A 72,089-nucleotide genomic window follows, 5' to 3' on the forward strand; every position below is an offset into this window, starting at 1 on the left:
GGAACTCCATTGTCTGAAATCAGGGAGAAGGGTGCTTCACTGTTTAAAATCAGAGAGGAAGTAACCGGGACATTCATTCTTTAAAATCAGCGAGCAGGGAGTCGAAGTTTTACTGTTTAAAATCAGTGAGGGGTGAGTCGGGAGTTTCACTGTTTAAAATCAGGGAGCTGGTAACTGGGAGCTCAACTGTTTGAAATCAGGGAGGAGGGACCTTCACTGTTTAAAATCAACGAGGAGATAACTGGGACCTTCAGTGTTTCAAATCAGGGAGGAGGGAGCCTGGAGCTTCACTGGCTGAAATCAGCGAGCGGGATAACTGGGAGCTTCATTGTTTGAAACCAGGGAGGGTGTATCCGGGAGCTTTGCTGTTTGAAACCAGGGAGGAGGAAGCCAGGAACTTCACTGTCTGAAATCAGGGAGGCCGCAGCTTCACTGTTTAAAATCAGCGAGGAGGTAGTCGGACGTTTCACTATTTGAAATCAAGGAGGAGGGAGCCAGGAGCTTCACTGTCTGACATCAGAGAGGAGGGAGCTTCACTGTTTAAATTCAGCAAGGGGGAAGCCACGAGCTTCACTGTTTAAAATCAGTGAGGAGGACGTCGGAAGTTTCACAGTTTAAAATCTATAAGGAGGGAGTCAGGAGTTTTACTGTTTAACATCAGCAAGGTGGGAGTCGGGATCTTTGCTGTTTAAAGTCAGTGCGGACGGAGTGAGGCGTTTCATTGTTTGCAATCAGTGAGGTGGTAACTGTGAGCTTCACAGTTAAAAATCAACGCGGGCGGAGTCGGGAGTTTCACTGTTTAAAATCAGCAAGGAGGGAGTCGGAAGTTTCACTGTTTAAAATCAGCAAGGAGGGAGTCGGAATCTTCACTGTTTAAAATCAGCAAGGAGGGATTCAGAAGTTTCACTGTTTAAAATTAGCCAGGAGGGAGTTGGAGGTTTCACTATTTAAAATCAGCGAGGAGGGAATCGGGAGTTTCACTGTTTAAAATCAGCAAGGAGCAAACTGGGAGCTTCACTGTTTAACATCAGCGAGGAAGGAGTCGGTAGTTTCCCTGTTTAAAATCAGGGAGCTGGTAACTGGGAACTTCACTGTTTGAAATCAGGGAGGAGGGAGCTTCACTGTTTAAAATCAGTGACGAGATAACCGCGAGCTTCACTGGCAGAAATCAGTGAGGGGAGTAACTGGGAGCTTCATTTTTTGAATCCAGGGAAGAGAGGGTTCACTGTTTAAAATCAGTTAGGAGGTAACCAGGAACTTTGCTGTTTGAAACCAAGGAAGAGGGAGCCGTGAGATTCCCTGGCTAAAAACAGGGAGGAGGGAGCCATGAACTTCACTGTCTGAAATCAGGGAGGCGGGAGCTTCACGGTTTAAAATCAGCGAGGAGGGAGTTGGGGGTTTCACTGTTTAAAATCAGCAAGGAGGGAGTCGGGCGTTTCACTGTTTGAAATCAGGGAGCAGGGAGCCGGAAGCTTCACTGGCTAAAATCAGCGAGGAGGGAGCCACGAGCTTCACTGTTTAAAATCAGCGAGGGGGGAGCCAGGAGCTCCACTGACTGAAATCAGGGAGGAGGGAGCTTCATTTTTTAAAATCAATGAGGTGGTAACCGAGAGCTTCACTCTTTGAAACCAGGGAGGAGGAAGCCAGGGGCTTTCCTGGATGATATCAAGGAGGAGGGAGCCAGGAGCTTCACTGTCTGACATCAGAGAGGAGGGAGCATCACTGTTTAAAATCAGCAATGGGGAAGCTGGGAGCTTCACTGTTTAAAAACAGCGAGGAGATAACTGGGATCTTCAGTGTTTCAAATCAGGGAGGTGGGAGCCTGGAGCTTCACTGGCTGAAATCAGCGAGGGGGATAACTGGGAGCTTCATTGTTTGAAACCAGGGAGGAGGGAGCTTCACTATTTAAAATCAGCGAGGGGGTAACTGGGAGCTTTGCTGTTTGAAACCAGGGAGGAGGAAGCCAGGAACTTCACTGTCTGAAATCAGGGAGGCGGGAGCTTCACTGTTTAAAATCAGCAAGGGGGAAGCCACGAGCTTCACTGTTTAAAATCAGTGAGGAGGGAGTCGGGCGTTTCACTGTTTGAAATCAGGGAGGAGGGAAAAGAAGCTTCACTGGCTAAAATCAGCGAGGAGGGAGCCACGAGCTTCACTGTTGAAAATCAGCGAGGGGGGAGCCAGGAGCTCCACTGACTGAAATCAGGGAGGAGGGAGCTTCATTTTTTAAAATCAATGAGATGGTAACCGGGAGCTTCACTGTTTGAAACCAGGGAGGAGGGAGCCAGGGGCTTTCCTGGATGAAATCAAGGAGGAGGGAGCCAGGAGATTCACTGTCTGACATCAGAGAGCAGGGAGCATCACTGTTTAAAATCAGCAATGGGGAAGCTGGGAGCTTCATTTTTTAAAAACAGCGAGGAGATAACTGGGACCTTCAGTGTTTCAAATCAGAGAGGTGGGAGCCTGGAGCTTCACTGGCTGAAATCAGAGAGGGGGATAACTGGGAGCTTCATTGTTTGAAACCAGGGAGGAGGGAGCTTCACTATTTAAAATCAGGGAGCCGGGATCAAGGAGCTTCACTGGCTGAAATCAGGGAGGAGGGAGTTTCACTGTTTAAAATCAGCGAGGAGGTAACTGGCAGCTTCCCTGTTTAAAATCAGCAAGGGGGTAACTGGGAGCTTCATTGTTTGAAACCAGGGAGGAGGGAGAAAGGAACTTCACTGGCTGAAATCAGGGAGGAGGAAGCCAGGAGCTCCATTGTCTGAAATCAGGGAGTAGGGTGCTTCACTGTTTAAAATCAGCGAGGAGGTAACTGGGACCTTCATTGTTTAAAATCAACGAGGAGGAAGTCAGACGTTTCACTGTTTAAAATCAAAAAAGAGTGAGTCAGGCATTTCACTGTTTAACATCAGCAAGGAGGGAGTTGGGATCATCACTGTGTAAAATCAGCGAGGAGGGAGTTGGGAACTTTACTGTTTAAAATCAGTGAGGAGGGAGTCAGGAGTTTCACTGTTTAAAATCAGCGAGGAGGGAGTCGGGGGTTTCACTGTTTAAATCAGCGAGGAGGGAGTCAGAGGTTCCACTGTTTTAAAATCAATAAGGAGGGAGTCAGTCATTTCACTGTTTAACATCGGCAAGGAGGGAATCAGGAGCTTCACTGTTTAAAATCAGCAAGGAGGGAGTCGGGAACTTTACTGTTTAAAATCAGTGAGGAAGGAGTTGGGAGCTTAACTGTTTAAAATCAGCAAGGAGGTAACTGGAAGCTTCACTGTTTTAAATCAGGGAGGTGGGAGCTTCACTGTTTAAAATCAGTGAGGCGGTAACTGGGAGCTTTACTGTTTGAAACCAGGGAGGAGGGAGCCGGGATCTTCACTGGCTGAAATCACCGAGGGGGGAGAAAGGAGCTCAACTGTCTGAAATTCGGGAATAGGGAGCTTCACTGTTTAAAATCAGTGAGCAGGTCACCAGGAACTACATTATTTAAAATCAGCAAGGAGGTAACTGGGCGCTTTACTCTTTCAAACCAGGGAGGAGGGAGCCAGGAGCTTCACTGGCTGAAATCAGGGAGGAGGAAGCCAGGAACTCCATTGTCTGAAATCAGGGAGAAGGGTGCTTCACTGTTTAAAATCAGCGAGGAAGTAACCGGGACATTCATTGTTTAAAAGCAGCGAGGAGGGAGTCGAAGTTTTACTGTTTAAAATCACTGAGGGGGGAGTCGGGAGTTTCACTGTTTAAAATCAGGGAACTGGTAACTGGGAGCTCAACTTTTTGAAATCAGGGAGGAGGGAGCTTCACTGTTTAAAATCAACGAGGAGATAACTGGGACCTTCAGTGTTTCAAATCAGGGAGGAGGGAGCCTGGAGCTTCACTGGCTGAAATCAGCGAGCGGGATAACTGGGAGCTTCATTGTTTGAAACCAGGGAGGAGGGAGCTTCACTATTTAAAATCAGCGAGGGGGTAACTGGCAGCTTTGCTGTTTGAAACCAGGGAGGAGGAAGCCAGGAACTTCACTGTCTGAAATCAGGGAGGCGGGAGCTTCACTGTTTAAAATCAGCGAGGAGGGAGTCGGACGTTTCACTATTTGAAATCAAGGAGGAGGGAGCCAGGTGCTTCACTGTCTGACATCAGAGAGGAGGGAGCTTCACTGTTTAAATTCAGCAATGGGGAAGCCACGAGCTTCACTGTTTAAAATCAGTGAGGAGGACGTCGGAAGTTTCACAGTTTAAAATCTATAAGGAGGGAGTCAGGAGTTTTACTGTTTAACATCAGCAAGGAGGGAGTCGGGAACTTTGCTGTTTAAAGTCAGTGCGGACGGAGTGAGGCGTTTCATTGTTTGCAATCAGTGAGGTGGTAACTGTGAGCTTCACAGTTAAAAATCAGCGAGGGCGGAGTCGGGAGTTTCACTGTTTAAAATCAGCAAGGAGGGAGTCGGAAGTTTCACTGTTTAAAATCAGCAAGGAGGGACTTGGAGGTTTCACTGTTTAAAATCAGCGAGGTGGGAGTCAGGAATTTCACTGTTTAAAATCAGCGAGGAGCTAACTGGGAGCTTCACTGTTTAACATCAGCGAGGAAGGAGTCGGGAGATTCACTGTTTAAAATCAGGGAGCTGGTAACTGGGAACTTCACTGTTTAAAATCAGGGAGGAGGGAGCTTCACTGTTTAAAATCAGCGACGAGATAACCGCGAGCTTCACTGGCAGAAATCAGCGACGGGGTTAACTGCGAGCTTCATTGTTTGAAACCAGGGAAGAGGGGGTTCACTGTTTAAAATCAGTGAGGAGGTAACCAGGAACTTTGCTGTTTGAAACCAAGGAAGACGGAGCCGTGAGCTTCCCTGGCTCAAAACAGGGAGGAGGGAGCCAGGAACTTCACTGCCTGAAATCAGGGAGGCGGGAGCTTCACGGTTTAAAATCAGCGAGGAGGGAGTTGGGGGTTTCACTGTTTAAAATCAGCAAGGAGGGAGTCGGGCGTTTCACTGTTTGAAATCAGGGAGCAGGGCGCCGGAAGCTTCACTGGCTAAAATCAGTGAGGAGGGAGCCACGAGCTTCACTGTTTAAAATCAGCGAGGGTGGAGCCAGGAGCTCCACTGACTGAAATCAGGGAGGAGGGAGCTTCATTTTTTAAAATCAATGAGGTGGTAACCGGGAGCTTCAGTGTTTGAAACCAGGGAGGAGGGAGCCAGGGGCTTGACTGGATGAAATCAAGGAGGAGGGAGCCAGGAGATTCACTGTCTGACATCAGAGAGGAGGGAGCATCACTGTTTAAAATCAGCAATGGGGAAGCTGGGAGCTTCACTGTTTAAAATCAGTGAGGAGGGCATCGGAGGTTTCACAGTTTAAAATCAATAAGGAGGGAGTCTGCATTTCACTGTTTAATAACAGCAAGGAGGGAGTCGGAATCTACGCTGTTTAAAATCAGTGCGGAGGGAGTCAGGCGTTTCACTCTTTAAAATCAGCGAGGAGGTAGTTGAGAGTTTCACTGTTTAAAATCAGCGAGGATGTAACTGGGAGCTTCACTGTTTGAAATCAGGGAGGAGGAGCCGGGAGCTTCACTGTTTAAACTCAGGGAGCTGGGATCAAGGAGCTTCACTGGCTGAAATCAGGGAGGAGGGAGTTTCACTGTTTAAAATCAGTGAGGAGGTAACTGGGAGCATCACTGTTTAAAATCAGTGAGGATGTAACTGGCAGCTTCCCTGTTTAAAATCAGCAAGGGGGTAACTGGGAGCTTCATTGTTTGAAACCAGGGAGGAGGGAGCCAGGAGCTTCACTGGCTGAAATCAGAGAGGATGAAGGCAGGAGCTCCATTGTCTGAAATCAGGGAGTAGGGTGCTTCACTGTTTAAAATCAGCGAGGAGGTAACTGGGACCTTCATTGCTTGAAATCAGCGAGGAGGAAGTCAGATGTTTCACTGTTTAAAATCAAAAAAGAGTGAGTCAGGCATTTCAATGTTTAACATCTGCAAGGAGGGAGTTGGGATCATCACTGTGCAAAATCAGCGAGGTGGGAGTTGGGAACTTTACTGTTTAAAATCAGTGAGGAGGGAGTCAGGGATTTCACTGTTTAAATCAGCGAGGAGAGAGTCAGAGGTTTCACTGTTTTAAAATCAATAAGGAGGGAGTCAGTCATTTCACTGTTTAACATCGGCAAGGAGGGAATCAGGAGCGTCACTGTTTAAAATCAGCGAGGAGGGAGTCGGGGGTTTCACTGTTTAAATCAGCGAGGAGGGAGTCGGGAACATTACTGTTTAAAATCAGTGAGGAAGGAGTTGGGAGCTTAACTGTTTAAAATCAGCAGGGAGGGAAATGGGAGTTTCACAGTTTAAATCAGCAAGGACTGATTCCAGAGCTTCACTGGCTGAAATCAGCAAGGAGGTAACTGGAAGCTTCACTGTTTTAAATCAGGGAGGTGGGAGCTTCACTGTTTAAAATCAGTGAGGAGGTAACTGGGAGCTTTACTGTTTGAAACCAGGGAGGAGGGAGCCGGGAGCTTCACTGGCTGAAATCACCGAGGGGGGAGCAAGGTGCTCAATTGTCTGAAATTCGGGAATAGGGCACTTCACTGTTTAAAACCAGTGAGCAGGTCACCAGGAACTTCATTGTTTAAAATCAGCGAGGAGGTAACTGGGCGCTTTACTTTTTCAAACCAGGGAGGAGGGAGCCAGGAGCTTCACTGGCTGAAATCAGGGAGGAGGAAGTTAGGAGCTCCATTGTCTGAAATCAGGGAGAATGGTGCTTCACTGTTCAAAATCAGCGAGGAAGTAATCGGGACATTCATTCTTTAAAATCAGGGAGGAGGGAGTCGAAGTTTTATTGTTTAGAATCAGTGAGGGGGGAGTCGGGAGTTTCACTGTTTAAAATCAGGGAGCTGGTAACTGGGAGCTTCACTGCTTGAGATCAGGGTGGAGGTAGCTGCACTGTTTAAAATCAGCGAGGAGATAACTGGGACTTTCAGTGTTTCAAATCAGGGAGGAGGGAACCTGGAGCTTCACTGGCTGAAATCAGCGAGCTGGATAACTGGGAGCTTCATTGTTTGAAACCAGGGAGGAGGGAGCTTCACTATTTAAAATCAGCGAGGGGGTAACTGGGAGATTTCCTGTTTGAAACCAGGGAGGAGGAAGCCAGGAACTTCACTGTCTGAAATCAGGGAGGCAGAAGCTTCACTGTTTAAAATCAGCGAGAAGGGAGTCGGACGTTTCACTATTTGAAATCAAGGAGGAGGGAGCCAGGAGCTTCACTGTCTGACATCAGAGAGGAGGGAGATTCACTGTTTAAATTCAGCAAGGGGGAAGCCAAGAGCTTCACTGTTTAAAATCAGTGAGGAGGACGTCGGAAGTTTCACAGTTTAAAATCTATAAGGAGGGAGTCAGGAGTTTTACTGTTTAACATCAACAAGGAGGGAGTCGGGAACTTTGCTGTTTAAAGTCAGTGCGGACAGAGTGAGGCTTTTCATTGTTTGAAATCAGTGAGGTGGTAACTGTGAGCTTCACAGTTAAAAGTCAGCGAGGGGGGAGTCGGGAGTTTCACTGTTTAAAATCTGCAAGGAGGGAGTCGGAAGTTTCACTGTTTAAAATCAGGAAGGAGGGAGTCGGAGGTTTCACTGTTTAAAATCAGGAAGGAGGGAGTCGGAAGTTTCACTGTTTAACATCAGCAAGGAGGGAGTTGGAAGTTTCACTGTTTAAGATCAGCGAGGAGGGATTCGGGAGTTTCACTGTTTAAAATCAGCGAGGAGCTAACTGGGAGCTTCACTGTTTAACATCAGCAAGGAAGGATTCGGGAGTTTCACTGTTTAAAATCAGGGAGCTGGTAACTGGGAACTTCACTGATTGAAATCAGGGAGGAGGGAGCTTCACTGTTTAAAATCAGTGACGAGATAACCGCGAGCTTCACTGGCAGAAATCAGCGAGGGGGGTAACTGGGAGCTTCATTGTTTGAAACCAGGGAGGAGGGGGTTCACTGTTTTAAATAAGTGAGGAGGTAACCAGGAACTTTGCTGTTTTAACCAAGGAAGAGGGAGCCGTGAGCTTCCCTGGCTAAAAACAGGGAGGAGGGAGCCAGGAACTTCACTGACTGAAATCAGGGAGGCGGGAGCTTCACGGTTTAAAATCAGCGAGGAGGGAGTTGGGTTTTTCACTGTTTAAAATCAGCGAGGAGGGAGTCGGGCTTTTCACTGTTTGAATCAGGGAGGAGGGAGCTGGAAGCTTCACTGGCTAAAATCAGCGAGGAGGGAGCCCCGTGCTTCCCTGTTTAAAATCAGCGAGGGGGGAGCCACGAGCTACACTGACTGAAATCAGGGAGGAGGGAGCTTCATTTTTTAAAATCAATGAGATGGTAACCGGGAGCTTCCCTGTTTGATACCAGGGAGGAGGGAGCCAGGGGCTTTCCTGGATGAAATCAAGGAGGAGGGAGCCAGGAGCTTCACTGACTGACATCAGAGAGGAGGGAGCATCACTGTTTAAAATCAGCAATGGGGAAGCTGGGAGCTTCACTGTTTAAAATCAGTGAGGAGGGCATCGGAGGTTTCACAGTTTAAAATCAATAAGGAGGGAGTCAGGCGTGTCACTGTTTAACATCAGCAAGGAGGGAGTCGGAAACTTCACTGTTTAAAATCATGTGGAGGGAGTAAGGCGTTTCAATTTTTAAAATCAGCGAGGAGGTAGTTGAAAGTTTCACTGTTTAAAACTAGTGAGGAGGTCACCGGGAGCTTCATTGTTTGAAACCAGGGAGGAGGGAGCCAGGAGCTTCACTGGCTAAAATCAGGGAGGAGGAAGCCAGGAGCTCCATTGTCTGAAATCAGGGAGGAGGGTGCTTCACTGTTTAAAATCAGCGAGGAAGTAACCGGGACCTTCATTGTTTAAAATCAACGAGGAGGAAGTCAGACGTTTCACTGTTTAAAATCAAAAAAGAGTGAGTCAGGCATTTCACTGTTTAACATCAGCAAGGAGGGAGTTGGGATCATCACTGTGTAAAATCAGCGAGGAGGGAGTTGGGAACTTTACTGTTTAAAATCAGTGAGGAGGGAGTCAGGAGTTTCACTGTTTAAAATCAGAGAGGAGGGAGTCGGGGGGTTCACTGTTTAAATCAGCGAGGAGGGAGTCAGAGGTTTCACTGTTTTAAAATCAATAAGGAGGGAGTCAGTCATTTCACTGTTTAACATCAGCAAGGAGGGAGTTCGGATCATCACTGCGTAAAATCAGCGAGGAGGGAGTTGGGAACTTTACTGTTTAAAATCAGTGAGGGAGTCGGGAGTTTCACTGTTTAAAATCAGCGAGGAGGGAGTCAGAGGTTTCACTGTTTTAAAATCAGTGAGGAGGGAGTCAGGCGTTTCACTGTTTAACATCGGCAAGGAGGGAGTCGGGAGCTTCACTGTTTAAAATCAGTGAGGAAGAAGTTGGGAGCTGCACTGTTTAAAATCAGCAAGGAGGGAAATGGTAGTTTTACTGTTTAAATCAGCAAGGAGTGATTCCGGAGCATCACTCGCTGAAATCAGCAAGGAGGTAACTGGAAGCTTCACCGTTTTAAATCAGGGAGGTGGGAGCTTCACTGTTTAAAATCAGTGAGGAGATAACTGGGAGCTTTACTGTTTGAAACCAGGGAGGAGGGAGCCGGGATCTTCACTGGCTGAAATCACCGAGGGGGGAGCAAGGAGCTCAACTGTCTGAATCCGGGAATAGTGATCTTCATTGTTTAAAATCAGTGAGGAGGTAAACGGGAGCTTCACTGTTTCAAACATGGGACGAGGGAGCCAGGAGCTTCACTGGCTGAAATCACGGCGGAGGGAGATGGAGCTTCACTGACTGACATCAGAGAGGAGGGAGTTTCACTGTTTAAAATCAGCGAGAGGGGAGCTGGGAGCTTCACGGTTAAAAATCAGCAATGGAGAAGTCGGGAATTTCACTGTTTAAAATCAGCGAGGAGGGAGTCAGGAGTTTCACTGTTTAAAATCAGTGAGGAGGGAGTCAGGAGTTTCACTGTTTAAAATCAGTGAGGAGGTATCTGAGAGCTTCGCTGATTGAAATCAGGGAGAAGGGAGCTTCACTGTTTAAAACTAGTGAGGAGTTCAGCGGGAGCTTTACTGTTTGAAACCAGGGAGGAGGGAGCCAGGAGCTTCACTGGCTAAAATCAGGGAGGAGGAAGCCAGGAGCTCCATTGTCTGAAATCAGGGAGGAGGGTGCTTCACTGTTTAAAATCAGCAAGGAGGTAACTGGGACCTTCATTGTTTAAAATCAACGAGGAGGAAGTCAGACGTTTCACTGTTTAAAATCAAAAAAAAGTGAGTCAGGCATTTCACTGTTTAACATCAGCAAGGAGGGAGTTGGGATCATCACTGTGTAAAATCAGCGAGGAGGGAGTTGGGAACTTTACTGTTTAAAATCAGTGAGGAGGGAGTCAGGAGTTTCACTGTTTAAAATCAGAGAGGAGGGAGTCGGGGGTTTCACTGTTTAAATCAGCGAGGAGGGAGTCAGAGGTTTCACTGTTTTAAAATCAATAAGGAGGGAGTCAGTCATTTCACTGTTTAAAATCGGCAAGGAGGGAGTCGGGATCATTACTATTTAAAATGAGTGGGGAAGTAGTTGGGAGCTTAACTGTTTAAAATCAGCAAGGAGGGAAATGGGATTTTCACTGTTTAAATCAGCAAGGAGTGATTCCAGAGCATCACTGGCTGAAATCAGCGAGGAGGTAACTGGAAGCTTCACTGTTTTAAATCAGGGAGGTGGGAGCTTCACTGTTTAAAATCAGTGAGGAGGTAACTGGTAGCTTTATTGTTTGAAACCAGGGAGGAGGGATTTGGGATCTTCACTGGCTGAAATCACTGAGGGGGGAGCAAGGAGCTCAACTGTCTGAAACTCGGGAATAGGTTGTTTCACTGTTTAAAACCAGTGAGCAGGTCACCAGGAACTTCATTGTTTAAAATCAGTGAGGAGGTAACTGGGCGCTTTACTCTTTCAAACCAGGGAGGAGGGAGCCGTGATCTTCCCTGGCTAAAAACAGGGAGGAGGGAGCCAGGAACTTCACTGTCTGAAATCTGGGAGGCGGAAGCTTCACGGTTTAGCGAAGAGGGAGTTGGGGGTTTCACTGTTTAAAATCAGCGAGGAGGGAGTCGGGCGTTTCACCGTTTGAAATCAGGGAGGAGGGAGCCGGAAGCTTCACCGGCTAATATCAGCGAGGAGGCAGCCACGAGCTTCAGTGTTTAAAATCAGCAAGGGGGGAGCCAGGAGCTCCACTGACTGAAATCAGGGAGGAGGGAGCTTCATTTTTTAAAATCAATGAGGAGGTAACCGGGAGCTTCAGTGTTTGAAACCAGGGAGGACGGAGTCAGGGGCTTTCCTGGATGAAATCAAGGAGGAGGGAGCCAGGAGATTCACTGTCTGACATCAGAGAGAATGGAGCATCACTGTTTAAAATCAGGAATGGGGAAGCTGGGAGCTTCACTGTTTAAAATCAGTGTGGAGGGCATCGGAGGTTTCACAGCCTAAAATCAATAAGGAGGGAGTCAGGCGTTTCACTGTTTAACATCAGCAAGGAGGGAGTCGGAAACGTCGTTGTTTAAAATCATGCGGAGGGAGTCAGGCGTTTCACTGTTTAAAATCAGCGAGGAGGTAGTCGAGAGTTTCACTGTTTAAAATCAGCGAGGATGTAACTGGGAGCTTCTCTGTTTGAAATCAGGGAGGAGGAGCTGGGAGCTTCGCTGTTTAAAATCAGGGAGCCGGGATCAAGGAGCTTCACTGGCTAAAATCAGGGAGGAGGGAGCTTCACTGTTTAAAATCAGCGAGGAGGTAACTGGGACCTTCACTGTTTAAAATCAGCGAGGAGGGAGTCAGAAGTTTCACCTTTTAAAATCAATAAGGAGTGAGTCAGGCATTTCACTGTTTGTAATCATGGAGGAGGGAGCCGGGAGCTTCACTGGCTGCAATCAGCGGGTGGGGAAGCCAGGAGCTCCACTGTCTGAAATCAGGGAGGAGGGAGCTTCACTGTTTATGTTTAACGTGGAGGTAACTGGGAGCTTCATTGTTTGAAACCAGGGAGGAGGGAGCCAGAAGCTTCACAGGCTGAAATCAAGGAGGAGGGAGGCAGGAGCTTCACTGTCTGATATCAGAGAGGAGGGAGCTTCACTATTTAAAATCAGCAAGCGGGGAGCCAGGAACTTCACTGTTTAAAATCAGCGAGGAGGGAGTCGGGGGTTTCACTGTTTAATTCAGCAAGGATGGAGTCAGAGGTTTCACTGTTTTAAAATCAATAAGGAGGGAGTCAGTCATTTCACTGTTTAACATCGGCAAGGAGGGAATCAGGAGCTTCACTGTTTAAAATCAGCAAGGAGGGAGTCGGGAACATTACTGTTTAAAAGCAGTGAGGAAGGAGTTGGGAGCTTAACTGTTTAAAATCAGCAACGAGGGAAATTGGAGTTTCACTGTTTAAATCAGCAAGGAATGATTCCGGAGCATCACTGGCTGCAATCAGCGAGGAGGTAACTGGGAGCTTTACTGTTTGAAACCAGGGAGGAGGGAGCCGGTATCTTCACTGGCTGAAATCACCGAGGGGGGAGCAAGGTGCTCAACTGTCTGAAATCCGTGAATAGGGAGCTTCACTGTTTAAAATCAGTGAGGAGGTAAACGGGAGCTTCACTGTTTGAAACCTGGGACGAGGGAGCCAGGAGCTTCAAGGCTGAAATCACGGCGGAGGGAGATGGAGCTTCACTGACTGACATCAGAGAGGAGGGAGTTTCACTGTTTAAAATCAGCAAGGGGGAGCTGGGAGCTTCACGGTTAAAAATCAGTGAGGGGGAGTCGGGAGATTCACTGTTTAAAATCAGCAAGGGGGGAGTCGGGTGTTTCACTGTTTAAATCAGCGAGGAGGGATTTGGGAGTTTCACTGTTTAAAATCAGCAAGTAGGGAGTCAGGAATTTCACTGTTTAAAATCAGCGAGGAAGGAATCGGGAGTTTCACTGTTTAAAATCAGCGAGGATGTAACTGGGAGCTTCACTGTTTGAAATCAGCGAGGAGGTATCTGAGAGCTTTGCAGATTGAAATCAGGGAGAAGGGAGCTTCACTGTTTAAAACCAGTGAGCAGGTCACCGGGAGCATTATTGTTTAATATCAGTGAGGAGGTAACTGGGCGCTTTGAAACCAGGGAGGAGGGAGCCAGGAGCTTCACTGGCTGAAATCAGCAAGGAGGAAGGCAGGAGCTCCATTGTCTGATATCAGGGAGTAGGGTGCTTCACTGTTTAAAATCAACGAGGAAGTAACCGGGACCTTCATTGTTTAAAATCAGGGAGGATGGAGTCGAAGTTTTAATGTTTAAAATCAGTGAGGAAGGAGTCGGGAGTTTCACTGTTTAAAATCAGGGAGCTGATAACTGGGAGCTTCACTGTTTGAAATCAGGGAGGAGGGAGCTTCACTGTTTAAAATCAGCGAGGAGATATCGGGGACCTTCAGTGTTTCAAATCAGGGAGGAGGGAGCCTGGAGCTTCACTGGCTGAAATCAATGAGGTGGATAACTGGGAGCTTCATTGTTTGAAACCAGGGAGGAGGGAGCTTCACCATTTAAAATCAGCGAGGGGGTAACTGGGAGCTTTGCTGTTTGAAACCAGGGAGGAGGAAGCCAGGAACTTCACTGTCTGAAATCAGGGAGGCGGGAGCTTCACTGTCTAAAATCAGCGAGGAGGGAGTCGGGAGTTTCACTATTTGAATTCAGGGAGGAGGGAGTTGGGAGCTTCTCTGGCTAAAATTAGGGAGGCGGGAGCCACGAGCTTCACTGTTTGAAATCAGCGAGGATCTAACTGGGAGCTTCACTGTTTAACATCAGCGAGGAAGGAGTCGGGAGTTTCACTGTTTAAAATCAGGGAGCTGGTAACTGGGAACTTCACTGTTTGAAATCAGGGAGGAGGGAGCTTCACTGTTTAAAATCAGCGAGGAGATACCCGGGAGCTTCACTGGCAGAAATCAACGAGGGGGTAACTGGGATCTTCATTGTTTGAAACCAGGGAGGAGGGGGTTCACTGTTTAAAATCAGTGAGATGGTAACCAGGAACTTTGCTGTTTGAAACCAAGGAGGAGGGAGCTGGGAGCTTCCCTGGCTGAAAACAGGGAGGATGGAGCCAGGAACTTCATTGTCTGAAATCAGGGAGGTGGGAGCTTCACGGTTTAAAATCAGCGAGGAGGGAGTTGGGGGTTTCACATTTTAAAATCAGCGAGGAGGGAGTCGGGCGTTTCACTGTTTGAAATCAGGGAGGAGGGAGCCACGAGCTTCACTGGCTAAAATCAGCAAGGAGGGAGCCAGGAGCTCCACTGACTGAAATCAGGGAGGAGGGAGCTTCATTTTTTAAAATCAATGAGGAGGTAACCGGGAGCTTCATTGTTTGAAACCAGGGAGGAGGGAGCCAGGGGCTTTCCTGGCTGAAATCAAGGAGGAGGGAGCCAGGAGCTTCACAGTCTCACATCAGAGAGGAGGTAGCATCACTGTTTAAAATCAGCAAGGTGTGAGTCGGGAACTTTATTGTTTAAAATCAGTGAGGAAGGAGTTGGGAGCTTAACTGTTTAAAATCAGCGAGGAGGGAATTGGGAGTATCAATGTTTAAATCAGCAAGGACTGATTCCAGAGCTTCACTGGCTGAAATCAGCGAGGATGTAACTGGAAGCTTCACTGTTTTAAATCAGGGAGGAGGGAGCTTCACTGTTTAAAATCAGTGAGGAGGTAACTGGGAGCTTTACTGTTTGAAACCAGGGAGGAGGGAGCCGGGATCTTCACTGGCTGCTATCACCAAGGGGGGAGCAAGGAGCTCAACTGTCTGAAATCCGTGAATAGGGAGCTTCACTGTTTAAAATGAGTGAGGAGGTAAACGGGAGCTTCACTGTTTGAAACCTGGGACGAGGGAGCCAGGATCTTCAAGGCTGAAATCACGGCGGAGGGAGATGGAGCTTCACTGACTGACATCAGAGAGGAGGGAGTTTCACTGTTTAAAATCAGCAAGGGGGAGCTGGGAGCTTCACGGTTAAAAATCAGTGAGGGGGAGTCGGGAGATTCACTGTTTAAAATCAGCAAGGGGGGAGTCGGGTGTTTCACTGTTTAAATCAGCGAGGAGGGATTTGGGAGTTTCACTGTTTAAAATCAGCAAGTAGGGAGTCAGGAATTTCACTGTTTAAAATCAGCGAGGAAGGAATCGGGAGTTTCACTGTTTAAAATCAGCGAGGATGTAACTGGGAGCTTCACTGTTTGAAATCAGCGAGGAGGTATCTGAGAGCTTTGCAGATTGAAATCAGGGAGAAGGGAGCTTCACTGTTTAAAACCAGTGAGCAGGTCACCGGGAGCATTATTGTTTAATATCAGTGAGGAGGTAACTGGGCGCTTTGAAACCAGGGAGGAGGGAGCCAGGAGCTTCACTGGCTGAAATCAGCAAGGAGGAAGGCAGGAGCTCCATTGTCTGATATCAGGGAGTAGGGTGCTTCACTGTTTAAAATCAACGAGGAAGTAACCGGGACCTTCATTGTTTAAAATCAGGGAGGAGGGAGTCGAAGTTTTACTGTTTAAAATCAGTGAGGAAGGAGTCGGGAGTTTCACTGTTTAAAATCAGGGAGCTGATAACTGGGAGCTTCACTGTTTGAAATCAGGGAGGAGGGAGCTTCACTGTTTAAAATCAGCGAGGAGATAACTGGGACCTTCAGTGTTTCAAATCAGGGAGGAGGGAGCCTGGAGCTTCACTGGCTGAAATCAACGAGGGGGATAACTGGGAGCTTCATTGTTTGAAACCAGGGAGGAGGGAGCTTCACTATTTAAAATCAGCGAGGGGGTAACCGGGAGCTTTGCTGTTTGAAACCAGGGAGGAGGAAGCCAGGAACTTCACTGTCTGAAATCAGGTAGGAGGGAGCTTTACTGTTTAAAATCAGCAAGGAGATAACCAGGAGCTTCACTGGCAGAAATCAGCGAGGGGGGTAACTGGGAGCTTCATTGTTTGAAACCAGGGAGGAGGGGGTTCATTGTTTAAAATCAGTGAGGATGTAACCAGGAACTTTGCTGTTTGAAACCAAGGAGGAGGGAGCTGGGAGCTTCCCTGGCTGAAAACAGGGAGGATGGAGCCAGGAACTTCATTGTCTGAAATCAGGGAGGTGGGAGCTTCACGGTTTAAAATCAGCGAGGAGGGAGTTGGGGGTTTCACATTTTAATATCAGCGAGGAGGGAGTCGGGCGTTTCACTGTTTGAAATCAGCGAAGAGGGAGCCACGAGCTTCACTGGCTAAAATCAGCGAGGGGGGAGCCAGGAGCTCCACTGACTGAAATCAGGGAGGAGGGAGCTTCATTTTTTAAAATCAATGAGGAGGTAACCGGGAGCTTCACTGTTTGAAACCAGGGAGGAGGGAGCCAGGGGCTTTCCTGGCTGAAATCAAGGAGGAGGGAGCCAGGAGCTTCACAGTCTCACATCAGAGAGGAGGGAGCATCACTGTTTAAAATCAGCAAGGGGGAAGCTGGGAGCTTCACTGTTTAAAATCTGTGAGGAGGGCATCAGAGGTTTCACAGTTTAAAATCAATAAGGAGGGAGTCAGGCATTTCACTGTTTAACATCAGCAAGAAGGGAGTCGGAAACTTCACTGTTTAAAATCAATGCGGAGGGAGTCAGGCGTTTCACTGTTTAAAATCAGCGAGGAGGTAGTCGAGAGTTTCACTGTTTAACATCAGCGAGGATGTAACTGGGAGCTTCACTGTTTGAAATCAGGGAGGTGGGATCAAGGAGCTTCACTGAGTGAAATCAGGGAGGAGGGAGTTTCACTGTTTAAAATCAGTGAGGAGGTAACCAGGAGTTTCACTGTTTGAAACTAGGGGGAGGGAGCCGGGAGCTTCACTGGCTGAAATTCGGGAGGAGGAAGCTTCCCTGTTTAAAATCAGCAAGGGGGGAGCCAGGAGCTTAACTGTTTAAAATCAGTGAGGAAGGATTCAGGCGTTTCACTATTTAAAATCAGAAAGCAGCGGGTCGTGAGTTTCACTGTTTAAAATCAGTGAGGAGGAGTCGGGATTTTCACTGTTTAAAATCAACGAGGAGTGAGTCGGGAGTTTCACTGTTTAAAATCAGTGAGGAGGGAGTCGGGAGTTTCATTGTTTAATATCAGCGAAGAGGTAACTGGGAGCATCACTGTTTGAAATCTGGGAGTCGGGATTTTCACTGTTTAAAATCAGAAAGGAGGTAACCGGGAGCTTCACTGTTTAAAATCAGTGAGGAGGTAATGGGCGCTTCACTGTTTGAAACCAGGGAGGAGTGATCCAGGAACTTCACTGGCTGAAATCAGGGAGGAGGGAGCCAGGAACTTCACTGTATGAAATCAGAGAGGCGGGAGCTTCACTGTTTTAAATCAGCGAGGAGGGAGTCGGGCATTTCACTGTTTGAAATCAGGGTGGACAGCGCCAGGAGCTTCACTGGCTGAAATCAGGGAGGAGGGAGCCACGAGCTTCACTGTTTAAAATCAGCGAGGGGGGAGGGAGGAGATCCACTGTCTGAAATCAGGGAGGAGGGAGCTTCACTGTTTAAAATCAGTGAGGAGGTAACTGGGAGCTTCACTGTTTGAAACCAGGGAGGATGGAGCCAGGAGCTTCGCTGGTTGAAATCAGGGAGGAGGGAGCCAGGAGCTTCACTGTCTGATGTCAGAGAAGAGGGAAATTCACTGTTTAAAATCAGCAAAGGGGAAGCCGGGAGTTTCACTGTTTAAAATCAGCAAGAAGGGCATCGGAAGTTTCACTGTTTAAAATCAATAAGGAGGAAGTCAGGTGTTTCACTGTTTAACATCAGCAAGGAGGGAGTCTGGAACATCAATGTTTAAAATCAGTGCGGAGGGAGTCAGGCGTTTCACTTTAAAATCAGCAAGGAGGTTACTCGGATCTTCACAGTTTGAATTCAGGGAGGAGGTGCCGGGAGCTTCACTGTTGAAATCAGAGAGGTGGGATCCAGGAGCTTCACTGGCTGAAATCAGGCAGGAGGGAACCAGGAGATTCACTGTCTGAAATCAGGGAGGAGGGAGCTTCCCTGTTTAAAATCAGCAAGGTGGGAGCCAGGAGCTTTGCTGTTTAAAATCAGCAAGTAGGGAGTCGTGAGATTCACTGTTTAAAAGCAGCGAGGAGGGAGTCGGGAGTTTCACTGTTTAAAATCAGCGAGGAGGGAGTCGGGAATTTCAATGTTTAAAATCAGCGAGGATGGAGTCGGGAGTTTCACTGTTTAAAATCAGCGAGGAGGGAGTCGGGAGTTTTGCTGTTTAAAATCAGCGAGGAGGTAACTGGGAGCTTCACTGTTTGAAATCAGGGAGGACGCAGCTTCACTGTTTAAAATCAGCGAAGAGGGAGCTGGGACCATTTCTGCTGCTGAAGAAACTGGGAAAAACAACTGTGATGTCACTGGAAACTAGTAAGTTGCTTGACCAGTAGGTGCTTGGTGTAAGGGACAGTGCATTCATAGCCAGCTCGGGACTCCAGAGTTAAGGGTGATCTGAAAATGAAAAGAATTAAAAATTTAAAATATAATAAATAAGAATAAAATAATTAAAATAAATACCTGAAACACATACCTGTGTGATTAAGAAAAGTATAACTTTTAGTAGCTAGTTGTACTCGCACTTAATAAGCACGGAAAATTATTGCAGACATAGCAGTTATTCCAAGTTAATTAAGAAAGCAATTAAGTAACTAAATAAAATAATTAATACTGGCAGGACAGGTGTTATGTTGCAGCTGCAGAATGTGGTTTTTTGGATGCCAAGGCGAACCAGATCAAACAGAATAAAGTGTATGCAGTTCAAGGAATTTCGGATGAGGATTTTCGCTCTGGAAGCCGAACTAGTGTGCAACATATGGGAGGGGGAGAAAAACCTGGACACATTGTTCCAGGAGACAATCATCAAAATAGGGTAATTTTGGTCAGCGGTGAGGGACAGGATGATGTGAGCATGTACGGTACAAGTGAAGGCACTGATCATACAGGAATGGAGGAGACTCAATCTTTGTAATTGTCAAGCAGGTGTTAGGTGCTCACAGCCTGTGTGGACATAAGTGAGGTTTTCACGGTGTATCAGCAGACTGGCCATGGCACCATGGTACAGGAAACCACTCAAATTGGGGGAGCAATTGGGTGCCATAACACAGGTTCAGGATATCTGCCAGGGCTGGAGAGGAACTTACACTGAGAGGTGGAGGATCCAGTAGTCATGGTGCATGTAGGTACTAATGACATAGGCAAGACAAGGAAGGATATTCTAGATAGTCAGTATGAGGAGCTTGGCACCAAATTAAGAAACAGAACCACAAAAGTAATTATCTTTGGATTATTATCTGAACCACATGCAAATTGGCATAGACCAAATAAGATTTGAGAGATGAATGTGTGGCTCAAAGACTGATGTGAGAGAATTGGTTTCCAGTATGTGGGATACTGGCAGCAGTACGGGAAAAGTGGGAGCTCTACCATTGGGATGGTCTACACCTGAACTATGTTGGGGGCCAGCGTTCTTGTGACCTGTAAAACTAATGAAGTAGAGAGGGTTTTAAACTAAATAGTGGGGACAAGGGATCAAATGTGGGAAGATGTGATATATCAAAAGAATAGAGACAAAGTAAGAGAGGGAGGTATTAATGTGGGAAATGATAAACAGACCATGACAGGAAGAGACAGAGTACAGAGAGCACAAATCTAAGAGTAAATCAACAGTTAAGGCTAATGGTTACAAAAAGGACAAAAACTTAAGGCTCTGTATCTAACATGTAGCATTAAAAAAAAACAGATGAACTGATAGTGCAAATAGAGGTTTTAAAAAAACTACGATCTAATCGCCATTACAGAGACATGGCTGTTGGGTGGCATAGTTTGGGACCTGAATTTTGAGAGGTATGTGACATTTGGGAAGGATAGAAATTTAGGAAAAGGTGAAGAGGCGCCTCTCTTAATTAAAGACAACATTAGCACAACAGAGGGGGATGACCTAAGTTTAGAAAACTAGGATATAGAAGCAGCTGGGGTAGAGATGAGGGATGTTAAAGGCAAGCAGTCACTAGTGAGCCACTAACAGTTATCATACAGGGGGATATCGAAGAAGAAATAGTGGGAGATTGTCAGAAAGGTACGGCAATTGTCGTGGGGGATATTTATTACCAAAGTATAAGAATTTTCATAGTATTTTTCTGGTTTGTTGTAAAATAGATTTATGGGTGTGAGTGTAAATGGTTCTATCTGTGTGATTCAATTACATTTAGAGTCAGGTAGATTGCAAGCTTGAAATTATCAAAAGAAGCTAGGTGCAGAAATGTACTTGAAATGCTAATGGTTAAATATGGATGCTGGCTTAGCATGTAAGGTGTGAAGGGAATTTACATTTTTAGATAAGGGAAGGGATTGTTTGGATTTCAAAGGGATGTTAGTATGTTTATAAATAGTCAGATAAGCAAGACTAAGGACTGTGTTTATTTTTCCCAAAGGTTGCTAACAAAATGAGAACAAAACATGAGTTTTTATAATATGGGAAAAGTACAGTTCCAAAGACATATGGAACAATGGAATTTACATATTAAACAGGGAGAAAAATACATAAAGCAAAATGAAATGCTATGTTGGGGGCCATGTAAGATCTAACAGGAGTGTGAGAAACAGCTTTGAAGAAGCCTTGAGCCATTTGTGAATAGGTCTGTTGCGTTCAGTAACTACAGTTGGAGAAAGCCATTTGGAATTCCACTGTCATGTGGGTGCTGTGTCAACTTGCTGGTTTTTTTTAAAAATCGAAGATCTATTTTTTGGACTGTTGCCTTAAAGGGGAGGTATAACTAGGAGTCAGGCTAATTAGGAATTTTAAAAGTTGTTACAGTATTAATTAATTGTAGTCTTTTGTATGTGTTTGAAATCTTTTATTTTGTAAATAAATATTCTAATTTAAGCTTTAAAATCTCTGAAGGTCTTAGTGGACTCATTACTTCTAAATTTAGCACACACATCTTTTCATAATAAATACAATTTGCATTACTGTTGTGATAGTGTTGCCAAGTTTCCCTTGTGGATTTAGTTTGCATGGCACACATCATTTGCCATGTCATAACAGTCTTAATCTACATATAGACTTGGAAATCAGATGGGCAAAGGTAGCTTATATGACAAATTCATTGAACGCTTTTGGGATAACTTCTTAGATCAGCACATTCTAGAGCCAATCAGGGAGCAGGCTATACAAGGCCAGGTATTGTGCAACAAGATAGGATTAAGAAAAGACCTGAGAGTGAAGATGCCCCTTGGTAGCAGTGATCATAATATGATTGAATTTTACGAGGTTTGAAGTTTGAGGAAGAAAAGGGTGGGTCCAAGACTAGCATTTTAAACTTAAATAAGGGCAATTATGAGGGCATGAAAGCAGAGTTAGTGAAAGTGAACTGGAAATTTAGGTTAAGGGATAGGTCAATAGAGATGCAGACATTTAAGTGGTTACTTCAGAATACACAGGATAGTTGCATTCCAACGAGAAAGAAACTTTCCAAGGGGAGGACCCACCAATCATCATTAACTGAAAAAGTTAAAGATAGTATAAAACTTAAAGAAAAAGCATATAATTGCACAAAGGTGAGTGCCAGGTCAGAAGGTCAGACAAAATGTAAAAAACAACGAAGAATGTTTAAAAGATTAATACAGAGGGAAAAATTAGATGATGAGAAAAAGCTCGCTAGAAATATAAAGACAGAGATAGTCAGAGTTTCTATAGATATTTGAAAAAGAAGAGAGTTAACAAAGTGAGTACTGGTCCTATAGAAAGTGTGTCTGGGGAATTAATAATGGGAAATAAGGAGATGGCTGATGAATTGAACTATTATTTGGAACCAGTCTTCACTATAGAGGATGCAAGTAACATCCCAGGGATTGCTCTAAATCAGGAATTGGAAGGGAGGGAGGAACCCAATTAGCAAATTGTTGGAATTACGGGTTGACAACTCCCCGGGTCCTGATGGATCTCATCCTAGAGCCTTAAAAGAAGTGACTAGTGAGGTAGTTGATGCATCGGTTTAAATTTTCCAAAAACTAGATTCGGGGAAGGTTCCATTAGTTTGAAAAATAGTGAATGTAACTCATTTATTCAAAAAGGAAGGGAGACAGGAGGTAGAAAGCTATAGGCCAGTTAGTTTAACATCTGTCACAGGGAAAATGTTAGAAGCTATTATTAAAAATGTAATAGCAGGGCACTTAGATGAATACAAGGTAATCAGGCAGAGACAACATGGTTTTGTGAAAGGGAAATCATGTTTAACCAATTTATTTAAGTTCTTTGAAAAATTAACATGCTGTGGATAAATGATGGATGTACTGTACTAAGATTTTCAGAAAGCATTTGATAAATGCCACATCAAAGGTTATTACGAAAAATATAAGCCCATGGTGTAGTGGATAACATATTGGCATGAATAGAGGATTAGCTAGCTAACAAAAAACAGAGGGTAGGCATAAACGGGTCATTTTCTGGTTGGCAGGATGTGATGAGTGGTGTGGCACAGGGATCAGTACTGCGGCCTTAACACTTTACAATTTATATAAATGATTTAGATGAAGGGTTTGAAAGCTAAATTTGCTGATGAAACAAAGTTAAGTAGGAAACTAAGTTATGAAAAAGACTTAAGGAGGCTACAAAAAGATATAGATAGGTTAGGTGATTGGGCAAAGATCTGGCAAATGGGATATAATATGGTAAAATGTAAGGTTGTCCATTTTGACAGGAAAAATAAATAAGATGCATGTTATCCAAATGGTGAGAGATTGCAGAGCTCTGAGATGCTGAGGGGTTTGAGTGTCCTAGTGCACGAATAGCAAAAGGTTAGTATGCCGGTGAAACAGGTAATTAGCAGAGCTAATAGAATGTTATTGTTTATTGCGAGGGGAATTGAATACAAGACTAGGGAGGTTATGCTTCATTTGTACAGGGCATTGGTGAAGCCACACCTGGAGCATGTGTTACAGTATTGGTCATCTTATTTAAGGAAAGATGTAAGTGCTTTGAAAGCAGCTCAGAGAAGGTTTACTAGAATAATGCCTGGAATAGGCGGATTGTCTTATGAAGAAAGGCTGGACAGGCTAGGCTTGAATCCGTTGGAGTTTAGAAGAATAAGAGATGACTTGATTGAAACAAGATCCTGAAGGGTCTTGACAGCGTGGATGTGGAGAGGATGTTTCCTCTTGTGGGAAAATGTAAAACTAGAGGTCAATGTTTAAAAATAAGGGGTCATCCATTTAAGACAAAGATGAGGAAATTTTTTTTCTCTCAGAGGGTTGAGAGACTTTGGAATTCTCTTCTTCAAAACGCTGAGGCAGAGTCTTTGAATATCTTTAAGGCAGAGGTTGATAGAGTCTTGATAAGCAAGGGGGTGAAAGGTTATCAGAGATAGGCAAGAATGTGGAGTTGGGGTTAAAATTTGATCATCCATGATCATATTGAATGGCAGAGCATGCTCAAGGGGCTGAGTGGCCTACTCCTGCTCTTAATTCCTGATTCCTATTTATAAAGTTGTGTGAAGCCTCAGAGTCATGCCGAGTTATAGCCCGATTAAATGCCCCAAGCTCGGCTTGCCTAGCAAACTGGACTGCTTGGTCCAATGTAAGATCATTTTTGGTCTGCAAAAAGTCAAAGGGCTTTTCATCCCAATCTCCCATGACAACGTAATCATGGATTAGCTCATCTTTCAGCACCCCAAATGTGCAAGAACTAGCTGAGCGACATAGGCCGGCTAAGAATAATTCAATCGATTCCCCAGGTCATTGCGACCTCTGGCTAAAACATGCTCATTCTATTATTAAATTTTACTTCAGGCTAAAATAGGTGTCAAAGGCTTTAATAATGGCATTAAAGTCTGTGGTGGGCTCCTATACACACTGCCTTAGAAGAATGTCATCTGCTATTGGACCTATTGCATAAAGAAAGGAACTAACTTGAAGCGTTGACTCTTTATCATGAAGCCCTGACGCTGCTCGGTACTGGAGAAAATGATGTTTCCATAACTCCCACTGCAAGCCTTTCTATGGGCCCTTTATGTAGTCAAATGGGCAGGGTAGGGCAGGGACTGCTCACTAGATACGGTCATCATAACCTCTCTCCAGTGTGCCTCCTTCTACCGCCAAACTTTTTTGAGCTGCTTTCAAAGATTTTTTTCACTCTGTGGTTCCTTCAATAACACCAATGTGACGTTTATATAGCTGTCTCCACAGCTGCCACCATATTCTGCGATTGGGTCCTTCTGTCTTGGACTCTAGGCATGGGATTTGGTTCTTAGACAGACTTTAGTATCTGCTTAACACTTGTTTATTAGTACTATATCTAAACAGGTTACAGAGTAGGCACCTAGCTCCTGGGCATGATTCCAACCTCTCTCCCTCTCGAGAGAGAGAGAGAGAGAGAGAGAGAGAGTGTCTAATAAAAGACTGACTTGTGTCTGTGGTATATCATCATCTATGTTATATATTTGCAAATCCCATCTGTTAACCCCTAATCTACAGGAATAATTGCATTGATATATGGAGGCATTATACTTTTTCTAACAAAAGAAGCATGTTATATTGTTATATTATTTGCAAAGATTTAGGAACTATATTGTTATATGCATGTACACTTAAGCGTCCAGGGTGTAGTAGTTCACACTACTGCATTACAGTTGTGTACCAAACTAACAATATATCATTCTGCAGCACATGGTGAGATCTGAGAAATACATTCAATCACAGAATCACAGTATCTTTACAAAGCAGGAGATAATTCAGCCCATCGACTCTGCACTGGCTCTCTGAAAGAGCATTCCACCTAGTCTCACTCCCCTACCTTATCCCTGAAACCTTGCACATTCTTTATTTTCAGGCAGCAATCCAATTTTCTTTTGAATACCTCAATCAAAACTGCCTCCACCACGTTTTCAGAAAATTTGTTCCAGACTCCAACCACCCTATGGCTGAAAAAGTTTTTCCTCACATCACATTTACTCCTTTTGCCAATTACTTAGAATCCATGCCCTTTAATTCTTGATGCTCTCCTGAGTGGGAACAGTTTCTCACTATTTACCCTGTCCATACCCTCAGGATCTTGAATACCTCTATCATGTCTCCTCTCAGCTTTCTTTTCTCCAAGGAAAAGAGTCCCAACCTCTCCAGTCTATCCTCATAGCTACTCTTTATCCCTGAAATCATCCTTGTGAATCTCCTCTGTACTCCCTCCAATGCCTTCACATTCTTTCTCAAGTATGGGGCCCAGGACTGGACACACTCCACATGAGGCCTAACTAGTGTCAAATACAAGTGCAACATGACCTCCTTCCTCTTGTACTGAATGTCCCTATTAATAAAGCCAAAGATGCTATATGCTTTCTTAACTGTTTTCTCAACACGCCCTGCCATCTTAATGACCTATGTACATATGCAGTGAGGTCCTTCAGTTCCTGCACCTCCTTTAGAGTCTCTCCCTTTATTTTATACTGTCTCACCATATTCTTCAATGTCAGCTGCAGCATTTGTGTCCAAAAGTGTGATTATTTCAAACTTCTGGGAACCAAAAAACTTAACAAGTAGCCAAAGCAAATTTAGGCAAACTGCATAAGACAATGTCAAAGATGCAATATCATACTGCTCCCTTTTCACACTTGCTACAGCATGACTGTAACTATTCCAAAATGAAGTATTAAAATTTCAAAGGAGGACTTTTGGGCCATAGGCATAGAGCTCCATTTTCCCTAGCCAAAAAGTGTTTCCAGTCAAAGTTACACACGGGCAATCTCTTCGTATAAAATGTTATTAAATCCAAACTCGTCCCCTTAATAAGTAATGATTCATTTGTAATACGCAACTCTGGCAATATAAGCTTTTATATCCGTCCTGATCTACTCTACATACAGCAATAGGATTCAGCCATAAACATTGGCTCAACTGTCCCATTATGGTTTATTTTATTTGCATATGTTGTAAAGAATCAGGTCACTTTGCTAATGGTTTATTCAGATTAATTTAGCAGGGAGTTTAAACATCTTGAGCAAAGGTACAAACCATGAGATTTCCATGGTGCATAGCACATACATGTACACTTTCAATTAGAGTCAGTTGGGTAAATTATCTATGGAGGATATCATATGGATCCCCTTGTGTATTGTTAACTGAATCCCATTACAGCAGGTTTCAGAGAGACTGTCACATGCACTTCTTTTATGTGCCCTTTCAAGTAGAAACAGTTAAGTCAAATTAATATAACTTGCTGACTGTGCATACAATAATTAGAGATGACAGCAATAGTATGTTGAGTTTGTGATTTTCCTGTGCTGAAAACCAGTAAGGACTTTATTATAGGTAGTTCCTTCTCGGGACATTACAAAGGTGTTAAACAGCTGAAACACTGAGCAGCGGCAAGGACACCTGCTGAATCTGGCAAATTCCTTCTTTTAAAATGTAGATTGCCTGATTAGGAGGGCCCACACAATGATGCTGGGAGTAACATTGCTGCATACCTGCGATTTTAACTGTTGGCCTGAACAGAGAAGCTATTATGGCCATGAAGAATTAATGGGTTAAAAACTGAATGACTCCAGCAGAGTCCCCACCCAATTCAGTGATGTTTGCTGAAAATTTACACTAATGCTTTCTCAGTCAATTCACCACCTGGTTCTTACCAGCCCTCTTTGTATGGGTTAAGATGGGCAGGGTGGGGGATTGGTGTTTGGGTGTAAAATGGCGACGGAAGGTGGGAGTTGGAGTGCCCATCACCTTTCCACTCTGATGACATTCTAACACCAACGGGGAAGGATGGCCCTCCCTCCCTGAGGCCCATTGCCGCTGGCATTTTACCAATGGCAGGTGGGCCCTCTGCCATGTGGGGGAAACACCAGATAAACCCTGACAGCCTCCCAGCATGCTTGTGTGGGCCCTCCTAATCAGGCATTATGTGGCCCATAGATGACCCCTCCACAGCAACCACAATCCCCCTAACCCCCAGCCCATTGCCTGGGCTGACCTAACTGGCCCTGAGGACCCCAGACCCCACTTATAATTGTGAGGGCAGTATGCTTCCATGACATCATCTCAGTTAGCTACAGCGGTGACAATTGTTCCTGATGGGCTCCTGAGACTGCTGAGCTGTCAGCTTGTCCAATTGGCAAGCAACTCTTTGGGTTGGTGCCCATCCATTGAAGGGACGGGAGCCCACAAGGCAACTAATTAGTTGCTAGATAACCAGCTATGTGCCTGGAGTTCCATAAACGGCTCAGGCAGGATTGCCCGAGGCTTTTGACCTTCTGCTGCTCCGACAAAACTCCGGTCCATTGTCAACAATTCTACTTAACTACAAATAAAAATCCATCTAACAAGAGTTTACTGTGAATTAACAGCCTTATAGTTAAACCTACAGCTTTCTTAAATAAATACAATAAAAGGCACTTAAAGTTTTATCTATTAACCACTAACTTATAACTCTCACTGAGTGAACTGCTGATTACAAACGAGACATTGGACTTGTCTTCCACCTGTTTGCTGCCGCCATTTGCCTCCTGCTGCTTTGCCTCTTTAGAGGAACATAAGAAGATAGGAACAGGAGCAGGCCATTTAGGCTCTTGAGTCTGTTTCGCAAATTAATGAGATCATGGCTGGTGTGTGATCTCCTGATTTCACTCTTAGCTCAATTCAGACATGATTGACCCTTCACATATCTATGCTGACTCTCTTTGATCTAATACTTGTTCAAACTTTCAGTCATTATGTCTCTAATAATATTTCTCAGCAGTTTATATTAAACTGACAGGACTGCAGTATCCTAGATTTGTCCTCCCCCTATCTTAAATAATGGAGTGACATTTGCAATTTTCAGTCTGAGGGCACAATCCCCGAATTGAGAGAGTTATGGGAAAGTATGAAAATTACAGCAGGAATGTCCCCACCTGTTTCTTTTAATATTCTAGGGTGGAAACAATCAGCTCTTGGAGATTTTTCTGCATTAAGTCCCATAATATTTTTGATCACCTTATCTTTTACTTTTATTAAAGAGCATCATTGCTGGATTTACTTTTACATTCCCTGGCGCTGCTTGAATTTTGTTCTCTTCCTTCATTACAAAATTGGTAAAGGTATTCAGTTCACAAGATGGCCATTCCTTATTACCCATTATAGTATCACCTGTATATGTCTTTAATGGATCCATATTCCCTCTTACTCTTTCTCTTAATATATTTATGAAAACATTGAGTATAAGCTTTCCTAACTTTTGCAAGATTTTATTCATACTTCCAATCCCACATAATGGGCAGAATCTTCTGTTCGGTGTGCGGGGCCCACAGCGACACATAAGATAATGCGTGTTGATGTTGGGTGTGTGTCCCGGAGTAACCGCGCAGCATTTCGATCTTCCATTCGGCGGGGCACGCACCAGAGGTGGCTGCACACCCACCGAACTGTCAAAGGCCTGTTAAGGTCCTTAATAAATCAATTTAGATAATTGACAGGGCTGCCTGTCCACCCTTAAGGTTGGTGGGCAGGCAGAGAACCCAGGCGGCCTTCGCATTTTTCATGAAACCTCATCCACGGGCAGGATGAGGTTTCATGAAGAATTTATTAATGAAATAACAAGTTTTATCAAAATTCATAAACATGTTCCAGCTCATGTGACGCTGTCACGTAAGGGGACATGTCTGAATAATTTTATTTTTTCTTTTTTTCAACATTTCATAATGAGATTAATCTCCCTATCTCCCTGAGGCAGCTCCGTGCCTCAGGGAGGTTTCTGCGTTCTTTCGCACATATGCACGAAAGAGTGGAGGCCCCAACTCTCCCTCCTCCCCCCGCCCACACAGGTAGCGCTGAGCGCTTCCGGGTGCGCATCACATTAGGCGGGCCTTAATTGGCCCACCTAAATAAAACGGCAGCCTGCAGCCGATTGTGGGTGGCGATTGGCTCCATGCCCGCTTGCGCCCGCTCCCAACCGGCTCGCCCAATGGGGAGAAAATTCTCCCCAATATCACTGTTCTGCTGGATGTGACAGAACCAACTATACTCTTGATGTAGTTAATAATGTGATCTTAAAATTATGATGTAAAATTATGTAAATTGATTAAAGGTTTTGGCTATGTAGAGAATGTTTCCTCTTGTGGGGAAGAGCATAACTAAAGGGTATCAATATAAGGCAACCACGAAGAAATCTAATCGGGAATTCAGAAGGAACGTTGTTACCCAAAGAATGATAAGAATGTGGAGCTCACTATCACAGGGAGTGGTTCAAGCGAATAGTGTAATTGCCTTTTTAAGAGGAAACTAGACAAGCCAAAAAGAGAAAAGGGAATAGATGGTTACAATGATAGATTTAGATGAGATTGGAGTCGGAGAGGTGACAGACCTGCAAGGAAGCAACCCGGAGCAAAAGAGTATAAATCAGGACACAGGCTTAAGGCCTACACCACTTACCTGGGAGTCGGAGAGGTGGTGGACCTACAAGGAAGCAACCCGGAGTGAGGGAGTATAAATCGAGACCAAGGCTTGAGGCCTACACCACTTATCTGGGAGTCGGAAAGAGTGAAACCAGTCAGCTGCTTGGAGACGGCCTGCGCTGAGTTCGAAAAGAGAGTGGGAAAAAACTAATAGTGACATCACAGGAAAACCATGGGCTGAATTTTACCGTCAATGAGCAGGGGGAGGGGCCCACTCGTAGATGCGTAAAATGAACACCCGATATTATCCCACCCCATTTAAATTTTCAGGAAGGCGAGGGCACAGCAAAATCAGCCATGGGCCTGCCGACCTGTCAATGGCCAATTGAGACCATTGACAGGATCATAAAAACAATTGAAGGACCTGCCCGTCCAACCTTAAGGTTGGCGGGCAGGCCAGGAGCCCAGGTGGCAAATAGAAAAAACATGAAACCTCATCCACTGGTGGGATGAGGTTTCATGTAGGGATTTAAAAAATTTAATAAAGGTTTATTGTAATTAATAAACATGTCCCCTCTCATTGTCACATGAATGGGACATGTTAAGGATTGTTTTTTCTATTTTTGACATTTTTAAAACTGTCAGCGATCATCCTGAGGCAGCACTTAGCCTCGGGGAGATGTGTGCTCTTTTGTGCGCCGGCGTGAAAGAGCGCACCCTCGCTTTTAGGGAATCCCCCCCGCCCACACAGGAAGTGCTTAGCACTTACTACCGGAAATCACGCTGGGCGGGCCTTAATTGGGGATCGGCTCCCCACCCGCCGGAGATTGAGTCAGGCCCACCCACCCAACAGGCAGAAAATTCTGCCCCCATGAGTTCATTGATTTGTAAGAAACTGCTGTTAGGGACTGTCTTTAAATTGTGGAAACTAGAAAAACGCAATGCCTTTAAAGAATTAGTTATGCTTGGATTTAACTGAGGAACACCAGAGGCAGAAATTTCCTCTCAGCGTCCGGGCATGCATCCAACACGCCCGAGCGTGAAATAGGGCATGATGACGTTGGGTGAGCATCCCAACATCATCACGCATTCACACAATGTTTCGGTCGGTGGGCGCATGCAAGAGTTGGTAGCATGCCTGCTGACAATTAAGAGGCCTATTAAAGCCTATTAAAGTATCAATTAATGGGATTTTTCACTGCCTGTCCAACCTTACAGTTCACGGGCAGGTGAATTGGCCAGTCGGGCTTTACATTTTTCAGGAAACCTCATCCAAGGGTGGGATGAGGTTTCCGTGATTAAATAAAAAATATAAAATCTATGCACAGAATTTTTATAACAACCATGCACAGATGACTCATTCTGATGTGTGAACATTTTTCCTGATTTTAAATTCTGTTTTTATTGATTTTAAATTCGTCAGCTTCCTAAGGCAGCTCTCTGCCTTCAGGGAGCTTTCCTTCCGCACTCCCCCACGCCCACGCTGACTTCAACACTTGCCCTCCTCCCACCAACTCTGGCAATCCAGAGTAAAAATAATTAACAGGGGAGAGTTGACTTCAATGGGCAAGAATGGAGCTGGGTCAATTTTACTGGAACCAAAGGTTGGTGGGAAACACCATAGCTGAACAATGGACTAACTTCAAAGCAGAAATGGTTTGGGCACAGTCAAGGTATATTCCCCCAAAAGGGAAAGGTAGGGCAAACAAATCCAGGGCTTCCTGGATGACAAAGGAAATAGAAATTAAGATAAAGAAGAAAAAGTGCACTAATGACAGGTGTCAGGTAGAAAACACAATTGAGAACCAAGCAGAATACAGAAGGTTCAGAGGGGAGTGAAAAAACAAACAAGAGAAGCAAAGTGGCACTATGAAAAAAGACTGGCAGCCAAAAGAATGGGGAATTCCAAAGTCTTTTATCGGCACACAAATAGTAAGAAGGTGATAAAAGGAGGAGTAGGGCCGATTAGGGACCAAAAAGGGGATGTACACATGGAGGCAGCAAGTATGGCTGAGATGTTAAATGTCCTTACCAAGGAAGCAGATCCTACTGAGGTCACAGTGATGGAGGAGGAAACTCTGTCACTAAAAGGGTTTCAAATTAATAAGGAGGAAGTGTTGGATAAACTGTGGGTGCTTAAACCTGAAAAGGCACCAAGGCCGGATGAGATGCATCCAAGGATTTTGAAGGAAGCAAGAATGGAAATTGCAGGGGCACTGGCCATGATCTTTCAATCTTCCCTAGACTCATGGGAGGTGCCAGAGGACTGGAGAACTGTAAACATTACACCCTTGCTCAAAAAAGGTTGTAAGGATAAGCCCAGCAATTACAGACCAGTCAATTTAACTTCAGTGGTGGAGAAGCTTCTAGGGAAAATTATTTGGTATAGAATCAGTAGTCACATGGAAAAATGTGGGTTGATTATGAAAAGCCAGCATGAATTTAAAAAGGAGAAATCATGTTTAACTTACTTGATGGAGTGTTTTGAAGAGGTAAGAGAGGGTAGATGAGGGTAATGCTGTTGACGTGGTGTACATGAAGTTTCAAAAGACATTTGATACACAAATTCCACACAACAGACTTGTGAGAAAAGTTATAGCTCATGGCATAAAATGGACAGTCATAACGTGGATACGAAATTAGCTGATTAATTGGAAACAGCGGGTAATGGTCAATCGATATTTTTCAGGCTGGAGGAAGGTTCATAGTGGAGTTCCCCAGGGGTCGATATTGGGACCCTTGCTTTTCCTGAATATATTAATGATCTAGATCTTGGTGTGCAGGGGACAATTTCAAAGTTTGCGGCTGACATGGAATTTGGAAGCAATGTAAATTGTGAGGAGGACAGTTTGGAACTTCAAAAGGCCATAGTCCAGTCGGTGGAGTGGGCAGATAGGTGGTAGATAAAGTTCAGTGCAGAGAAGTGGAAGGTGATGCATTTTGGTAGGAAGAACATGGAGAGGCAGTATAAAGTAAGGGGCACAATCCTTAATTGTATGCAGGAGCAGAGGGAGCTGGGTGCACATGTGCATAGATCATTGAAGGCGGAAGGATGGGTGGAGAGAGCCATTAATAAAGCATATTGTATCCTAGGCTTTATTAATAGGGGCATAGAGTACAAGAGCAGGGAGGTTATGACAAGCTTATTTAAGACACTAGTTAGACCTCAGCTGAAGTAATGTGTGCAGTTCTGGGCACCACACTATACGAAGGATGTGAACACATTGGAGAGAATGCAAGAGAGGCTTACAAGAATGGTTCCAGGGATGGGAATCTTCAGTTACTAAGATAGATTGAAGAATTTGGGACTGTTCTCCTTGGAGAGAAGGCTAAGAGGAAATTTGACGGGGGGGTTAAAAATCACAAGGGGGCTGGAAAGAGTAGATAGGGAGAAACTGTTCCCACTCGTAAAAGGATCAAGAACAAGAGGTCACAGATTTAAAGTGATTTGCAAAGGAAACAAATGTGATGTGAGAAAAAGCTTTTTCATACAGCGAGTGGTTCGGGTCTGGAATGCACTGCCTGGAAGTATGGCATTCGAAGCATTCAGGAGGCACTAGATGATTATTTAATTAGAAACAATGTGCAGGGTTATGGGGAAAAGGAAGGAGAATAGCACATTTGGAGAGCCAGTGGAGACACAATGGGCCGAATGGCCGCCTTCTGCACCATAACAATTCTGTGATTCTGTGAGAAAAGATGGGAGGAGTGGAGCATAAACACTGGCATGAACTGGTTGGACCGAATGTGCCGGTTATCCTATGTAATCTTTAGTATCTATAGCACAGTTGTGCATCATGAGCTGGCTCCCTCCATTATAGGGCATTTGCTAAATGTGCATCACACATCATAACGTAGCCCAAAGAACCTGGTGTGCTAAAGCCTTTGCACCAATTGTCAATTATGGCTGCTAATTCTCAAATTAGGGTAAGCGCTCATAACATAGTTCAAGCACCTGAACGTAGGCTAATGCCAACTTAAAGCAGGTTCGATGGAAGACGCTTTTTCACCTTCAGGTGAGTTGCTCTTAAAGATATTTCTGCCTTGGATGCATTGGCAGGCAGCCACAAAACGTGGTCAAAATTGCACTAGTTTTCCAATTTGATTTTATGGTTCAAGTTACCACTCAAATTCATCTGCCTAATCATAAATCTGTAATCTTCCAAGAATTGAATAGTTTTAGAACATAATTGTTTTATTTTGCATTAAAAATGCTTCTTGTTATATTTAAGAGAAGTAGCCTGGGGCAATTTCATCAATGTGGCTGAAAATGAAGTTATCACAAAATATTAAGCATTTTTGGTAAGGGTGTCCAGTTGACCACCTGCGAATAACCCAATTTTAAATAACTGAAAATGGCTTGAATGAATGATATGGAACAAATTACTAGTTTCAGTGGTGTACAGTAGTCAGTTAATTAACTTTTTAAATATTTAAAGGCTTCAGATGCTCTTGCATCTGAAAATAAGTTTCATTTTAAGAGCAATCTTGAAGTTCCAGAAATTGGTACAATTAGCAGAAACTCTCCATGGCGATTAATTTGATTTGGGGGCGGTGCCTGTTTCCAGAATGTTTTTTTAAGCCAGTGAAAAAGGATCACCAGAAACGATTGACAATGATTGTAACTTACATTTGAGATTTCTCCAACTTTGTGCTGGTTTCCCTGATTTGGGGTGGAGCTTGAACTACCTAGTCAACATACTCCATATTGCACATTTGTTGCACATTTGTTTCCAAGTTACTAATTTCCTGCCACATTGCTGCAGTTGAGGCAATGAAACTTCCTGACATCTGTTATCTATCTCTGTTTCTTGACCAAGCTGCTTTTAGAGGATCTATAGGCCTCCGAATGTGGGTACCTTTGTTTGTCGGTTGAAAGTATGTGAACAACTGAGAAAGGGCAGTGTATTCTCCAGTTGTGATACAATCAAGTTCAAACTGCAAGGTGGTTAAGAAGCCACACTAGCACATTTAACCTTGGTGTGTAACCTTCCTCTGTACCTGCTTTCAGGTTTGGGCTACAAGTGGGACAGTATCTACTTTCACAACAAAATAGGGGGAAATTTGAACCTGTTATGGTTGGTGGGTTTTTGTGTGGGTGACAAGGTAAAACAGTTGAAACTGCCAGTGTGTCAGGAAGAAGGTAAGAACCCACTGACTTCCACCATTAACCTGAGAGTATTCTTCAGCATGTGGGAAACCGCCATGTGACAGGTGTGTCTATTATTTAAATATATTTAATGACCATTGCATCTTGTGATGCAATGGGCAGCATCCCTGCCTCTGAGCCAGAAGCTCCAGGTTCAAGTCCCACTCCAGGACTTGATGGCCAAGGAAGGTGTGTTCATAAAGTGGCCAAACAGGTATCAACTTGTATATCCTTCCAACATACGCCAATAGCAGGCAGTAAGAGAGGGAGAAGTTCCTGGTCAGCCATGTAATAGAAAGAAACTGGAGTGTCTACCATCACTATTCATAGCTCCAAACTACAACACACATGTAAAAGTGTATGTTGCCACAGCAACTTAGACTTCTAGGGGGACTGGTTGGCTCAATTGACTGGATGGCCAGTTTGGATCAGGTTGGTGCCAGCCGCACAGGATTCGATCTCTGTTCTGGCTGCAGTGGATTTGGGACTTGCTTCTTTGCCTTGCCCTTAGTGGAAATCATTTGGACCTGCCTTTGGGGGAAGAGGAAGAAGAAGATGAAGAAATGGACAAAGAAATTATTAGGCTGCTTCTTTAATAGAGGATTCTGACTTGAACTCTGTTTGCACTGTTTCCCAGGCTCCCTGGAACTCACCAGGTAAAACGAGAAGACTGTGGGAATTGATAGGGTGAGCAATTAAACTAGAAAGGCTGAAAATACTGAGATCTGATATTTGGTTCCTTACCTAAGTAACAGGCTTCTACTCATAGCACTTGTTTTGAGAGTGAGCTTTCACTGATTAGGAGATGATTTCCAATACATTGGATGTCATTTCTACTAACTTGGGGATTTTTCCCAGATGTCAGCCTTCCCAGTAGCATGGGTGCTACATATGCAGCTCTCCTTGGATGTCGGATGAGGAACAAAAGGAACAGCAGCAGTACCAATTGAAGCAGGAGCAGCAGTCCTCCACAAGAGAACTGCCCCTCCACATGAGAGAGTGCGGATGAGCACAGAGCTCCAACTCATTAGTGGTGATACTCTCAAAACAGGATACATAGGCAGGGGAGAAGGTTCCTGGACATGATTGATTACCAGTGTCTCAGGAGGCTCAAAGTTTCTTAGCAGGTGATCACCGGCATTTCCTGGAAGAAGACTTCCCTCCAAGTGGACCAGGCAGACATGCAGTGTCAGTGGCGGTCAAGGCCACCATAGCCTTCTTCAACACCAGCTCTTTCCAGGGATCTGCTGGTGATATTTTTTGAATCTCATAATCTGATGCCCACAAATGCATCTTCCCCACAGATGTGAAACTGCAGACACAGAGAGCAACAAAGTTCATCTCCAGAACCCAGCTCCCACAAGTCCAAAGTGTGATAGATTGTACCCACGTCGCTACCAGAGCACCATTGCAGCAGCCAGAGCAATTAATGAACAGAAATTCATTGCATTTAATTAATGTGCAGGTTTGTCTATGATTACACCAGAGCCTTCCTTCACACACGTGCACACTTCCCTAGCAGCTGCCATGATACATTCAGTCTGAGGCATTCACACCTGCCACAACTTTTCCAGCTTAGACCTCAGGTCCATGGCTGGCTATAGGGAGACACAGGATATCCCTTAAGGGAGTGGCTGCCTACTCTCTTGAGGAAACTGGACTCAGGGCTCCAATGTTGCTCCAGCAACAGTCACTTGCAGATGAGCACCATTATTGAACAGGCTATTAGCCTGCTAAAGATACGGTTCAGATGCCTTGACCATTCAGTGGGGGGGCATTCCAGTACTGGCCTGCAAGGGTGCTGAGGATAGCGGTGGCTTGCTGCATTCTCCATAATATAGCACCACAGAGAGGCATTCACATCAAGGGGCCAGAGGCCGGTGAAGGAGTTTTCTCATTAGAAGATAAGACAGAGGAGGGGGTAGAGGGGGACGAGGAGGGCGAGGATGATCCTATCATCTCAGGGGGAGATGTCACCAAGAAGGAAGGTGACAGTGGAAGATGTCCTGAGGGGTAGACCCAGATACCCATGGCTGGATCCATACAGGAGCCCATTGTTGTCAGGGGCCTCTTAATAGAGATTCGTTTTTCTAGGCAGCCCTAAGGATCTCACAGCACATTCAGTGGCAAGTGCTTGGTGTGCCATTGTCAGATAAGTGTCTAACAACATTAGCACTGCACATCTTCCAGGGGATGCCCATCTCCAACAAGAGAGAATGTCAACATATGTCCTTGACATACGCTGACATCACAATGGTTGAATTCTGCACCATCAGCACTCAGGATTCACCGAGGTTCAGAGATTCATCTTATGATGCCCTACAACAGAGAGGCCTGCAATCGTATGTGAAAGGCTGGCAATTAGTCAGAGTCAACTTTACTTTGTACCTAGCCAAAGCCTGTCCTGTATGTTAATAGTGAGCGTGAGCAGTGTAAGGTGAGACTCTGCACATGCAGATATGAGTGCGGGGTTCATCAGAAATGCAGCTACTTGATAATGTCCATCCAACACCCAGCTCCTTCAAAATTCACCCCACATCAGACCCCACCACAGCCTCAGGCACACAGTGACAGCAGTGTGTAACATCTACAACATGCAGTACAACAACTCACCAAGCGTCCTCATCAAGCCATGGCCTTTACCACCTAGAAGGGCAAGGGCATCAAACCCATGTGAGCATGGGAGCTCCCATACATGCAAGCTTCACTCAAATACATGTATCACCCTCCGCTGTGGCAGAACAACTGTGCCTCCACTGTGGCAGAGTCGAAAACATGTCACTGCTGTCATCAAACTACTATGGGTGAACATACACCAGATGGACTGCTGCTTCTCACAAAGTATGATCAGCGCAATTTCCTCAAATATACTTATAGATGGACAACAAATAGTCGAATGGCCCATGATGTCCAGATCCTATGGTAGACTAAAACCTGAAACAATGAAAGACTGAATGAGGACTCAACCTTCCATTACTGGACATGCATGGCCACTCCTTTCACAATTGTTTCCTCACTGAGAGATGGACTACTGGCTGCAGTCTCCAATGCCACTGGTAAGAAACTGCTGCTTTATGCTTAACTGGTAATTGTAGCTATCACTCTACAATGACTGTTATGTTCTTACTATCAGGGCACTTTGCTCAGTGAACACAGTTACATGCCTATCTACTGATAAGTGAGTTGGTAATTTAAATGATGTAGATGAAGAGACCATTGTAAATTGAAGCACATGCTGTTTATCCACATAAGCAATGGAGCACTAACACATGTGCTTCTCAAACCAAAACCCATTCTAAGCTACTGACTAACAATGTAGCCTGTGTTACACAGCAATTAGGTAATGCAATAACGTGGTCAGTCTGCTCACATGCTCTTAAAGGTGTCTTGCACCTCAGATTACCACATCCCTCCCGCTTTAGTCGAAGGTACAAATTACAATCTTTACAATACATAACTATTTACAAATTCAGTCTCTATGTAGGCTTCTTCAAACCTGCTGAACGTCATAGTTTTATGACTTTGGATAGTTTATCCGAGGCCTCTCTCTCTGGAGTCACCTAGGCTCTCCAGTAGGAGCCTGTAAATTTGTTTCTTCAACTCTCTCAGGCATAAAAGTTCCTACAGATGCTTCCAAACCAAAGGGAGTTCCTCCCATATGTGGTGTAGACTCAAACAGAAATGCTTTTACCCTCTTTTGGGCCCAATCACATGCACTCCTGCTGCTCCTCCCCTCCACGTTCAATAATATGAAGGTCGACTGTCAGGAAGGTTCACAAAATCAGGGTGTTGAGCAAGGCCAAATTCAACATGATATGAACAGCTTCCTGTAAAAAGAAAATTTCGGGTTCTTCTCAGTAATTTCGCTTTTTCTTCCTACGTGTCTACTTTTGACAGGTTTTCTCTTTGGCAGCACTGACTTTAATCTCGGCTTCCTCTTTACCTTCCCTATTGGCCAGACTAGGCTCAGGTATGAGCTCAACGTGAGTGAACTCAGGTGGTTGAGTCTTTCAGCAATTCTTCACCTGTTAGTTCCTTTGAAAACTTAGGGGCCTCTACTTTTAAAGCTTCTTGGCTTTCACGTAGCTGATTCTTCAGCTCTTCCATTTCTTTTTTAAATTTGTTAGTTATTTCCTGGAGAATTAAGTAAGCACTGTTGTGTTTTCTCGGTTAATTTATTCTTCATCTCAGCCAGAGATATGCTGAATTCTTTCTGTTCCTCCTCATACCTTTTTAGTGGTATAAATTGGGATCTGAGGGAATCTTGCAATATGCGAAAGTCCTTCAGCGGGTTTTCTTTTTCTTTTTGGAGGTTACTGACGTCAACTCGAACTCTGTCCTGAAGCATCACCTCTACGAGTTCCTTTTGTTGAGTCTTTACGTACTCTTTTTTCCAAACAGTAACATTTCCTGCTTCTAATTGAGATCTTAGTCATCTCTCAAGATTAATTTCTTTTAATCAGTTTTTTCCAAGGAGACTTGGTCCTCTGCCTGCTATCACTATTAGGGGTAGATTAACAGACTGATTTCCATACTGTACTGGCACCTTGCAAATACCTCTTACTCATATGACTTCAACAGTGTACACCTTTAATTTAGCATCTGAATTTTCCAGATTTAATGGGTGATCTCCTCCATTCAGATATTTGAACGTAAGTTCGCCTATAACAGTTGTGGATGCCCCTGTATCCACCTCCATTCCGAGGGTTTCTCGTTGACTTTTACTGTTGTGTAAATTGGTTCTGTTTTACCCATTTTCAAGTTATACAGTGAGTAAATATCTGACTCTGTTTCTTCTGGTTCCTCTATTATGTGAATTTCATGATTTCTACCTTTCTTGCTTGAAGATTTGTTTTAATCTGTCTTTACAATGTCGCATAATGTGTCTAGCATAATGGAAGAAGAAACATTTAATTCTTTTAAATTGTTGGTCAATTGCGGGCTGTCTGATTCCATTTCTACTGTTATTATTGTAGGTTTTCTCTGTTAAACCATTGCTTTTTTCTTGATTGCCATCAATGGATCTGGTTTATCCTCATCGCCAGTTTTATGGTTTTAGTTATCAGGTTCACTTTGTCCGGTGAATGCTAGCTGCGCCCTTGATATTAACACATTAGTTGGTGCTTGAAACCATATAGGCAGCGAGAATGATTAACTGAACAAACACTAGTGGTTTGTTCAACTTAATAACAGAGCACTAACACCGTGTGTGCTTCTTCAATCACCTCCAGCTCTAGGCTTCCTGTTACCCAAGTAGCCCGCGTTGTGTAGCAATTGGTCAATGCAGTCACATGGTCAACTAACTACATTCTCTTGAAGGTACGTAGCACTCCTCTTTACCACGTGGTGGCTGCTTCCCACCTTTCCACAGGCCCCTACGCTTTTGCGCCATTTCTAACCTGTGCTTCCTTCCTGACGTGAAGAACAGCGCCATTTTGTGCTCCCTTAATTGCTTCTGAATGCGTGACCACACTCTCCATTGCGAGTGTCAACTCCAGCCCCTTGCTGATGTCCAAATTCTATTCTGACAACAACATTTTTTGAATGGCATTTTCATTAATCCCACATATTAATCAGGCTCTTAGCATATCGTTAATCGATGTCCCGAATTCACAGTGCTCTGATAATTGTTTTAAAGCTGCTACATAATAAGCGACTGTCTCTCCAGGGGCGCAACACCTTGAATTAAATTTAAAACGCTGTGTTGTTACCGAAGATTTTGACTGAAAGTGACTTTTCACAAGGTTTACCAACTCATCAAAGTTCTTGGAATCTGAGGCATTAGGTGCCATCAGACTACAAATTAGGCTGTATGTTTTACTGCCACACATCAATAAGAGGATCGCCCACCTCTTCTCCTCCCCAATATGTCATTGGCCAAAAAGAAGAACACAAGGCATTCAACATACAGTGACCAGTCATCGGTGGTCTGATCAAATGGTTGGACATGGCCAAACTGTCGCATATTGGAGGGAGATAACTTTGATGACTATGATGAAGGCAGCACTGACAAGCACCTGCAAGGTACGGCTGATTTGCCTCTGTTTAATTTCTGTGGTTTGCCGTGGTGTTGTCAACTGGTCTCGTTTTGCATCATTGCCAGTTGTTATGTTCCTTCTATTGGTGTGTTTTGCTCAGCGAACACAGTTACATGCCTATCTACTGATAAGTGAGTTGGTAATCTAAGTGATGTAGACGAAGAGACCATTGTAAATTGAAGCACATGCTGTCCATCCACATAAGCAATGGAGCGCTAACACCTGTGCTTCTCAAACCAAAACCCATTCTAAAACTACTGATTAACAATGTAGCCCGTGCCACACAGCAAATGGGTAATGCAATCACGTGGCCCATCCCGAGTGCAAATCCCCTGTTGGTCTGCTCCCTCTGAGTCACATTCACCTGCGATGACAGTGCGCGGCTGTCATGGTTTTGGGCAGGGCACATTTGGGTACCCACACCTGATGTATGAGTGTTGAAAGAGTACGAGGCAGGGCTAAGTATCGGGACATGCTTGAGCTGCTTAGGTCCAGCCATCTGCATGGCTGGATGTTGTGAAACTTTGCCAACAGTGAGTGGCTGCTATGTGGTAATTCCTTATACAATTTCAAAAGACAACACTGAAATCTGTAGTTTCGCCCATTAATGCAGCATGAATACCCAGTTTGCCAATATTTACAGTTTCTCCTCACATAGCAGCATTCAGATGTCTCCTCCCACTGAAAAATCCTTCAGCTTCCTGTCCTACTTATTCATTACTTTAAAAATCCTTATCAGCTCTCCTTTAAATCACTTTTCTTAAAAAAAAGAACGCCGCCCATTCCCTATCGCTCTAATCTCTCAGTTCTGGTATCATCTTTGTAAATCTTATTTGCACTTTTTAAACATGCCTTTATGTCCTTTTTATAATATGAAGACCAGTATCGTGAACTTTACTGTAAGTCTGGCCTCACAAAGGCCCGTTACAAGTTTAACATAACTTCACTACTTTTGAATTCCAGGCCCCAAGAACTAAATCCCAGTACTTTGTTAGCATTTTTAATTGCTTTGCTAAACTGTAATGCTGCATTTAATTATGAGTTGTTCACCTGTATCCCAAGATCCCTTTTTTATCCCATCAGTTTTTTTCCTTTCTAAAGCGTGGTGATGCTGCTGGCTTTCCTATCAAATGCATCACCTCACATTTGTCTAAGCTAATGTTCAATTGCTACTTAACTGCACAATCTACATGTTTTCTGCCACTTTCATCCAATTTCTCTTGCACTGCCTTTTATTACAGAGTGGCTTGAGTTCAAGAACATTAGGAAGTGGTGTAGGCCATTCAGCTCCTTGTGCTTGCTCCACCATTCAATTTGATCGTGCTGATCTGTACCTCAACCCCATTTATCTATCTTTGCTCCATATTCCTTGCCCCTAACTGAAATCTGTAAATCTATACAACCTCCAAAATTACAATTCTTTCTGCAATACCACCAAAATATTGTCACAGAATGGAGCCATTCTCTTGTCTTAGCTGCCTATAGCGATTCTTCTCTACCCCTCCCTTCCTGTTTGGCTGCAAGACAGATTTAAAGCTAACCAGGCCTAATAATGCCAAATATCCCATTCATGAACCAGTTGCACTGACAAATGTCGAGGTGCATTTTACTTCCCCCTTTCCTGGTGGTGGGTTTGCAAGTCGGGATGGCCCATAAAATGCCACAGGTGCTCTACTCACCACCTACCCACCCTCCCCTGCCTCCATCACAATTGTACTAGCGGCAAGGGAGACGTCAGGCAGCCTGCCTACCCATGGGCCAGTTGAGGATATTAAGTAGCCAATGACCACTTAAGAGCCTCATTCTGTTGCCGCTGAGATTTAATCAGCAAAGAGCAAGGCCCACAGCAAGCATCCAGCTCAGCAGCTTTCACTGCACAGGCTCATGGTACACAAGGGATATTGTGCCTCCTTGATGGCCAGTTAGGCCCCTCCAGGTCTTCCTCTGGCCCACTCTCCTCCATACCCAGCCTGTCTACCCTGGCCACTTACTGCAGCATTCTAGCCTGGCCCTGCCAAAACTGCACGCCCACCATCCCAACTCCCCCACCCTGACTTACCTTTAACTCTGGTCCATGGTTCCTCACGGTTGCAACTGGATGCAGTCCCAATAGTGGCCACCGCTCCCCATGCCTCTGCTAGGATTGGAGAGCTGCCGGCCATTTGATTGGCCAGCCACTTTCAGAGGCGGGGCTTCATGCCCTGTCGGAAGCAGAAGTCCTGCTTTATTTCAATTAATGGCCTGACGGTTGCTAAATGCCTACAAAGCAACCCAGAGCTTGGCCTAAATAGCCAAGTGGTTATGGTACTGAGTTTGTAATCCCAAGATCAAGAGTTCAAATCTCACAATGGCAAACTATGAAACAATGTAACTTCATCTGGAAACAGATGGAAATGGGTTTGTACTCGAAAGAGTTACAAAGCAACCCAGAGCTTGGCCTAAACAGCCAAGTGGTTATGGTACTGGGTTTGTAACCCCAAGATCAAGAGTTTAAATCTCACAATGGCAAACTATGAAACAATGTAACTTCATCTGAAACAGATGGAAATGGGTTGTACTCGAAAGAGTTACAAAGCAACCCGCTGGAGCTGTGATGCACTGAGCCAATCCAGTCCATTGAGTGTTTTGTACCAGAAAGGTAAATATTTATTTTAGTGAGTGCACCTTGCATTATAGCACTGGTTCAGCTGGAAGCACTGCACAGTAGACCCAGCATTACGTTATTCACCCTGCTGTTTGAAATGGCATAAAAATACATTTTAAGTTATTAGTCAGGGTATGCTCAAGTCACTTTTAAGTTTCAAATAGACATTTTTAAATGAGGCCCTCTTCACATTAAAAAAAATCACTACATATTCCTTGTTTTGTGTCTTAATCATAATCTTTATGATGGTTATTTTGTTCACCCTGCTGTTTGAAATGGCATCAATATAGCAGGTTTGTGTATTTTCCTTCTTTCAGCATTACTCTTAAATCTTTTAAATCTGTGCAGAACATTCTGGAAGTGAGTGAAGTGAACTCCAATTCCCACAACAATTATCAAATTCAAGATTAGCAATACTGGGATAGCAAGTGACTCTTGTTCACTTATTATTTCACAGACTAGTCCTGTAGCTGTGAAGTATATAGAAAAAGCAGTCACCTGGATGACTGATACACTTTGATTTGTGAACACTATAGACCACTAAAGTTGCAGGATTAGCCTGTGAGAGGACATATAGTCTGCATTTGTGTCACAAATTGTGTATATTTAGGCTTCCTGCTAATCAAAATTATTGAAGGCCTAGTCTAAAAGATCCCTGGACTTTCTACGTAAGCTGTTCAGAAAAAAGATTAGAAGAGGAAATTCAGTGTATTTCATTATAAGTATCCAAATGTTCCAAGGAATTTTTTTTCTTTGCAAACCACTGAAATGTACTGTACCATTTTAGGAATTCTTTAGGGAACTTATCTATGTTCACATTTCCCCCAATCATAGATTATAAATAAATTTAAAGTATAAATTAAACAAAAATAAAACGGAGAATAGTTAAACCATAAATGCAGGCTAATAGCATAGCCCATATGTTGCTGTACCATAATTCTAAGCACTTTGTAATTTCTGGTTTTAAGTTCTTCCATCTTTATAAAACAGTCAGCTGCTTGGAATGGTTTGATTTTTCTAATCAGCAGCATGTTGGTCACGGCCTTGAATCACACAGATCTATGTGGTAACACAGTGTTTCGGAGGAACCTCGATTCAATCAGGGGGAAAGTATATGATTATAAGCATATTTAAATGCTCATGAGTGAAAGCTCTCAGACACTTAAAAACAGAACAAAATGAAAATGGGGCCAGTGCCTCTGTAACCTCTTATACCCCAGTGGATTCATGCTAACAGCCTATGCAAAATTAATCAGACAACAATGGTTACTCTGGATTGAGTTTATGTGATAGAACCAAAGTTATATAAATCAAAGGCATAAAAATACATTTTAAATTATTAGGCAGGGTAAGCTCAAGTCACTTTTAAGTTTCAAATAGAAATTTTTAAATGAGGCCCTCTTCACAGTAAAAAAAAAATCGCTACATATTCCTTGTTTTGTGTCTTAATCATAATCTTTATGATGGTTACTTTGTAGACTACAATTATTTCTCATAGCTGTTCCATGGTAGAAAATATGTTGCTCTGGATGTGAGACATGGTTAATATTATATAAATACAAAAGATGAAATGCCATTCTAAAAGAAAATAAAATGACTATAAAATGAATGGGTAGGGTTTAAATATCCTCTGCTTTCAGTTCCACAGCAGCCTATAAAAATCAAGAAAGTTGGGCGGAGGATAACGCTGTATAATCCAGCACCAATCCAGCTCAGCAAGTTGGAGTGAAGGGGACCTGCTTCAGTGCATGACATTGCAGACAGTTGGAAGGATCAGAGTTGGATGCATATAAATTATATGCAAATGAAGTGATGCCCATCAAGGCGACAATGCCAGGAAAGAATAACCCATGCTTGGTCACAGAGATAAAAACAAAAAAACTGCAGATGCTGGAAATCCAAAACAAAAACAGAATTACCTGGAAAAACTCAGCAGGTCTGGCAGCATCAGCAGAGAAGGAAAGAATTGACGTTTCAAGTCCTCATGACCCTTCGACAGAACTTGAGTGAATCCAAGAAAGGGGTGAAATATAAGCTGGTTTAAGGTGTGTGTTGGGTGGGGGGTGGGTTTGGGTGGGGGGAGAGAGAGAGAGAAGTGGAGGGGATTGGTGTGGTTGTAGGGACAAACAAGCAGTGACAGAAGCAGATCATCAAAAGATGTCACAAAAAGCAGAACAAAAGAACACATAGGTGTTAAAGTGGTCTCCTCTACATTGGAGAGACCAAACGTAAACTGGGCGACCGCTTTGCAGAACACCTGCAGTCTGTCCGCAAGAATGACCCAAACCTCCCTGTCGCTTGCCATTTTAACACTCCACCCTGCTCTCTTGCCCACATGTCTGTGCTTGGCTTGCTGCATTGTTCCAGTGAAGCCCAACGCAAACTGGAGGAACAACATCTCATCTTCCGACTAGGCACTTTACAGCCTTCTGGACTGAATATTGAATTCAACAACTTTAGGTCTTGAGCTCCCTCCTCCATCCCCACCCCCTTTCTGTTTCCCCCTTCCTTTTGTTTTTTTCCAATAAATTATATAGCTTTTTCTTTTCCCACCTATTTCCATTATTTTTAAATATTTTAACATCTTTTATGCTCCCCCCACCCCCACTAGAGCTATACCTTGAGTACCCTACCATCCATTCTTAGTTAGCACATTCATTTAGAACACCTATGTGTTCTTTTGTTCTGTTGTTTGTGACATCTTTTGATGATCTGCTTCTGTCACTGCTTGTTTGTCCCTACAACCACACCAACCCCCTCCACTTCTCTCTCTCTCTCCCCCCACCCAAACCCACCCCCCCACCCAACACACACCTTAAACCAGTTTATATTTCACCCCTTTCTTGGATTCACTCAAGTTCTGTCGAAGGGTCATGAGGACTCGAAATGTCAACTCTTTTCTTCTCCGCCGATGCTGCCAGACCTGCTGAGTTTTTCCAGGTAATTCTATTTTTGTTTTCCATGTTTGATCACATTGGAAAGTTATTGGGGAGGAAGAAGATGTTATTGCCAAAGCAATTTATTTTCAAATAATGTGTTTCTTTTACAAATGGTGTGACTTTCTTGCAAGATTGCAAAGAATTTAATTTTCTAATAATCTGATTTCTTGCTTTTTTTTCTTAAAAATCAAAAAAAACCTCCATTGTAACACACATCATAGATAGTGAGAGCATTTCAAAATACAGACCTCTTTCCAGCACTTAGGGCACCATTCCCCAAAGCAAACTGCCGGCTAAAGGCTTAAAAAGCACAATAAAATTGAAATTGCATTGTCAAGGAAAACAGAAGATTTATATTCTCCTGTTTTTGAAGAAGGTAGACTATGAGCAGGTGAGCTTCAGTGAACAGAAAAGACAGAATTCTAAAAGGTGTGCTTCAGTGAAGGGAGAAAACAGAACAAAAGGTACTGCAAAATGTAAGTTTTTGTTATGACTGTCAGAAGCTGGAAGGAATATCAAGTTTGTTTCTGAAATACTAAAGTATGTATCAGCCTTGGCTCAGTGGTAGTACTTTTGCCTCTAAAATAAAAAGTTTTTGGGTTCAAGCCAGATTCGAGACTTGAGCACATAATCAAGGCTAACACTTCGATGTAATACTAGTGCTGCACTGATGGAGGTGTCAATGAAAAGTCAAACCGAGGACCCATTTGCCCTCTCAGGTGGACGAAGAAGATTGGGGCTCTCTGTGTGCTAGTCAATATTTATTCCTAAACTAGCATTACTTAAGAACAGGTTATCTGATCATGTTTTTTATTGGCCGTGGGACCTTGCCGGGTGCAAACTGGTTGCCACATCTCCCTACATTACAACAATGATTATATTTCAAAAGTACTTCATTGTCTGTAAAGTGCTTTTAGATTATGAAAGATGCTATATAAATAGAAGCACTGTCTTTTTAAAGTGATTGTTAATTACTGGATTAAGACAATTAGCATTCAATGAAATTGGAACCCATGATGATTATAGCTATTAGGTAAATCTTTATAATAAGCTTAAGTGTGGCTCAAAAGGGCACAATTTCTATAATACCATAAGACCATAAGACATAGGAGCAAAAATTAGGCCATTCGGCCCATCGAGTCTGCTCCACCATTCAATCACGGCTGATAAGTTTCTCAACCCCATTCTCATGCCTTCTCCCCATAACCTTTGATCCCCTTACCAATCAAGAACCTATCTATTTCAGTCTTAAATACACTCAATGACCTGGCTTTCACAGCCTTCTGTGACAATGAATTCCATAGATTCACCACTCTCTGGCTAAAGAAGTTTCTCCTCATCTGTGTTCTAAAAGGTCTTCCCTTTACTCTGATGCTGTGCCCTCGGGTCATAGTCTCTCCTACTAATGGAAACATCTTCCCCACGTCCACTCTTTCCAGGCCTTTCAGTATTCTGTAAGTTTCAATCAGATCCCCCCTCATCCTTCTAAACTCCATCGAGTATAGACCCAGAGTCCTCAAACGTTCCTCATATGTTAAGCCTTTCATTCCTGGGATCATTCTTATGAACCTCCTCTGGACTCTCTCCAGGGCCACAGCATCCTTCCTGAGATACAGGGCCCAAAATTGCTCTCAATATTCTAAATGTGGTCTGACCAGAGTCTTATAAAGCCTCAGCAGCACAGTCCTCTTGAAATAAATGCCAACATTGCATTTGCCTTCCTAACTACCGACTCAACATGCAAGTTAACCTTAAGAGAATCCTGGACTAGGACTCCCAAGTTCCTTTGTACTCCAGATTTCTGAATTCTCTCCCAATTTAGAAAATAGTCTATGCCTCTATTCTTCCTACCAAAGTGCATGACCTCACACTTGCCCACGTTTTATTCCATCTGCCACTTCTTTGCCCATTCTCCTAACCTGTCAAAATCCTTCTGCAGCCTCCCCACCTCCTCAATACTACCTGTCCCTCCACCTATGTTGTATCATCTGCAAACTTAGCCAGGATGCCCTCAGTTCCTTCATCTAGATCATTAATGTATAAAGTGAAAAGTTGTGGTCCCGACACTGACACCTGCGGAACTCCACTAGTCACCGGTCGCCATCCTGAGAAGGAGCCCCTTATCCCCACTCTCTGCCTCCTGCCAGACAGCCAATCTTCTACCCATGCTATTACCTTGCCTCTAACACCATGGGCTCTTATCTTACTGAGCAGCCTCCTGTGTGGCACCTTGTCAAAGGCCTTCTGGAAATGCAAGTATATAACATCCATTGGCTCTCCTTTGTCTAACCTACTCGTTACCACCTCAAAGAATTCTAACAGATTTGTCAGGCATGTCCTCCCCTTGATGAAACCATGCTGACTTTGCCTGATTTTACCATGCACTTCCAAGTATTCTGAAATCTCATCCTTAATAATGGACTCTAAAATCTTACCAATGACTGAGGTCAGGCTAATTGTCCTGTAATTTCCCATCTTTTGCCTCACTCCCTTCTTAAACATTAGCGATTTTCCAGTCCTCTGGGACCCTCCCTGACTCCAGTGATTCCTGAAAGATCGCCACTAACGCCTCCACTATCTCTTCAGCTATCTCCTTCAGAACTCTGGGGTGTAATCCATCTAGTCCAGGTGATTTATCCACCTTCAGACCTTTCAGTTTTCCTAGCACCTTCTCCTTGGTACTGGCCACCATACTCACCTCTGCCCCTCGACTCTCTTGAATTTTGGGGATGTCACTCATGTCTTCCACTGTGAAGAATGACACAAAGTACCTATTCAGTTCCTCCACCATTTCTTTGTTCCCTACTACTTCTCCAGCGTCATTTTCCAGTGGCCCAATGTCCACTTTTGCCTCTCTCTTATCCTTTTATATCTAAAAAATCTCTTGCAATCTTCTTTTATATTACTGGCTAGTTTACCCTCATATTTAATCTTCTCCCTCCTTATTTCTTTTTTAGTTGTCTTCTGTTGGTCTTTGTAGGCTTCCCAATCCCCTGGTTTCCCACTGTTCTTCACCACATTGTATGCTTTCTCTTTAGCTTTGATGCTGTCCCTGACTTCCCTTGTCGGCCATGGTTGCCTCGTCCTCCCTTTAGAATGCTTCTTCTTCCTAGGGATGAATTTGTGCTGTGTCTCCCAAATTACTCCCAGAAACTCCTGCCTTTGTTGTTCCACTGTCTTTCCTGCTAGGCTCATGTCCCAGTCAATTCTGGCCAGCTCCTCCCTCATGCCTCTGTAGTTGCCTTTATTCAACTGTAATACCGTTACATCTGATTCCAGCTTTTTCCTCTCAAATTGCAGGATAAATTTTATCATATACAAGGAGTTAACAGTTTCAACTCAAGTGTATCAGAACAGTGGGGCCTTTTGCTATGAAGAGAGTTTCTTATAATAAAAGAGTTTCGTAATCAGAGGGGTTTTACATATTGATATTAGTTTATTTTAAAATAAAAATTGTATTGAATCTTACAAAGGGCTAAAGTGTTACTCAACTACAGTACCTTGAATTATTTGTCAGTCATTTTGATGAAAGGCTACAATTTAGCATAACCTACAAAAATTCTTTAAGTGCTAGTTTTCATTTTTAGAAGTTTCATCTTAAGTGTAGTGATGGTTCCATAAAAATGCTGAATTTTGAGACTCTCCCTGTCAACCCTTCTTACAGCAGTCATATGGCACACAATCAGACCTGCAATCACTATGTCCACATTTGTAGAGCATGATTTCAGGATTATGCTATTACCCATCTGTTTCTTCAAAAAAGCCATGAACCCTTATAGAAAGGTCACTGGCTGAACTGCACAGAGGATTCTATAAATTCATCTCTTTTCACTCAGGTTCCTTCAGTGGCTTACTCTACAGTGTGGCCATTTTAGAAGGATCGGAGAAAATGTTCAGAGATGGTTGTGCTAACTGTAAGCTAGTAACAATCCTCTTGCCATACATTCATATTTCAGTTTTCAAATACTGACCAAAAAAGCAAGACATACTTGAGCAATATCTTCCACTTATAATTATGAATAAAATAGCTTTTAAAGCAATTATAGCTTGCCATAATAATACAATATTTACCATTCCAATCTCTTGCAATTCTTTAAATCCCAAGTAATTTTGATGCTATTATGTGTCTCTGTTTATGGCAAGCAAATTCATCTACCCGTGTAACTTGACTGAATAACAAATTCAAATAAACATATCAAGTGCTGGGATTTTTAAATGTAAAACAATGCCCATTGTCCTAAAGTCGCAAAGGTTAAACTTTCAAGCCCCAAAAAACTGATCCAATTGAATTAACAGCAAAATGTCATCAAAGTACAGTGCCAAGGAGGATGGTAAAATGAATACAAATCAAATGAATAATGTACACACTCATTCCAACAATCAGTGAAAATTCTAGCTCATTGTCCATGGCATAACAGGGTGGAATTTCATCTTGCCAACTGTTAACAGCAAACTAGAATTAATGTTTGACAAGACAAATGGTATCAGATACTGAACCTAACCAAATTAACACCGTTCACGATTACATCTCTGGCAATATTCTGCTAGTGTGCTAAATATAGTTGTTTACAAAATGTACATTAGCAGTTACATGTGTATACAAATGTAATTAATAGATAAACACAAATGCTGACTATAAATCATATTCGTGCCAGGCAAACTATAAACTGAAAGTTAGCAGTGAATGTTTTAGTAGGTTGTGATGAATCAACAGGATTCATATTCTTACTGTTCAAATGGGGACCTGAGATATGCAGAAATCCATTAGTATTCTTAAGAGGTGAACCAAAGTAAGAAATCTGCATAAATAGTTTCACTTTACTAATTTGACTTTAGAGAGTCAACTTGGCTTCCAAATCACTAAATAGACATAAGACAACTGGCAAACACACATTTGCGTCCTCATTAAAGGGAGAAATGATAGCAGGAATTCCTACCAAATTGTATGATGAACAACACAGGTCACAGTAAAATATGTGATTGCATTGTCACCATCCATCTGACCACAACATGGACATGAATCAGACTCAACTGAATGATGGTACCATTGGTTGGAGATGCAAAAGAAACTTCTTGCACTTTGTATTTCCCAATCAAGATAGGCACTGAATCTTCCTTATATGAGCAAGTGTCTGCATACTTGGCCTCTAATATCTTCCAGCAGCTGTCACCCCCATCTCTGAGTTTCCACTTCATTGGCCATAGTATTTCATGAAAATCCAGGGCAGATTATTTCTCCCCCTATGTGTACAAATGGTGTTAAAATTGTTGATCATTTAATATCAATGCCGTTATACATGTGCAATGCCACTAAATGTCTAGTCTAACAGCCAACGCACACACAATCTGGTCAGACCCCTAGAATGTCTTTGATTTCAATGACAGAATCCAAAGTGAGACAACGAACCAGTCCACAGCACAATCTGTATAGTCAAAAATAATATAATTGTGAAAAACATTCAAAGAGTTGGAATGGTTGATTGCAATTCCTGCTAACCTGTTAATTGCTATACCCATAAAAAATGAAAGCACATCCTGATAATGGCATTACAGTCAACCAGTTAAAATCAGAATTATTTTAGTTTACAAATATTCAGATTAATTCATTAATCCCTGATTCTTCATTCACTCACTCCACCAGTTCTCTGAATTCTTGTTTTGCCAATTGGAGGTTATTTTCTTTTGACTGATTCACTGCAGGCCTGTCATGTTAGGGCAAGTGTCACAGCCCGATCTTTCTTGCCCACTCCTCTGTTGATCGTAACGGCGTTTTTTTTTTGTAATTTATAGGGAAGAAGGTATTAATTCAATTTCTGTGCTTAACCATTTACGTTCTGATTTTGCAAAGAACTCAGTCTGACAAGCTTTCTTGAATTTAAACACGAAGGGGTTAGCTTTTATTGAGTTAAAAAACCCACACAGATAAAGATATTAAAAGAGTTAAACCAACGTCCCAGCCTTTGCAACACACATACATGCACACATACACACACACACACACACACACACACACACACAATCATGCCAAAATTACAAATTATACAGTAGGAGTTACTTTTTGGCCAAATTAAAATTCAATGATAAAAAGTAAAAAAAAATCCACTGTTTATGACTCCTTTGCTGGTATTTGTGGCTGAGGCATTTTTTTTTCCATGGTAGCCTTGAAATTCCATTGGAGTTGAAGTTGATATAAACTGCAATTTCTGGAGACAGTCTCTTTTTTTTTAAACATAATCCATCTTTTCCGAAGTTGATTATATTGCACTTAATGTTTCTTTCAATGGAAATTCCCTATCCCTGCGATGGGTTCCAGATTGTAATAGAGATGGCGTCTTGAACTAGAAGGGAGAGAAAAATGGTGTCGCTGCTCCATTGTTAGATTTCTTCCAGACTGTCCTTTTAGCAGCTTGGGTATTGTAATAAAAGGCATTTCAAAATGTTTCTTCTGGTCACATGACCTCTCTCCCCATAATGATTTAAGAAGGTAATTGATTAGCTCATGATTAGACAGACCATGGCTATTGTTTTATGGCCTAGGTGATTAATTTCTTTATCACTTCTGAATGGACCATTCTTCCCTGAGATGAGCTAGGACTTGGGGCCTGAGTGATGTTCTCTATCTATCAAACTCAATGCTTCACACCCACCCATTCTTTTCTTTTCTTTTCAACATTCATGATTCCATTCCAACTTACTGATGACTCCTACATTCATTGATATTTCTTCCCGTCCTCTGAGAGGTGAGTTGTATGTTTGGACAATGTGGATTTGTACTGACTAAGTTGGATGCCGGACTGGGTAGAGTGATACTGCACTGGATGGATGAGATAATGGACTGGGTGAGTTGGATGTCATAAAGTCATTTATGGTATAGAAGGAGAGCATTCAGCCCACTGAGTCTATACTGGTTCCCTATAGAGCCAGTTAATCCCATTGCCCTGCTCAATCCACGTAGCCCCGAAATTTTATTTCCTTCAAGTGCCCATCTAATTTTCTTTTGAAATTATTTAAGGTCACTGCTTCGACCACCCTCATGGGCAGTGTGTTCCAGATCATTACCACTCGCTGTGTAAAAAAGTTCTCCCTCACATCACCACCCTCCCCACCCCCACCCCCCACACCCCTCCCCCCCACCCCCCCACCCCCCTTCCCATTGCATGTCTTACCCAAAATGTTAAATCTGTGTCCTCAAGACCTTGTGCCATCAGCTAAGGGGAAGAGTTTTTCCTTGTCTATCCTAATTGAACCTATTATAATCTTGCATATCTCTATTAAACCTCCCCTCAATCTCCTTTGCTCCAAGGAGAACAACCCCACTCCTTCAACCTAACCATGTAATTAAAATCCCCCAGCCCTGGAACCATTCTAGTAAATCTCCTCTGCACCCTCTCAAGGACCATCACATCCTTCCTAAAGTGTGGTGACCAGAATAGGATGCAGACCAGAATAGGATGCAATACTCCAGTTGTGGCCTAACCAAAGTTTTATAAATGTTCAGCATATTTTTACATGCTTTCATATTCAATGCCTCTTATTTATGAAGACAAAATCCGATGTACTTTGCTAACTACTGTCTTAATGTCCTGCCCTGTCACCTTCAAAAATCTATGCAATAGGTCCCCAGGTCCTTCTATTGCTGCACACTCTTTAGAACTGTGCTATTAAGTCTATCTTGCCTTCCTATATCCCTTTTGCCAAAATGCATCACCTCACATTTCTCTGCATTACATTCCATTTGCCATAATGTTCCATTTTGGTCTAGGTGTGTGGGATATGAGCTGGGTGAGTGGGATATGGGCCAAGTGAGTGGGATATGAGCTGGGTGAATGGGATATCGGCTGGGTGAGATATGGTCTGGGTGAGCAGGATGTTGGCTGGGTGAGCTGGATATGGGCTGGTGTGTGGGTTATGGGCTAGGATGAGCGGGATATGGGCTGGGTTGAGCGGGATATGAGATAGGACCAGGATATGGGAAGGTTGAGTGGAATATGGGATAGGTTAATGGGATATGAGCTGTGTGAATGTGATATGGGCTAGGTGAGCAGGATATGGGATGAGTGAGCATGATGTTGGACTGGGGGAGTGGAACGTGGGAAGGGGGAGCGGAATATGGGAAGGGGGAGTGGGATATGGGCAGAGAATGACTAAAAGGTTAATCAGGAGAAAGAAATTAGAGTAAGAGAGGAAGCTAGCTAGAAATGTGAAAAAAGGATAGCAAGAGTTTCTACAGGTATTTTAAAAGGAAAAGAGTAAGTAAATTCAGTGTTGTTCCTCTAGAAACTGACAATGGGGAGTTAATAATAGATAATAAGGAAATGGTGGATGGAATGAACAAATATTTTACTTCTGTCTTCACTATGGAGGATACAAAAAACATTCGAGTAATAGTTGTAAATCGGGAGATGGAAGGGAGAGGTGAACTTGGTGAAATTACAATCACTAGGGAAGTGGTACTGAGCAAACTGATGGAGCTGTGGGCTGTCAAGCCTCTGGACTTTAAGGTCTTAAAGGAGGGGGCTAATGAGGTAGTAGATGCATTGATGTTAATTTTCCAAAATTTGCTAGGTTCTGGAAAGGTTCCATCAGGCTGGAAAGTAGCAAATATAACGCTTCTATTCAAGAAGGGAGGGAGGCAAAAAATAGGAAACTATAGGCCAGTTAGCTTGATGTTTGTTGTGGGATAGGCCTTAGAATTGATCGGTAAGGAAGTTATATCTGGGCACTTAGAGAAACTCAAAGTAATTGGGAAGAGTCAGCATGGTTTTGTGAAAGGGGTATCAAGCTTAACCAAGTTATTGCAGTTCTTTGAAGGAGTAACCTGCGCTGTGGATAAAGGGGATCCTGTAGACTTGCTGCTCTTGGAGTTCCAGAAGGCATTTGGTAAGGTGCCACATCAAACGTTATTGCAGAAAATAAAAGTTCATGGTGTAGGGGGTAATGTACTAGCATGGATAGAAGTTTGGCTGGTTGGCAGAAAACAGACTATGCATAAGTTGATCTTTTCCTGATTGGCAAGATGTGATGAGTGAAGTCCCACAGGGGTCTGTGCTGGGGCCTCAACTTTTTACAATTTATATCAATGACTTCGATTAGGGGAGTTAAGGCACGAAAGCTAAATTTGCAGATGACATAAAGATAGGTAGGAAAGTATGTTGTGAACAGGACATAAGGGCCAGTATTTTACAGTCGGTGTACGGGGTGGGCCCAACACAATGATGCACGATGATGTCGAGCATGTGTCCCGACGTCATCGCACTGTCTCACAATGTTTCATTTGGCGGGCGCGCACCAGAGTCAGCTGCGCACCCGCCAATAATTTAAAGGTCTATTAAGGCCATTAAGGAACTAATTAATTTCAAATTTATACTGCCCGTCCAACCTAATGTTTGGCGATCTGGCAAAAAAGCCAAGCAGCCTTTATGTTTTTCAGAAAACCTCATCCACGAGAGGGATGAGGTTTCCTAAAGCTTTTACAAATTGAATAAGAACTTGTTTTGAAAGATAAAAACATGTCCCATCTCATGTGACATGAGGGGACGTTTCATTAAATTTTTATTGCATTTTTTTTCAAAAGCGCTTCAATCTCCCTGAGGCTGCTCCGTGCCTCAGGGAGATTGAAGCACTCTTTCGCACGCATGCGCATTGGCCCACCCACGTAAAATTTTGGGGTGCTGGGCCGATCGTGGGTGGCAGTCCACTCCGCGACCACCCCTAACCGCTCCCGCAGAGCCTGCCCAATGCAGGAAAAATTCAGGCCAAGGAGTTTGCAGACGGATATAGATAGGTTGAGTGAGTAGGCAAAAATATGACAGATGGAGTATAATGTGGGAAAATGTGAAGTTGTTCATCTTGGTAGGGAGAATAAAAAAGCAGAGTATTACTTAAACGGAGAGCGGCTGCAGAATTCCAAGGTGCAAAGGGATCTAGGTGTTCTAGTGCATGAGTCACAAAAAGTTAGTATGCAGGTATAGGATGTAATCAAGAAAGCTAATGGAACGTTATCCTTCATTACGAGAAGAACTGAACATAAAAGTAATAATCTCTCCGCCCCCCACACACACACCTTAAACCAGCTTATATTTCAACTCTTTCTTGCACTCGAACTCAAGTTCTGTCGAAGGGTCATGAGGACTCGAAACGTCAACTCTTTTCTTCTCCGCCGATGCTGCCAGACCTGCTGAGTTTTTCCAGGTAATTCTGTTTTTGTTTTGGATTTCCAGCATCCGCAGTTTTTTTGTTTTTATAAAAGTAACGATGTTATGCTTCAGTTATACAGTGAAGTGGTGAGACCCCTTCTCAAATATTGTGAGAGGTTTTGGTCTCCTTATTTAAGGAAGGGTATAAATGCGTTGGAGGCATTTCAGGGAATGTTTAATAGATTGATACCTGGAAAGAGATGATTGCCTTATGAGGACAGGTTAGACAGGCTGGGCTTGTTTCCACTGGATTTTAGAAGAATGAGGGGTGACTTGAATGAAGTATATACGATCCTGAATGGTATTGACAAGGTGGATATGGAAAGGATGTTTCCTCTTATGGGTGAGTCCAGTACTAGGGGGCACTGTTTTCAAATTAGGGGGTTGCCCTTTTAGGACAGAGATGAGGAGAATCTTTTTCTCTCAGAGGGTTGTGTGACTTTGGAACTCTCTGCCTAAGAAGGTAGAGAGAGATCACTGAATACTGTTAAGGCAAAGGTAGGTATATTCTTGCATCAGTTATGCTCTACTGTGGTTTGGTGTCCAGATAATTCTAAACTGAGTTAGACTCTGGCTAATTTGCTGTTACATTGCTTCTTCCTTTCAGGTTGTAGCTATAAACAAAACCTATCTTCATTGGAAAAGATTAGCCTTGCATCAGGGTTCTCAATTTGCCTTATTCTTTTGGTGGTAGGCATGGCAGATAATTTTGTCAAAATCCCTGTGCCCGTCCCCTTAACTTCAAGTTAAGTATTGTTGAAAAGGTTTGGTCCTTTTACATTTCTGTTCGCTCCCGGGTTGCTGGTAACAGTCAAGTTGCTCTTGGTTACCTGTGAGGAAAGGGGCACTTTGTATCTCCAACTGAATCTACCTCCTCCCAGAAACATGATAGGGTCCCCCTTGTCCTCACTTATCACCCCACCAGCCTCCGCATTCAAAGGATCATCCTCCGCCATTTCCGCCAACTCCAGCATGATGCCACTACCAAACACATCTTCCCTTCACCCCCCTTATCGGCATTCCGTAGGGATCGCTCCCTCCGGGACACCCTGGTCCACTCCTCCATCACCCCCTACTCCTCAACCCCCTCCTATGGCACAACCCCTTGCCCACGCAAAAGATGCAACACCTGCCCCTTCACTTCCTCTCTCCTCACCGTCCAAGGACCCAAACACTCCTTTCAAGTGAAGCAGCATTTCACTTGCATTTCCGCCAACTTAGTCTACTGCATTCGTTGCTCCCAATGTGGTCTCCTCTACATTGGAGAGACCAAACGTAAACTGGGCGACCGCTTTGCAGAACACCTGCGGTCTGTCCGCAAGAATGACCCAAACCTCCCTGTCGCTTGCCATTTTAACACTCCACCCTGCTCTCTTGCCCACATGTCTGTCCTTGGCTTGCTGCATTGTTCCAGTGAAGCCCAACGCAAACTGGAGGAACAACACCTCATCTTCCGACTAGGGACTTTACAGCCTTCCGGACTGAATATTGAATTCAACAACTTTAGGTCGTGAGTCCCCTCCCCCATCCCCACCCCCTTTCTGTTTCCCCCTTCTTTTTTTTTTCCCAATAAATTATAAAGATTTTCCTTTTCCCACCTATTTCCATTATATAAAATTAAAAAAAAAAAACCCACTAGAGCTATACCTTGAGTGCCCTACCATCCATTCTTAATTAGCACATTCGTTTAGATAATATCACCAACTTTAACTTTAACACCTATGTGTTCTATTGTAGTATTGTTGTTGACATCTTTTGATGATCTGCTTCTATCACTGCTTGTTTGTCGCTACAACCACACCAACCCCCTCCACCTCTCTGTCTCTCTATCTCTCCGCCCCCCACACACACACCTTAAACCAGCTTATATTTCAGCTCTTTCCTGGACTCGAACTCAAGTTCTGTCGAAGGGTCATGAGGACTCGAAACGTCAACTCTTTTCTTCTCCACCGATGCTGCCAGACCTGCTGAGTTTTTCCAGGTAATTCTGTTTTTGTTTTGGATTTCCAGCATCCGCAGTTTTTTTGTTTTTACCTCCAGGCTGTTTAGCACTGTGGCCTTTACTATGCAAATTTTCTTGATTGCTAGCCTGCTCTGCTTTGATCAGTTTTAAGCCTTCACTGTCCACCTCTATAACCTGTGAACTTAACAGCTCAAATCCAGCCGCTTGTACAAATTTGATTTCTAGGAGGTTTGTGGGTTGTAATTTGATTTTTGTTTCTTGTAGGAATTGTGGGCTAGTGTTTGGCACTTCACTTTGGTGAATTTGACATAAACACTGCTGGGCTGGTTAATGTTTAAAACTTGGTCTTGTTCAGTTTGGTTACCAATGGGTAACTCTGCATAGGTTTCACTGATGGTCTGTTTGTGGTTTCCATAAGTGTTGTTTGCTTTGGTTTGCTTTTCCCTTCCCTTCCTCTTTTGTTTTGGGAATGGGCTCTTCGCTAACCTGTTCCATGTCCCTGGAATGCTACTGCCCCAAAGTGGATGTTCAGCTACTGCTGTACTCCCCTGCGGCTCTTCGACTGAGTGGGATGTCACCCTCATTCTCTCATGGTATATTTGGGAATTTCGTTAGTCCCCATTTAAATCTAACATGAAGGTGTCTGCTAACCAGATCGCTGGTTCTCTTCCTTCATCCTTTTTAACCAGCACAGGTCCTTCATGGACCTTTTATTTCTATTGCCTAGCTTCAGCCCTTTTAAGTTCCTCACTTACTATCTTCACTCTTTTTACTTCTACTGGACTGGCTTCGGCCTTTTTAAATTCAAGTGGCTTTTCTTTAGCCACTTCAACCATTATGAGTTCCAATGCTCCCTGGAGTGCCTCCAAAGCTCTCTCAGTTCCCTGCCTCTCTGCTGATCCTGGCTGGCTTTTCCCAGCCTTTTTAGTTTCTCTGGACTGTCCTTGACTTTTCGGGGGCAATATCCCGCACCTGCCTCTTCTGTCTCTACCTCTCTACACTGTGCATGTATTCTTATCTCCTTTGCTTGCTGTTCTCTTTGGAAAGCTCATTCTCCCTCACTTTCCTCTCTCTCCTATTGCCTTTCTTCTCTCTCTCTTTGAATGCTATCTCTAGTAATCCCTGTTCTAGCCGTTATTTCTTAAAGCTATTTTTTTCTTGTTCAGTTTTCTCAGGTTCGCAATCCAGTTCTTTGGCCAACACTTTTAACATTTCATATTTCCTGTCTTTTGGGTGAAACTCTAACTCGAGCTTCTTAGCTGCACTTTTTAACTTCTAAACAGACAGAACCTCTTTGCTATCAAAAGTGATTTCCATCTGGTCTTAAAGGACACTGGCTCCAAATGTGGGCATGGTTGTTAGGACTGTAGCACTGTAGACAAGAAAGCTTGCACTGTGGTTTTTAAATGTTTGTCTAGGGATCAATTTCATTCCCACTTCCAGTTCCTCTCATTGGCTGGGATTGCCCACGCCCATTCGCGGCAGGCGTCATGGCGGGCGGGAACAGAAAATATCACAAGAAGGCCAAAAATCGGTTTTACATCATCATAAAACCAGGTTGTGATTGTGTGCTCCAGCCAGCAATGGTGGGCTGTGTTTCCCGTTGAGGCACGTTGGGAATGTCATTTCAATATACTTGCATCTCATTATTAGGGCCTTGTGTTGGAATCATCCCCCCACACTGGATTATCAGGGCACATCGGCGTGCAATTAGAATGAGGTGTTTCACAACGGTATATAAGCAACGTGCCCCTGGTGACCTGCACTTCAGTCATGACTTCGAGTCTCGTTCACCTCACTTTGTGCTTGCGGAAATCAGCGCCAGGCTTCACAGGCAGCACCACATTGCTTTCAGCGGGATGCCAGAGGCAAGTGTCTACCTGTCAGACAGGTGGTAAGGCAGGGGTGGCTATTAGTGGGCTGCAGAGCTAGGGCTGCACTGGGGAATGGGGGAACTGGCCTCAGGCATGGGAAGGGGTTGCAGGGCTAGGAGGTACTGGGAGGTACGACTGGGGAGGTTTTCACTCAGACACATGACTGGGGTGAGGGTGCAGTGGTTAGCATCCTCTGCGCCAGGATGGGGAGAGAATATGGTACAGAAAGACATAAGCCGCTTGGGTCCAGAATGGGAGGAGTGCGGAGTGAAGAAGCCCCTTAGTTTGGATTGATGAGCTTGCAAAAGGCTCTCCTTGTCCCAGTCAGGGGAGGGGGGTTGGGGGGCATGTCGGTCCGGTCTTAATTGTGCCCAGCATGTGCGCAGGGCATTGTCGTAACATCACATGTCTCGGCCAGTGGGGTTTCTGGCATCATCATTTGCTGCAGGTGGCAAACACAGTCAGGGGAGACATCTGCAACCTATAGATGGGGAAAAGGCATTGTGCAGGTATCCGATGGTGTGTGTAGGGGCTACATGTTTAACTGTGCTAGTGGCCTCAAGGTGAAGAGGGATGAAGTCCACACAGGGCATCCACCTCAAAATGTTCAGGAGCTAACAAACAGATATCCAGCACAAACACAATGGGATCAAGGAATACAAGGGGAGGATGGAGAGATCTGTGAGGGACCTGATCACTAAGCTCCTCTGGGATAATGGGAGGGGTTTCCACACTCATACAGGGAGTGTCTAAGCTGGTCTGGCAGTTAGAGATCAGCACCACCATCTTCCACCTGCAGCGATGGCACAGTACAAAATTTAAATTAAAAGCTCCCTGGCAACAGGCACCCCAAGACATAAACAGGAAAGGCTGCCACATGCTCAATGCACAGCTGGTCTTTGACCATAAGAAACTTACTATTCAGGTTTGCACCAAATTCCCAGGAAGCATCCAAGACTCATATATCTTGAATAGATCACAGATCCTGGGCATCTTTGAGGGACCACACATGATCCAGGGCTGGCTCCTCGGTGACAAAGGGTACCCACAAAGGATGTGGCTGGTGATGCCTATACGGTGGCCTTAGATTCCTGCAGAGAGAAGGTACAACGAGGCCCATGATGCTACCCAAACATTGGTGGAGCGCAGCATAGGAATCCTAAAGATGTGATTCTGATGCCTGGACAGACCTGGCAGAGCACTCCAGTACAGTGCCCAGAGGGTCTCACAAATCATGGCAGCTTGTTGTATGCTGCACAACCTGATGCTGCAAAGGAACAAGGACTTGCCAGATACTGACATAGAGGAGCTACATGTCTCCTCCAATGATAAGGACATCAAAGGAGATGAGGGCGTTGAGTTGGAGGAAGCTGAAGCTGCAGGGGAAGAGGCCATAGCATGGGCCAGGCGAGGCAGAAGTGCATATGAGGCCCTCATTACCACCAGATTCCATGAGGAGGGTGACGAGTTGCAGTGAGTACCCTCTTGGACAAGTACCCTCCATCATGAGCCAACATGAACACCAGTTTTGCTGTCCGTCTCATTTCAACCTCGCCCTTCAATATGAGAGTGAATAGTTACATATCATAGTCATATTGTCCTAATCATTTGAAGGATGATGAAGCCTCGGGAGCACGTGCCCTTGCTGAGATGAGGTGCTAACTGGAGGAGGGAGTCCCAGCATCAGACGTCGGAAAGTGCTGCCTCTTCAAGCATATCTCCAGCCTCCCAGTTGCAGCAACAGCTTACATGAGCCATGAGCTGTTGCACTATCCTCAGCAGGCTCACAGCTGTATGCCTTCAATGTGACAAAACTCCTCAAGGAGATTCATCTCCAGCAACAGGACAACACGTTCTGTGTAACCTCGATGGTGAAACTGATGGGTGACCCTTATCAAGACAGCCCAGGATGCTCCGCAGGTGTGCAACTACTCTGAGATAACTCAGTGCGTGCTCTGTGTCACCTTCTTCTCTATCACATTAGCATCCAGTACTCTCAGTTAGGGATGCTAGCCCGCTTTTATCTTCACCTTACTATGCTTGTGGACCACCTGAGTATAATGACGTTCAACCACTTCTGCGCCAGACATTAAAATGCCTCCTCTTTAAGACACACATTGTGATCTCATTGCCAGCCCAGGCCCTTGCAAACTCCAAGATTCTCTGTCACCATGAAGCCCTCAAGGTCATGTGTCATTGCAAATAAAGAGCAGATTTCAGCTTCCATACATTCTCGATCCTACCCCTTTGCTCCCTCAACATTGTCTAAAGCTACAATGTGCGCTTCTAGAGCATGCTCAAAGGTTCTATTGACTGCCAAATATCACAATTTGCAATCAGCATCACTCGTCTTGGTGAGTGTTTAGGTGATGGGACGCCCAGCGCTGCATCAACATTGTGACGAGAGCCTTGTGGCCACAATCCAGACAATTACAGGCTGAGAAACGCACAAGATTGTAGGTTCAAGCACCAGGACAATAATGTGGCTGAGAGAGGAAGAGCTTCAGCATCTTGAGGTGGCAAGGCCCCCCATTTATTGGTGAGCTTAGCAGATGTACACTCCAAAAGTCAGCAATGCAGTTGGCAGATGAGCTCTGAGTGTGGACTCATAGCATGAAAACACTGCTGGATAACAGAGAGCCCATGGAGTTGCACGATATATGACCCATCTCCTTGCATAAACACATCCTTGTCCCCTATACCTATACAATTTAAGAATACAGACAAGATAGGAGAACACCTCTGCCTCAATTTTACACAGGCAAGAATAAGCATAACATGGACCTGCAAAGCATGTGAATGATGTTCATTCCACAAGCACACTTAACCTTAAGGTTGAGGCATCACTGATGCCGGGAATGATCTGGAAAAAGGCCACACACTGTGGTGATATGGAAGCACACTACATAGACATGATAGAGACAATTGCAATAAGTGGGGGGCACCATGGTATCACACCTGTTTGACAGCAAAGCAGCTCATCATAAGAAGGAGACATACACAAGAGGGGATGTGAAATGGGTGCAATTCTATTTATGTTCGTGAACATTATGTCGTGAATACCCATGCCACCACTGTGCTCCTAAATCATTTTAATTTTCCTAACCCTACCATTATGTCTTGATGCATCCCCAACATCCACACCAGAGGTGGAGGCAGCCTGCTGACTGCTACTCCCTGTTGTCTGTGATAGCCTTGGTGGGCGTCCTCTGAAGAGCCGAGATCTGGGGTAGGTGCAAGGAGGTGCATCCTCCTTGGCTGTGGAGCTGGAGGTGATGGGCTCACAGAAAGAGGGAATTGGGATCAGCCAGACACTCCAAGAGTCCCCTGGCTGGATGGCCCCAGGGTGTCCAGCTGCTGGTCCCCCTCCCCATGGGTGCATAGGGCCCTTGGCTGACTCCTTGAGCAGAAGGGGTAGCTCGAATGAGATCTAGGTGCCCTGCCCCTGCTTGTGTAACCACTGATGGATGCCACCAATGGCAGGTTTTCGGCCATATTGTCAGCTTCCTGCCTCATTAATCATGCAGCCACAGGAAACATGCCGTATAGCTTGTGGGCTGCCTCTGAATCACCTACCACACCGTTACCTCACCATTTCAGCACTACAAGCACCATATCTAACCTTCACACACACACATGGTTCTCCAGGCTTGCAGCCCAGGGCTGCTCCAGTGAAGACATGGCCCTGAAAGCCAAGGAGAGTTCAGTGACCCCTCACTACAATGCCTTTTGGCCGTTTGGTCCTCCACTCCATACTCTGGTCGCAGGAGGTCCAACAATCTCATTTCTCTGGCTTGGGAGGAAGTGGCAGTGGTGGTCAGTGACAATGCTGCACAGAAGAGGTCGACCATCCAGTGCAGAAAGAGGATGAATGATCTCATCCATGCCACCAGGCAAGGGAACCAACTCATCACTCTAAAATCACACACTCACAAGGTCATCGCACATTCATTGGCATCTTGAGGGACATCACCACTCAATCTCTCACACATACCCTCACATCTCCATCTGGCCTCATCTCCTCTGGAGACTGCCTCTTCAGCCCGCACCATCTTGAGGCCAGTTGCACAAATTAACATGTGCACCACCCCCCCCCCCCCCCCCCCCCCCACACACCCTGGGATACTCTCTTCCCTAGTACAGCCCTCAACCAGCAGTGTCTTCCCTTGCCTGAGGCCACTCCCCCCCCCACCCCTTCCCCAAGCAAACACTAACCCTGCAGCTATTGAAAAGCCTTCTGGCTGGACTAGTAGGTAGAGACCTGCCCTTGCACCCAACCCCCACTAAAAGTGATATGGCGCTACCTGCAAAGCCTGGCGCTGATGATCGCAAGTGCTAGCCAAAGCAAGGTTGACAAATAAACCTCAAAGTGCAGCTCATCAGGTGCATGTCACTTATGTACAGTTGTGAAACATGTCAGTGTGCAATCGCACTGATGTGCCCAGATGATCTAGTGTAGGTGATGATTCCAGTGAGCAGGGCTTAAAATGAGATGCTAAAGTATTGAAATTAGGTTCCTGACATGCGGCAGTGGGAAACGGAACCTGCCATTGACAGGTGGAGTGGACAATTGCAAACTGGTCTCATGACAGTGTAAAACCGTTTTTTGAACCTCTCTCCATATTTTCCGCTCATGCTGCCAAACACGCCCGCCGCCAACAGGAGTGGAAAATTCCGCCCAATGTTTGTGATTAACCATTTATGTGCTGATTGCAAAGAACTCAGTCCAACAGGCTTTTTTGGATTTAAGCACAAAGGAGTTAATTTTTACTGCACTTAAAAACCCACCCAGACAAAGTTATAAAGATATTTAAAAAGGTAAACCATGTCCCAACATTCATGACATGCACACATACACACACAAGAATGCCAAAATTACAGGTTATACAGTAGGATGCTACTTTATGGACAAATTAAAACTCAATGATAAGTTTTTTTTTAAATCGCTTTTTATGATATCTTTGCTGGTATTCGTGGCTGAGGCAGATTATTTTCATGGTATTCTTGAAATTCCAGTGCAATTGAAGCCAATATAAACTGCAATTTCTGGAGACAGTCTTTTTTTTAAATGTAATCCGTTTTTTCCACAAGTTGATGATATTGCCACTGATATTCCTTCCACTGGAAATTCCCTATCTCTGTGATGGATTCCAGACTGTAACAGAGATGGGGTCTTGAACTTGAGAGAGAAGAGACAGAGAGATTGTGTTACTGCTCCATTGGCAGATTTTTTCCAAACTATTTTTTTTCGCAGTTTGGATGTTGAAATAAAATATATTTTAAAATGGTTATTCTGGTCATATGACCTCTCTCCCCATAATGATTTAACAAGGTAATTGATTAGCTCATGTCTGGACAGACCATGGCTACTGTTTTATGGCCTAGGTGATTAATTTCTTTATCACTACTGAATAGATCATTTTTCCCTGTGATGGGTTAGGAAGAACACCTTCTATATAGCCATTGCCCTGGTAGACTTTCTGTCTCTCCTGAAAGGTAGCTTTATAGAAATGCAAATAATGAAAGCCAGTGCTGTTTCAGTTCATCTTAGAAGGAATTCTTGACATCAGCAGTTGCAAAATTCCATAGAATGTTGCCTTAGCATGTCCTAATTGTAATTCATATTGGAAATTTCCAGAAATAGCCAACTTATAAAACCAAATGTGTCAGTTGACCTGTGGCAGCCATTCTAAAAGTCATTTTAAAGAAGTTCAATTTATATTTGACCAGCCAATGAAATTAAAGATTAATATCACACATGCACACGTCATATCATCATAACACTGTTTTGAATGATTTGGCTACAAAGATTTAATCGTGGGATATCCAAATATTTGGCACTAAGGGTGCCATTTTGCTCCAAAATGGCATCAGCATTACACACACACATTTGATGCATGCTGCACTGAATGCCAATTTGGTGAGGTTATTAGCTTGGGTGATGGTATCATGTGACAGAAGGATACAAAATGGGCAGATTATCATATCAGATCTAATTTTGGTGGTGCCATTTTCAATACCCCAGCTAATGCCCCTCTTCATCTTGCACAACTTAACATGCATTCAGCAACAGAGAGGTTATCCCTCAGCGCTATTAAAAGGAATCACCAATCACTTTCTGCTTAGTTGTTAATTGATTTCTACTGAATGTTGCTGAGTTAGAAGGCGTTTTTGGAGGTTTGTACTGCGACTCCAGGTCTACAGGGGAATGGTGTGGCATGTGGTGAAGGCCTTGGCTCTCACTTCAAGAGTTCTAATCACACCACATGCTTCCATTTTTATACTGTAATTTTTACACCCCCTGTCCTGTAGCATGACAAGGAGAGAAGGCACAGAGGAGGACAGTTGTAAAAAGGAGGACAGTGTTGGTTTGTGTGCAAAGAGAGGGGAATACATTTCATTCTCCCTTAAGCAGCCACAACAAACAAGACAGTTTCATCAGCATAACGAATTTCTCCATGATGCAGGGTGCCATTGATTGGACACACATTTCTTTACAGATGCCACACCTAAATTCAGAGGTGTATGACAACCACATGTTATGTGGGTAGACCAATTAAGGCCTGCCCAGAAGCGCTGATCACTCCCTGTGCTGGCAGGGGGATGTATGAGTCAGGGAGTGCGCTCTTTCACATGCGTGCGAAAGAGCGCAGAAATCTCCCTGAGGCACAGAGGTGCCTCAGGGAGATTACTTTCACTTATAAAACATTGAATAATGATAAAAAAAATTTAAGGACATGTCCCCTCATGTGAAACTGACACAATAGGTGGGACATGTCCATTAATTTTATTAAAAATTTTTCAAACGCTTTGAAAACGTTCATGAAACTTCATCCCGCCTGTGGATGAGGTTTCATGAAAAATGTGAAGGCCGCCTGGGCTTTTCGCCTGCCCGCCAACCTTAAGGTTGGATGGGCAGCTCAGTTAATAGTTTTACTGGCTTTTTAAATGGCTCTAATATGCCTTTGACATTTCAGCAGGCACACAGCCAAGTCGGCTGCACGCCCGTCGAATTGAAAATCTAAATGACGCGCGGGTGACGTCGGGATACACGCCCGACATCACCGTGCATCATTTAATGCATCGGTGAGTGGGCTCCGCCCTCACTTGCCGAGCCTATGGAGCAGATCATTGGATGCTTAAACAATATTTCCACTACCTGGAACAATCTGGAGCAGCCTTGCAATACTGATTTGTCATTGTTTGCTAGAATTGAAAAGTATACTTGCCATAGAGGGAGTGCAACAAAGGTCCACCAGACTGATTCCTGGGATGACAGGATTGTCCTATAAGGAGAGATTGAGGAGACTGGGCCTATATTCTCTAGAGTTTAGAAGAATGAGAGGTGATCTCATTGAAACACACAAAATTCTTACAGGGTAGATGCAGGAAGGATGTTTCCCCTGGTTGGGGGTCTAGAACCAGGGGACACAGTCTCAGAATAAGAGGAAGGCCATTTAGGACTGAGGTGAGGAGGAATATCTTCACTCAGAGGCTGGTGAATCTTTGGAATTCCCTACCCCAGAGTCCTATGCATGCTTAGCCATTGTGTATATTCAAGAGAGAGATTGATAGCTTTCTAGATATTAAAGATATCAAAGGATGTGGCAATAGTCCAAGAAAATTATGTTGAGGTAGAAGATCAGCCATGATCTAGTTGAATAGAGGAGAGGGGTTGAGGGGCTGAATGGCCTACTCCTGCTCCTTTATCCTATGTTTCTATTTAATCTGTACAACTTCCCATCCTGAGGGAAGAGGTCTTGCCACCAGGTACACAGTGAGTAGCTGAGGAGGGGTGGAAAAGGAAGAGGAGAAGGAGCAGGAGAAAGGGAGGTGACAACCAACACAGGCCCTTTCAAGCCCGAAGCTATTGTGATTGACTGCGGTACCAGTGAACGCACTGACAATCCCAAGCCTTAGCTTCCCTGTTACTGACCATCATGGGATCTCCTTGGTCATAATGCTGAAATAAAAGTCACCAGAAAACAAACACTTCAAGGAAACTTTATCAATCAAACCATCCAATATTCCATACAAAAGTCAATTAATCACCCTTCTGCGTTACCTTGATGGCTGTCTTCCATGTGCCTTTGTCTGTCCTAGTGCTCCTACATAGTGCTACCCCATAGTGGCTGCAGGGTGGCTACAACAAGCATTTCATTGTGCTATTCCTTTTCCTATGCACCCCATTGAAGTTCTTATGTGAGTCATCTGCAGCAGAACTCTTGTGTGACCTTTCCCGCTGGCAAGCTGCAGGCCACTTATGCCCTGTATCTCAGCATGTAAAGATCACTCTTCTAAGCTAACCTCTAAAGTAGATGCAGTGTCATTATTTGATCTGGTGATTGAGGGTGTGAGTGATGTTTCATCTTCATCAGTATCCTCCTACTCTTCTGTCTCTTTCACTTCCACCATTGCCTGACCAGGTATCAGTTTTTGGGCATCTGAAAGTAGATAGCATAAGGGTAGTGTGGCAATGAGGGGAGGCAAGGAAACCAAGAGGTGCATGCTTACAACATCTGCAGCTTATATACCAGCAGAGGTTATGGGATGAGGGAGAAGTAGGATATCAGAAGGCGGAATAGGCAGGAGAATAGCATCACCTTCGATGGTTTCAGCCACACCGCTGGCCATAGCTTCAGTCATGACCTCTCCAATAATGGTGAACCTCCGGTCATGGTGAGGACATGCAGCTGTGCCTGGCCCCTTTCACTTTGTTCTTGCTGCCTATGGCTGTGCGCCATCTTGTCCTGCAGGAGTTTGGGTGCTGTGGCTGTTGATTAGCTGGTCATGTGTGCATTGTATGAGATGTAGGTTTGTGAGACATACAGCAGTGCTCATTGTGTGAGAATGAGGTAAAGCTATGAGTCATGAGTAATGGAGATGGTTGGTAGGTGAGTGGTGGGGGTATGGTACATTAAGCAGAGTTTGAGGCTAGTGATATAGTTGATGGGATATGGCATTTGAAGATACATTCACTGATCTTGACCACTTGTGTGATGTTATTGAATTTCTTGCAGCACTGCATCCAGATTCTAGACAGCTGGCATTTATCACAACAGCTATCTGCTCCAAAGTCTTCATTCCATCTGGCTAGACGGCATCCTGGTCCCCTGTGGATAGAAGACCTCTTTCCTCCTGTCCACCTTCTGCACCAAGGTCTCCAGTGCTGTGTCAAATAACTTTGGAGTCTGCTTTCTCTCTTATTGTGCCAGACTTATTCTTACAGGTCAATTACCTAACCTTTCCCCAACCACTTCTGCCACAGCCACTACACACCTCCGACTTAAGTTGTGCAGCCCGTCTTTAAAAAAGTCAACCGGAACTCGTGCTACTCTCTGATGACTGTGCACCTCCTGCTCGAGCCTAAAGTGACTAAACAAAGAACATATTGGCTTCATGCTGCAGTCATGTAAATGAGCAGACAGCATGAAGTTTTCATTTTCATGCCCTATTGAATTTCACAGCAATTGTGTCCCTTGCTCCACTTTATTGGGTGGGATTTTCCCAACCTGCCCGAAACGGGTTTCATGGCAGATGGGAGCGGAGAATCCAGCGGCAGGCACAAATTCTCAAATCCGCCCTTGATGGTGTGTTTATGGCAGCTCAGTTATCCCGCCGACTAGTGGCACGGACGCCATTTGCATTCATTAACATCTCATGAATTCTCATTAGAATAGCTGCTTGCCGGAATCTTGTCAGGCCTCCCAATCTTGGGTAACAGCAGCGGGAAATTATGTCGGCCTCAAATCCATTTAAAAAGGGGTGGCATGCGCAAGTCAGACCTCAGTTCACTGGTAACTTCGAGGTGAATGGAACATACATAACCTACCTGCCATAGCACTGTGCCGGTCTTGTTGCGATGAATGCCACACTGCTGGGGCTGTCGGGTTGGTCTGTGGGCTCTTTGCCTACATTGTCCAGAAGAACACCACTGTGCTGTGGCACTCATGCAGGCCTCCACTTTCAGAAACTAGCACTTCAACCGGGGGTGGGCTGTGAGGCAAGGGTGGGGTTGATGAACAACGGGGAGGGAGGGTTGTGGAATGACAGTCAGGGTGAAGAACAACACAAAGGGGGCCTTTCTGGAGTCACCCTCTAAACTCTTGTTGCTGCAGGAGTGAGCAGGTGTCTGCTTAGGAAGGAAGGAGGAAGACCTCCTTGTGATGAAAACCACTGAAGGCCAATGGCTTCATTAGCACTGTTAAAGGGCTACTCAGAACTCAGTGGCTTCACATCACAGTTGCTGCATCTCCAGAGTAACACATGGGAATGTAGAATTTGGGAATGTAGGTAATAGTGCAGGAGACACAGCTGCATCATATATGACAGTCCATCAATGAAGGCCTGTCACATTTCACCAGATTTGACACTTCTAATGGGCCAAAAGGCATCCACTCAATGACCATGAACCATTATTATGCCACATCAAGATTGGAGCACAGAGCTGGGTTGGGTCACTCATCTCACTGAAACTTTAGCATCCCACGCAGGGCTCAAGATGTTACATATCTGCGATGCATCTTGGTCACCTCGATGTCTGTGCTAGTATCTCAGAGACAAGGCGGCATCAGCCTTGTAGGGCAGGAAGAACAATGGACCCTTATAGTCTCCAAACGAGTCATCTTCTGAGCTTCACTTTCTAGCTCCTTGAATCATTAACCTCTTCAATGCTTCCTTTCAGAGAGAAGGCAAAAGCAGATATGGATCCAGGGCTCAGTGCTGCCTTTGCCAGAGTTCTAAAGCAATGGAGGAGATGAAAGAGGGTGAGGTGACTCCGCGCACAGCTCCAGCAGGAGGGGCATGGTCAGGTGGAGTCAGAGCATGAACAGGAGGGTCAGAAAGAGAGACCCAGACAACAGGGGCAACTTGCTAGACCTAGGTTTATTGTAGAAGAGTCTCCTATTTACAAATGAGTGAGAGGCAATGCCGTGCATGTCTGCACTTGTCCCAAGCTCTGGTACATCACATATGCCACATTCTTCATGGAGACCTGATACCACGTAGAGTTGGAGGGTATCCCCTGCCAGTAGCTTTGAAGATGACTGCAGCACTCAATTTCTTGGCCTCTGGTTCTTTCCACGGATCAACAGGGGGAGTGTGTGGCATCTCTCAGTCCACAACACATCGATGCATAAAGCAGGTCACAGATGCCCTTTACAGGAAGGCCCATCCTTATGTCAGGTTTTCTCTGGATGAAGATAGCCAGGCTGCAAGATTCACCAACTTTGCCACCATCTCAAGCTTCCCAAGAGTGTAGGGTGCAATAGACTGCACCCATGTGACTATACGGGCTCCATGGCAGCAGCCCCTAATGTTTAGAAACCGCAAGGGCTATCAATCCATCAATATACAACTGGTGTGTGATCACCGGAAACACATACTGCATGTTTGTGCGCGGTACTCTGGGAGGTGCGATGACTCCTACATCCTGAGGTGCCTCTCAGGTGCCTGAGATTTTTGAGGAGAGCCATTGTGTCTGCAGGTATGGCTGCTTGGGGATAAGGGGATACCCACTGAAATGCTGGCTAATGACATCAGTGCATTTCCCTCAAAGTTGTTCTGAGGAGAGGTACAATGCTGCTCACAGCTCCACACGGTCCCTTATAGAGCAGACCATAGGGCTTCAGTGGCTCAATATAATACACTCCTGACAGGGTTTCCCGCATCATAAAACTATAGAACCATAGAAGGAGACCATGCAGAAAGAGACCATTTAGCCCACTGTGTCTGCGTTGGCCGAAAAAAGAAACTAGTTGCTCGTTTTAATCCCACTTTCCAGCACCTGGTCCGTAGCTTTGCAGGTTACAGGTACCTTTTAAATGAGTTGAGCGTTTCAACCTCAACCACCAACTTAGGCAGTGAACTCCAGACACCCACCACCCTCTGGGTGAAAAAGGCTCTCCTCATGTCCCCTCTAATCCTTCTACT

This window comes from Carcharodon carcharias, chromosome 2 (assembly GCF_017639515.1).
Source record: "Carcharodon carcharias isolate sCarCar2 chromosome 2, sCarCar2.pri, whole genome shotgun sequence".
Lineage (NCBI taxonomy): Eukaryota > Metazoa > Chordata > Chondrichthyes > Lamniformes > Lamnidae > Carcharodon > Carcharodon carcharias.